The 54,463-nt window shown below is 44.0% G+C and overlaps 1 protein-coding gene across 1 annotated transcript; it reads right to left on the reverse strand.

Moving 5' to 3' along the window:
- Positions 1-17,201: 17,201 nt before the first annotated feature.
- On the reverse strand, positions 17,202-46,933 carry PPP2R1A (protein phosphatase 2 scaffold subunit Aalpha). The gene is made up of 15 exons (XM_032964557.2): positions 46,786-46,933; positions 41,082-41,172; positions 34,504-34,604; positions 32,211-32,443; positions 30,890-31,037; positions 30,088-30,243; positions 28,989-29,103; positions 28,066-28,136; positions 24,236-24,370; positions 22,757-22,930; positions 20,638-20,698; positions 19,963-20,117; positions 18,878-19,020; positions 17,755-17,846; positions 17,202-17,513 (listed from the first exon to the last, which is right to left on the reverse strand). The coding sequence occupies exons 1-15, from the start codon at positions 46,861-46,863 to the stop codon at positions 17,494-17,496; spliced, it is 1,773 nt and encodes a 590-aa protein (XP_032820448.1). The 5' UTR covers positions 46,864-46,933; the 3' UTR covers positions 17,202-17,493.
- Positions 46,934-54,463: the final 7,530 nt, after the last annotated feature.

Genomic DNA, 54,463 nt, shown 5'->3' on the forward strand with positions numbered 1-54,463 from the left:
CCACCACTACCACCCCTACCACCAGCACTACCACCACTACTACCAGCACTACCACAACTACCACCACTACTAGCACTATCACCACTACCACTACTACCACCAGCACTACCACCACTACCCGAACTATCACCACTACCACCACTACCACCACGACCAGCACTACCACCACTACCCACCAGCACTACCACCACTACCAGCACTTCCACCACTACCACCAGCACTACTACCACTACTACCACCAGCACTTCCACCACTTCCACTGCTACCAGCACTACCACCACTACCAGCACTACCACCACTACCACCACTACCAGCACTACCACCACTACCCACCAGCACTACCACCACTACCAGCATTACCACCACTACCAGCACTACCACCTCTACCACCAGCACTACCACCACTACCACTACTACCAGCACTACCATCACTACCACCACTACCACCACTACCACTACTACCACCACTACCACCAGCACTACCACCACTACCACCACTACCACCAGCACTACCACCACTACTACCAGCACGACCACCACTACCACCACTACTAGCACTATCACCACTACCACCACTACCACCACTACCGACCAGCACTACCACCACTACCAGCACTACCAGCACTACCACCACTACCAGCACTACCACCACTACTCACCAGCACGACCACCACTACCACCACTACCAGCATTACCACCACTACCAGCACTACCACCTCTACCACCAGCACTCCACCACTACCACTACTACCAGCACTACCACCACTACCATCACTACCACCACTACCACTACTACCACTACTACCACCACCAGCACTACCACCACTACCAGCACTACCACCTCTGCCACCAGCACTACCACCACTACCACTACTACCAGCACTACCACCACTGCCAGCACTACCACCACTACCACCAGCACCACCACCACTACCACTACTATCAGCACTACCACCACTACCAGCACTACCACCACTACCACCACCACTACCACCTGCTACCAGCACCACCACCCCTACCACCACTACCACCACTACCACCACTACCCACCAGCACTACCACCACTACCAGCACTACCATCACTACCAGCACTACCAGCACTACCAGCTCTACCACCACTACCACCACTACCAGCACCACCACCACTACCAGCACTACCACCACTACCAGCACTACCCACCAGCACTTCCACCACTACCACCACTACCAGCACTACCACCACTACCAGCACTACCACCACTACCCACCAGCACTACCACCACTACCACCACTACCAGCACTACCACCACCACCCACCACCACTACCACCACTACCCACCACCACTACCACCACTACCACCACTACCAGCACTACCACCACCACCCACCACCACTACCACCACTACCAGCACTACCACCACTACCACCACTACCCACTAGCACTACCAGCACTACCACCACTACCACCACTACCAGCACTACCAGCACTACCACCACCACCCACCACCACTACCACCACTACCCTGTAAATCGCTTTCATTGACGTCGTGTCGATATTCGTCGTCGCAACCTTTCGGGAACGCATCCCTCGACGTAAAACGGGGAGGGGGAGCAATGATGTATTTCAATTCCTCAGGGCTGGAATTTAGCCAAACAATAACTGCAGGGCCAATTGGTGACTTGGGCTAAGACTGTCCGCTCACTTCTCGTTGGGGAGCCTGCTCTACGTGTTCAGAGGCGAACCTAGGTTCTAAGCAGTCTCAGCTCAACATTCTGACCTCTGAGCCACGTGATTAATAAGCGTACTTTAAAAAAAAATACTTTTCTTTTTCCCAAAGGCGGGTTGGGTGAAGTGGTTTGTTGATGTTGTTGTGTGTGTGTGTGTTCGTTCCACGCACGTAAGCGCTTGCTCCACACAGGATGTGAACCCCTCTGATAGTTTACCATTTCAAGGCTGCCATGAAAGGCCCTCCTCTGCCTTACGTGACGCTTATCACGTGCTGTTTGCTCGGATAGACTCGGCAGGGACAGGCTTCGGCATCGATAAAATAACAAAGACAGCAAAGAGAGAGAGGGAGAGAGACAGAGAGAGAGACGCAACTCGCAACAAGACGTGCCACTGCGATAACCAATCCAACTTTTTTGCGGGGGCCCCATGAATTATTATTATGATTAACACGCGCAACGCAAGCGCAGGTTGGTACAGACTGCGGGGAGGCGTTGTTTACACACTTATAAGAAGAAGTCAGAACTCGGACTCAAACAAAAATGGGGGGGGGGGGGCCTGCAAATTCAGGCAGATCCCACGCGCGTCGAGCATGGTGGCACGCCACTGCCAGCACAGTTGTCGGCACCAATTTGATTTGTTAAAACGGCCTTAGACCGGCGTAAGTCGGGGTTACGGTGCAATCGGTAGCCTGCGCCCCCCCCTCCGCTCCCCCCCCCCCCCGAATATCCAGGGTAGATGCTGGCTGGGCCTATTAGCGAGGGGTGGGGGGAAGAAAAACATTACTTTTGTGGAGGGCCTCTCCTTTCAATTTGTAAATTCCTAAATTATATTTTTGCGTACGGCAGGCAGCGTGTACGCATAGGTGGAGTTCGACTTCTTATTTGGGGTGGGTGGGGGGGGAAGTTCGCTTTGGCCATCGCATTAGGAATCGCGGGTTCATATAATTAATTTTAAAAAATTAACTACTGAGAATAAATTAATAAAGGTGCCCCGTTTTGGGGGGCATTGCCCCCCTCGCCGTGCCCCACCCCCCCCCCAAAAAACCCCGCCCAATGTATGCGTGTCTCTTGAACTTCTCTCGCACCGTACGTAGCCAACCGTGCTTATCGGAGGTGTCCAGGAGATGAATGCCAAATGTCGAGTTCTGACGGCCACGACGAGATAGCTTCGAGGAGAGAGCTCGTTATGGTGTTTTTTTGTTTGTTTGCTCTTCCTCCTTTGAAGGAGCGGTTACGCTCGCGCGGTTTCCTCTTTGGTCCGTCGTTAGGGTTTGCGCGCCCACGACTGCACGAGAGTCGATTCTGTGGTCCGCGTGAGATCACAGAAGGGTTGTGGACAAGAGAGGGAGACGTAACGAGGTGAGAGAAACGCGCACGCAAGACCTCGTCGCCACGAGATGAGAGAGAGCACGTGTGGGATAGAATTGTAGGTTCATAAAATTTGATAGACCAGAGAGAGAGAGAGACAGAGTTTTAGTGGGATGCAAGGCAGCTGCAAAGAGCACACATTATAAATATTAAATAGCCTAGTCACGGTCATTCCCTTTTTATGTCTATTTGGATGGGAATTCGAGGTGATATTTGGCGCGCCCCTATTTTCTGTTAGAATCCAATGCCTCGGTGATCCACTTTTGGAGCCCCGACACGTTTTCTTAGGTTACTCGTGTCTCGTGCCGCCCACTGCCTGCACCACACTGCCCGTAAGGGTGTAAAGATGCACGACGTTGGATAGACGGCATTTCCCCCACGGTGCTGCAACGCGAGCAATTCCTCCCACACCACCCCCCCCCCCCCCGTAAAAATTCCCATTATAATATCTAGACACATTTCATGGCGGAGAGTCGAGCGCAGGCGCTGACGAGTGTGTCCCTGCGAATTCCCGTCACGCCACACGTGACATCTCGTGTCATCGCGTACGCCTGACCTCAACGTGACATCAAATAAAACAAACACACCACGCGCAAAGCAAAGCGCGCGCCAAGGCTCCAATGGAAAACAAGAAAACTGTCATGGGGGGGGGGGAGTGACAGTGCAAAGATTTGTCCGGGGCCCGGCTAAGGAATTCTCACAAGGGTCCTAACGTGGATGAATTCATCTTGGGCAAAGATCCACCGCCCGCTAATATCTGTGAGCGTGCGTCGGCGTTGGCCGCACGCAGGAACCAGACAGACGACGCCACCCCAAGCCTCCCCCCCCCTCTCTCAAGTCTGAGACGCCCTAAATGGAAAAGCTCGAGCCAAGTCAGCTGCGAGTAGTGCGCAGGTCAACCGGGCCACCAGAGATGCCCTTGCCCGGTGGTAAGTGCTCGTCGCCCCGACTGCCTTGAAATGTCTTTAAATGGCACGGGCGGCACCAGTCGAGGCAACATTTGCGCTGAAATGTTGGCACGAGGCCCCCCCCCCCTCCCTTTGCACCAAACTCAGTTCTATGCCCAACCACAGCCCTATCCCCCACACTAGTTATATCCCTAACCCAGTCTAATCCCGAACCCCCGTCTAATCTCAGTTCATTATCTAACTCCAGTCTAATCCCTAACCCCCGTCGAATTCCTAAACCCAGTCTAATCCCTAACCCCAGTCTAATCTCAGTTCATTCTCTAACTCCAGTCTAATCCCTAACCCCTGTCGAATTGCTAAACCCAGTATAATCCCTAACCCCCGTCCTGTATGTATGTTGAACTTCTTTCGCACCGTACGTAGCCAACCGTGCAAATCGGAGGTGCTGTTCTGAACCCCGGCAGACTACGCTGGAACTGCTGTGGTTGTGAAGCAATGCCCTACGTCGATGAACACGTCACTAAATGCCAATATTGTCGAATTGAACAACAAATAATGATACGATCGGCATCTCAATTTTGTTTTTCTCTCTCTCTCTCTCATAATACCGTATAGTCATTCAAACTCCCCTTGTCATTTATCTTAAAGTTGAATACATAATAGTGGCAATTAAAATCCTTTTGCCAATCCACCACCGGATGAAGCCCCCTCCACTCCCCCCCCCCCCCCCCCCACATTATGTTGGTCAGGAGTAATTGATTCACCATACTTCACCACATTGGTGGTAAGTGCGGGTTTTGTGAAGTGAGGTGACCAGGACTGGTTCAGCTTTGACTCGCTCCTGATGCAGCCTCAGATGGGAACCGAACTCGGGTCGCCGGGTTCACTCTGTTGTGCTTAATTTAGCGGAATCATAATCCATAGCAGGAATAAATGAGGTTACAGTTGCTCTTTCGCTTTATCGTGTGTACCTCCTTGCCAAGCAGTTTAAGCGATTGTCAACGTGTTATTTTGAGTCGGCTGCAACAACATTCTCCAAGCGGACCTGACACACACACACACACATCACTATTACAACAAAATACGAGCCCAGCGTTTAAGGCTTCGATAGAGCGCTTGGGAGTTAAGCCGAAAAGACAAAACACAGCGCCTGCTCTCCGAGTGACCCGCGATGTCGAAACGCGAGGTGCCCCGAGAGAGACCTCTCGCCGTGATTCACGGCGAGAGGTTTTTTGTTTTGTTTCTGTTGCGTGTGCGCCGCATTCTCAACGAGCGCGTCGCGCGATCACGTGGCGACCTCGTTGTGACGACATCGGCGTGGCACATGCGCCGTTGTCGTCAGTTTTTTAAGTTGCATCTGCCCCCCACCCCCCCCATCCCCACCACGTATAGATCGTTTTAGAGCGGTGGTTCTTAACCTGGGGTGAGTTCTCACAACCAACCTTATCGATTTACGCGGTTGGTATTCCTTCTTAATCTGGCGTGCACGCCACCCCCCCCCCCACCCCCACCTGGGGTGCGAGATGCCCTTTCTGGGGGTGCGAGGCACGACCAGATTAAAAAAAAATTAGAAGGCAAATAATTGAACACACAAATTAAGCACGGCCACTTAAGTATCACTACTCCAACTTGATTTGAAGCTTTCGTGACTGCGGGAATTACGCTTTGGTTCTTTCGGTAAAGTCACGTAGAACAGAAAATAAATAACAGAATGCGACCTTTCGATTGCAACACAAGCAACCGTCATCAGGTGTGAATGAATGAGAAAACAAACCTAGTCAACTGTATCACTACTCTGTTTCGTAAAACCCTCTGTATTTATTAACACAAGACGTGTTCTTAACGAGTGGAAACCAAAGGGGGTGCAAGGCTGTAGTAAAAGTCAAGAACCACTGCATGGTTTAGGGCGGCGGTGTCCTTCATCCCGTGGCCTTTAGTGGGGCCACCCCGACACAAAACACAAATGGTGACAACACCCCCCATAATCATTATCACCATCATCATCATCACCATCATCATCACCATCATCATCACCATCATCATCACCATCATCATCACCATCATCATCACCATCATCATCACCATCATCAACATCATCATCATCACCATCATCATCACCATCATCATCACCGTGCTCCTGTCAACCCCAACGATGGTTTCAAAATGTGTGGCGGTCCTCACCACGACTGATGATGTCTTATCGGCCAAAGTGGGTTTGGTCGTTTGAATTATTTAGATTATTTTGCTGCTATCAATTACCACGTGATAAGACACTTGGTTGAGCTATTAATTGTGGCCAGATCGCTTCTGAAAACGAAGCAAACAGCTCAGTGGGCTTTATTTGGTAAAATAATAATATATTTGTAGTGCTTTGCTTACATTTCCTAAACCTTGCACTCCTGTCGTATTTCTTTGTATTGTTTGTTGTTGTAACTTTCTGACCCGCCCCATTACTGGACATCTGTGAAAAAGAGAGCTTTATAGCTCATTGGATTCCTCCAGTATAAATGTAGACTCTTATTCTGAATGTAAGTAGCGCATTGAATAATAAAAAAAAAACTTTTTTTTTTAATCTCAGAGCCGTTGCCGGATCAACAAGAATGTGTCATTCTTGTTTTGAAGCTTTCGTGACTGCAGAAATCCATACTCTTTGGTTCTTTCGGTAAAGTCACGTAGTTAGAAAGACCCAAAAGGGCTTTACATTTTATTTTATTTCCAACTACGTGAATTTACCGAAAGAACCCAAGAGTAAGAATGGGCCATGCTCATTTACAGCCGTGAGCGCGCGAGCGCTTTTCACGGCGTGGTCCGCATCAGCCATCCCCGTGGCGTTAAAACAAAAAAATAGCCCCCAATTCCCTCCGTAACTGATGGCTAAGCCTGCGAGTAACGAACGGCGGCTGTCTTACGGCTCGAGATGTTTATACCCCCCCCTCGCCCGCCCGCCCCCCCCACACACAATTGCCTAAAAAAGTCTCTCCTTACGTCAGCTCGCGCAGAGTTGAGAGTCGTGAATTTTTCGCAAACATTTTCCATTCCGCAAGTAAAAGTAAGCAATGATTCGTTGCGCGCAAGTTGCCGCTGCTGATTGGAATTTGATGATGGGGAGATTGATAACAAAATTAAACATTCGCTAATAGTGGTGTGTGGTGGCCCAAATACATACACGAATTAACAAACATTATGGGAGCGGTGGTGCAGTGGTTAGCGCATTGCGCCGTGTCAGTGGCGAGTGGCATCTGAACCAGTTCTGGGCTCCCCACGCCCGGGACTCACCGGCGTGGGGAAGTATGGTCAAACAACCCTGACGATAACAGCGTGGAGAGAGAGAGGCCTTCGGCCAGAAGTGGATTGACCAAAAGGGCTTTACATCATTATTATTTTATTTATATAATTGAAACATTCAAGTAAATGTGTTAGTCAGTCTTGTGTGCATGTTGGTTCAAGGAAGAGGACACAAGCAATGCCTCGGGGCATGTACTCAGCACAGTTATTTTTGGTTAAATGACAATGCTATTGCACACACGCACACACTTCAAATCGCCGACTGAAGCACTGCGTGTACCCAACGTGTGTGGGGGGAGCGGTGGTGCAGCGGTCAGCGCGCTACGCGAGACGAACCCGGCGACACCAGTTCGATTCCCGCTCACGGCCAACGACAGTGACGATTATCTGAACCGGTCCTGGTCCTCCCGCCCCTACCCCCGAGGTCGACTGAACCTCAAATGACTACCTGGTGGGAGAGACAAAGGCGGCCGGGCGCGGTGCTGTCCACCCCGGCCGCGTGCCGTGCCGGCCTTCATATTGGCGCTACTCGCTCACGGCACTTGCCCCGACAGTCTGTCACAGGCTATACGGGGGATCTTTGTCTTTGTACCCGACATGGAGGTGGTCACGAGTCGCTCGGCACAGGAGGGAAGAGGGTTTGGCTGACGCAATCGCGGCGCGCTGTCGCCTCGCTATCTGCAACGCTTCAAGCTCTCTAATCGCCTTCCTCCGCCCCGCGTTCTCTTAAACCCAATGGACGCGACACCCAGCTGAGCCCAATGCCCTCAAAGGACTCTGTAAAGCGCAGAGATGATCGGGGGTTGTGTGTGCGCGCGTGTGTGCGCGCGTGCGCGCGACTGTCACAGCTTGTGGCGGTGACGCACGCGCACGTAAGCCACGCGAATGACGTGAGAAGATGATGCGCAATGGGTCTCTTGTGATTACACACAGACTGCCGCTTGCGTTTGTAGTAGTAACTTTTTTTAATGAGTGTGCCTGAAACAACACCGCGACACGCGACGCAAAGATAATAATTGCCCGCACCAGCAGCCTGCCCTTGGGTTGTGTGTGGTGGTGGTGGTGGTGTGTTTTGAATGAGAACAAAATCACGTTTTTTTTGTCGAAATTCATAGAGTAAATATATTCATGCCAATTTATTAACTGCCATCTCCGTATATATCTGAACCACTTGCGATGATGTCCTCCAAATCTAATACGCATTGGCAAAATGCCGCAGCGTTACAAATTATTTCTGTCGAGTAAAACCTAGTTTGACAATTTGATACATATTTTTGATTCTTTCGGTAAAGTCACGTAGAAGGGAAACAATAAAATAATAAAAAGTATTAAAAAATTTTTTTTATTGTTATCATTTTATTGTTTTATATTTAAAATATTTTATTGTTTCCCTTCTACGTGACTTTACCAAAAGAACCAATAACATGAATCCCTGCAGTCACGAAAGCTTTTAAATCAAAATTTGTGTACATTTTACTCCTCTTGATTTGATTCGCTCTCATGCCAATTCAGAAGGTTACAACCCTCGGAAAATGTTCACTTTTTACATATTTTACACACACGATATTTGTGCACACATTTGAGCTTTTGTAAATTCTGCCATTATTCATTTCTAGAAATCTGTACAGTCACCATCTATGGCAACCCTGTCACTCGGTATTTTAAATATTCGTGGTGCAAATGAACGTGTGACGAGTGACTGGCAGTGTGGTTGTCTGCTTTATATCGCGTCTCGCATCACATATACAAAATCAATTGCTATTACTCCACGGGAGACGAATTAATTTGTTAACTGGCGATTGGAATCATGCATTCGTAAGTGCCTTGCAAGCAATTGATATCTTTAGGCTGGACCGCCCGATGATGTGACACCAGTTATTGGGGATTTCGTCGAGTTATCAGCAAGCACTCGGACAGAATGGTGGGATAATGGTTAACGCACTGCACTGTGAAATCGGCGATCTGAGTTTGAATGCCGGCAACGGCTAACGTCAGTAGCGAGTGGTATCTGAACTGGTCCTAGGCCTCACGTCCCAATTTTGATTTTTAGCTATCTAGCATTTAAATCACTGCCACTCACCATTGCAAATTCAATTGACATGGCATGCCTGTCTCTATGTATTAAACGTGCATCTCCGTGGGATATGGACTTGGTTATAGACTCTAGTACTGCTACATACACAGTGGAAGCAATGGAAATTTTAATTGGCTAGCTTCTGCGGAGGAATAGCAAAACTACACGCGCCCTCCCGTAGCTAGCACATCTTGTAACATTGGATATTTAGCTCTTGAACATATTTCCACGAGCAAGAATATAACTCGCGAGCTTTGTAACGCTAACAAAATGTAGCCCCAGGCACAATGCCCTTGAAAATCCACCCTTACAAGGAGTGTTCCGCTCTGCATATATTTACACACGGTGCGTACGGGGAGGCATATCGATCCACCAAATGACAATTGATTAATGCACTTCCAATACAGTAAAACCTCGTTATTTCGGTATTTGATCATTCGTAATTAGGGATAATTCGGCACGGCTGCGCTTTCGGCATACACTGTACACGCATGGAATTGTTCGTGCAATTATTTACAATGAATGCAAATTCTATGCTAATTGTATATTTTAGGCAGCGCCAAGTGAGTACGCGCATGGGAATCTGTGTTCGTCCTCGGCGGACGTTAATTTCACAGTGCGGAAGCTGCACAAACCATGGCAGCAGATGCGAATGAGACCTGATGCACAAATGGACAATTAAAAAATCTCCCCCTCGTTCGACTGTGACCATCCAGAACAGGCCCGTAATCCGACGTATAACGACACAGGCCCGTAATCCGACGTATAACGACGCAATGCTCCGATCCACAAAGCACGAAGGAGACGATCACGGCGACGATGATACACTAACTCCGCCGCTCCTGACGCGGTCATCTGTGACTTGGTCACCCGAATGTGAAATTGTGGTCGTTGTTCTGCATCTAAGTCGGCCCCCCAAACGGCAGGAAAGGACGGAAGCCGATGGGTAGCTGCCAGGGTAAAACAATATAAGAGTATCTTTGGTTCTTTCGGTAAAGTCACGTAGTTAGAAATAAAATTAAACAAATCACGACGTTTCGATCGCAACACAAGCGGCCGTCATCAGTGTTAGACCAGGCCTGATGACGACCGCTTGTGTTGCGATCGAAACGTCGTGATTTGTTTTATGTTATTTTATTTCTACCTACGTGACTGTACCGAAATAACCAAAGAGTATGGATTCCTGCAGTCACGAAAGCTTCAAATCAATGTAAGAATATGTTTTACCCGTTCTGGCAATAAAATAAAATTTCTCTCGACGTCGTGAGAATTTTATTTTATTATGTTTGATTTTCATTATTTTATTATTTCCCTTCTACGTGACTTTACCGAAAGAACCAATAATATAACCACGTATACTTGTGGTGAACATGCAAACAAACAAAAACACGCTCTGACAGTATGTGCATTGTCTTTGAAACTGATTGGTCCACACCATAGACAGCTTTCTTTAGAGCCAAGTCTCACTAACAGTGTTAGACCAGAGGACGCCAAAAGGCGAACAGCACAAAGACAATAGCCACTATCAGGGCATTGGGAGCTCGGTGTGAGCAGTTACATCATGGGACCTCCCTTGCCACTATCAAAATATAAGAATAGGTGATATGAAACGTGTATGCAAATGACACGCTGTTGAAAGGTTTCACGGAGGAAGGGAAACTGTTACACAACTGGAAAGAAGGAACGAAAATGCAGTCACGTAAATGAAAGAAAATGAAAGAACTGTCGTTTAGACGGTTAGTAAACAATCAGTGAAATCAACGTTTAAGAGCGTGTTTCAAGAGTTCCAGAGCAGCTGATAGCTGCTGCTTGCTTCCTGCCTGCGACGCTGATGTGCACTGTTGATCCTCCGGCCACTGCGATTGGGAGAGGGGGGGGTAAAACCGCGCTGACGCGGCGGTGGTGGCTGGGAGATGTTAACTACCTCGCCTGGTATACAAGATGGTCGTGGGTTTGATCCCGATCCCGACGCTGACGCCTGTATATTTGGAGTATGCATGTCTCCCTCTCTCCCCGCTGAGCTATGGTAGCTCTCTATCAGAAGACACCTGGCCCACAAATTATAGATGAACAAGGTGGCGTACCATGTGGAAATGTATGGCAGTCAAATACTGTAAACGCGTGATGTTAATTCTAAATGTGGAGGGAAAAACCAAAAGAGGGCCCAGAGAAAAATCCACGCGACCGCAGGGAGAGACACACGGCAAACTCCAAATATCTAACGGGCGTCAGCTTCGGGATCTAATCCACGACCTCCTGTATACCAGGTGCGGACTGATGAAGGTGGGGTTGGGAGTGACGCCCAGCACCGATTCAGACACGGACGATGTGAGCTGCGGCTGGGAATCCAACTCGGATGTTCAAGTGCATAGCGCAATGTGCTAACCGCTGCACCACCACTCCACCCTGTATAACAAATAATAATTTTAAAAAGCAGAGTTTTTTTTTTTACTCAATTGCACTCATGTTTCACGAGCTTAAGGCAATATCTTCACAATGTTTGATACTTGATACGTCATGACAACGAGCATCTCCCCTCCCTCCAGCCAGCCAGACAAATTTGTTTTTAAATTATAAAATACAGGGTGCTTTCAGTTATCTTTTTTAACTCTTATATGGGACTATCGTTTTTAATGGAACAAGAACGGATAATAAAAACACTATAACATGATAACAAATGTAATGTTAATATCTTCAAAAAGTCAAAGAGTCTCCACGTGTTCGCCATCGTTGTCAACGCGTGCCTGGGAATCTCCTCCTAGTGGTCTCCAGAACCCGGAGGCACAAACATTTCTCGTGGTGTTGTTGCAAATTCTCAGAAATGTTAAAACATTTTTTTTGTAGTACCCTGTAATATGAAATATACCACTCGTTGAGCGACTGTCATTTCCCATCCCAACTCCATGACCCCTGTTTGACCTCTCACCCATCCATCGTGACAACCCATCCCCCGAAGACAAAGATGCCCCCCCACCCCCGTATAACCTGAACAGACTGTAGGGGAAAGTGCTGTTAGCGAGTAGCACCTGTGAAGGCCGGCACGGCACGCGAAGGGGGTGGGTGGCCAACACCACGCCCGGCCGCCTTTGTCCTTGATGTTTACGCACCGCACGAGGTACTCATTTGAGGCCGAGTCGACCTAGGGGAGGCCCAAGGACGTATTTAGATCATTCGTCACCGGTGTTTGTCGCGAGTGGGAATCGAATTCGAGTGGCCGGGTGTAGTAGCGCAGCGCGCTAACCGCTGCGCAACAGCTCCCCTATACCCCCACCACCGTCACCCAGCAGCAGATTGACGAAACGGCTGTACACGTACAGCGTGTTGAAGATTACGATGTGTGGTAGAGAAGGAATTGGGCACCACGGTGGCGAGATGTTAACTAGCTCGCCTGGTATGCTGGAGGTCGTAGGTTCGAATCTGATCCTAACGCCTGCTGTATATTTGGAGTTCGCGTGTCAGTCTCTCTCGCTCTCTCTCCCCGTGGTCGCGTGGATCTTTCTCCGGGTCCACCGGGGTTTCCCCCTCCACATTTAGAATCAGCATCACGCGTTCAGGGTATTTAGCTGCGTCAAATGTCCACGAGATGATAAGCCACTTCGTTGAGCTTTCATCTGTTAGCCAGGTCGCTTCTGGAAAAAGAGCTATACAGCTCAGTAAACCTTACTTAGTAAAATGAAAAAGTTAAAGTTAAATATAGCAGCTCATTGTGAAACGAGACTTAGCATGGCTACAGCACACCACTGTGCTTCCCAATTACTGTACATCCAATGTCTCTCGGCGTGCCAGGATGAACTTTCCCTCGAGCAGAATTTAACCCCGCAGGACTAACGCGAAGCTCCACCGTTGTTTGGATTTGTGGGTTTGTGCGACGCGGGTTTATTCTCAAGAAATACATTATTATTTGTTTTGTCACGAGGGCCGTTAATGTGGCATATTTACTGCCGAGCCGTTGTTGGCAGGGGACGATGCATAAGGAGTGGACCGAACTAAAACCCATCCCTGTAAACGGATGGCACCATGACTACAATACAAATTGCGTGAGTGTGGGTGGTAAGAAATTGCCAAAACATTTTCACGAGATTTACATTCAGCCATTCGCAGATGTTCTGCCCGCACGCCGTTTGCGCGACTGCATTTGTTTTTGTTCATGACAAAGAGATTTAAGCATTCAAAAGGAAACCTCTGGCTGTAGAAAAAGGTGTCCTAGAATTGCTCTTGGCCAAAAGCTTAAACATTTGTCAGCTGCAAGACTTGGAAGGGTGGTTAGGGTAACCGAGTATGAACAGCTGCATGAATTGCACAGATTTAGCAAAACATTTATGAACTTGGAAAACTTGAGGTTCCAACTTTAAAAACATTGCCCCCCCCCCCCATCACTGCAGCAAAATGCCAATAAAAAAACCCACCGCATTCAAGACCGAACAAATAAATTTCATCAATCGCCAAGGGCGGGTCACCGTTTTACAAATGCAATCTCTTCAATTGTCCAATGTAGGGGCGGAGCCAGGATTTCAAGCCCGGGTGACATTTAACAAATTTTAATTTCAAGAATGATTAGAGAGTCAGGCTGTTGAACTAGACGCCATCGGTTGGCGACACACTCTGACAATGCAGTTGCACGGAGTCCGCCAGACCGAGTGTCGTACACTTACACGCAGAATGTCACCCCTGTCACCCCCCCTGGCTCCGCCCCTGGTCCAATGTGGTGGTGGTGTGTAAATAAGCAGTCAATCTAACCCGCACACAGCTGCTGCCACAGACAAATCAGTAACAGCGACATGACAGAAAAGTGTGCCGTTTTTTGTTGTTGTTGATGCATGAAGGGCAGAAGAAAAAATGACTTTTTGGCACTGCAGAGCTCATAGCATGTGCGCTTGGCACTCGGTTTAGGCGATATCAGGCGCTGTAATCTTCTTTTGAAACGCGTGATAAAAAAAATAATTATGTTATGCAGTCGTATGACGATGGAGGTGGTGCACACACTGAATATCATCACACTGCACACCATGAATCTGACGAATTGAATTTTGATCGGTGGCCTGAGCCGAGTGACAGATATTCCATCCAGTTGTGTGGTCCCCTCCCCTCTCAAAACACGTATTGACCAGCGCAGCGAAGTATGGTCAAAGGACCTTTATGATCAGAAGTGCGTTTGTAGGGAGAGAGGGAGGGGGGGGGGTGAGATCTTTATCCAGCAGTGGATTCAGAAAATGGGGTGGAAGTAATTTGTTTTTAATTATACATCTCCAGGAGGCACCATGTAATAGCGAAATTGCGATAAGTCGGAACAAGTCCTGAGGTTCCCGCAGCGTGCAAAAGCAACATAACCTCCGTCAATTGCATTTCATCTTTTTCATGGGACCTCCTTTGCCAGTACCAAAATATAATCGTTTTTTTTCCTTTTTGGCGTTTCTGGTGTGGACCAATCAGTTTCAAGGACAATGCATATATTACTCTCTGGTTCTTTCGGTAAAGTCACGTAGATATAAACAAAATAAAATAATAGAGTACGACGTTTCGATTGCAACACAAGCAACTGTCATCAGGTAGAACTAAATTTGAGAGAGACAAAACAGATACGGACACACAAACAGACCAACAAGCAGATAGACACAACATAGACACACAAGAGACCCAATGCCTCTGTGTCGAGGCCTTAAATAGAAATATTTTTTGTTTGTTTGCATTCCGACCACAAGCATTGTGGTTAACGCAGACATGATTCCTCGTGAAAGGTTTCAGTTTGGTGTTTTAACATCTTTACACCCGTTTTGTTGTCAGAAAAAAAAGTTGGAAAAACCTATTATCGTTTCATCTTTTGTTCACACATTGAAAAAGAGAGGTGGTGGTGGCGTGGAGGTTCAAATTGAGGCCACGTGCACAGGTAAAGAGAAGGGTTAAGTGTGGCAGATCGCGGATTCGTCAGTCACACGCCCGCCCGCGCGTGCGGACTCGGCAGGATTTGTCCTGGACCCCCCCCCCCCCCCGAGCGAGTGGCTATGACGCCAGCAATGACGCGCGAGCGAGTGCTCTGCACGTCACGAGGTGCCTGGCGGACCATTAATAACGCATCGCCCGCAGTCGGAGCGCTCGAACAGCAGCCGGTCGAACCTTAAATCACTGCTCTCAAAAGCCACCCCACCCAAACCCCGGCACTCAATCGGGAGCACTTTAACCGACACGCGAACACGTACACATACCTGTTGCCAAACATGTTAACGAAGCAGAGGGTTTTTTTTTCTCCCTCCAGCACATAGCCCGCGTGTGCATTTGTCTGGATATACAAAGCTATTCCATCATGACTAATCCCTTTCACGATTGATTACATTTCCATGAGGCTTCACGACTTCCTTCAACGTGCACCACTACTTATTGTCAGACTAAACAATGTCTTGCATATCATGGTACCTCCCTCCCTTGCCATTATCAAAATATAATAGGTTTCTAATGCAGACATGATTCCTTGCAAAAAGGTTTAAGTTTAGTGTTTTAACATCTTAATACCTGTGTTATTGCCAAAAAGGGTAAAACCTATTATTGTCTTACATAACTAGGCCAATGTCCGCTTGGTTATGCTCTTTCGCGAGAATAATATTATATCTGTACGTTACGTTTCGTACAGTACACGGGAACACTGGGGTACAATTTTCTTTGGCAGAGAAGCTTATTGTTGGCAGCTGGCATCGTCGGGGGGGGGGGGGTTGTGGGGACACGTGAATTGTCACACTGAACCTCGTGAAAGACATTTTGACAACGGAACAAAGGGCAGACACGTGATTGAGTTCACAAGCAGAAGAACCACAAACCCACACCAATGCAGGGAGCATGACGGGACATTTTCAGGGAGAAGCTTTTACACTTTATTACATTGCTCAATAAGACAATACCAGAGAACTCATGTGATACAAGGCTAGGCTCACAAGTTGCTCCATGTGCCAGCAGGCATACATTTCAGCACACACACGTACTGCAATGTCCATGGAAAACCATGTGGTCGAGAGGTTTTATATCAAACAAGCAGTCTTATTATGCAGTGCTTAGCAAAGGAGTTAAAAGGGAACTTTGGCTAAAAAGAAAAGCCATTCTAAATGTTACAGTATCTGCACATCAGACATGGATAATCCAATTAAAAGCAAAGGTGAAGAAAAACAGCAGGGTAAATCACAGTGCGAGCCAAACCAGATGCACATGCTTTGTAAACTGCTGAGGGCTCGTTATGAAAATCAAAAGGGATGTTTTATCCCTTCAAAAACTTGAGAGCTTAAGAACCAGGTCCGCAAAAAGTGTTAAAACCAACAGAGCACGAAAGAGAGACGCATAATATTCACACAATCTTTAACCCTCAGACAGGAAGATTAAAAGCATTTGCTCGAAAATGCAATTTTGTTATGACCTATCAGCAGGTGTTCACACATTCACATCCTGCACTAAAATGGGATTAAAGGATTCAGCGATTTTTTTTAAGGAACTACACTCACCGCAACACAATTTATTAGCCTGTGGAACGATTACACCATACTTAAATAAAACATAAAAAACTATGAACACAAGAAGAAGTCCTTCATAGCAATTATATGCAGTTACGTTTAACAGAGAGAAAAAAAAACATTTTAATTTGGTCAAATGTCAGATAATTTTCCCCTTAACATAACCTGATCATTATTAATAACAGTGAATTTTGCAGATAGGGCATCATTACATTTTGACCATTCATTTGGATGTAAAAAAAAATGTCTAGCCAAGTGGGCGTTTGTTTTGTTGACAGGCAGAAAGTTACTGAACACCAATGAGCAGCATGCTTGAAGCCTAAGAGCGCTAAAAAGCACGTGACGAAAAAGAGTACAAAAAAAATTAAAGAATCAAGTTGTCATGCTTTATTACAGAAATCAGCACGAGCAATTATTTCGAAAACCGAGACAAGCATCTCCACCACAGCATGAGAATTGTCACACGGCCAATTGAAGGTTTTATTATCCAATACTCACTTATTAATCTTTAAGTGTACATTAGTGAATATCGCAAACACAAGATAGATGTTGGGGGGGGGCAGGGTAAGGGTAGGGAAAAAAGGGGGGAGGGGGTGGTGGGTGGTGTATGGAAATTTGGAAATGTACGTCGAGTGTTCTGGGATCTGGGTAATAAATGTGGCCTTCAGGCTCCGAGCGCCAGCACTGAAAAACAAAACAAAAAATATATAAACTTATATTGCATTATTCTTCATGGAATGGCCAGGTAATACATTCTAACAAATATTTAAAAAAAAAACTTGTTATGGTTTACCGTGAAGAAGGAATGATAGTTTTGGCGATTCACTTTTGTGCACAATACAAGAGCTGATGTTTCAATAAAGCCACCATTATTTCTGGCAACGCACGTTATTTTTCTTTCGATAGGAGTGGATGCGTAACATACCAGACAGGGCTTCCTGTGCAAAGTACTTGACATCGATGTCTTGATCGCCTCCCAGTTTCTCCAGCACAGGTTTCACTTCCGACTGCAGGGTGCTGTGGAAAAACACACACACGTGTCGCGTTGCAGACCACCAAAGATTCATACAATTTCGAAAAGTGAAAACCAATTTCTTTAGAACTGCTTTCGATGTTAAGTTTGTTGTCCTTCCACAACACCTCCGATGAGCACGATTGGCTATGCACGGCTGCGAAGGAAATCCAACGTACACAGATACAATATCATCGGGGCAGCATCATAGACACAGCTCAATTGTGCAGGGAACTATAACAAGCTCTAATATCAATTCCTTCATTATACGATGCTGCAAAGAGCACAGTAATTACATAATGGTACATCTAGCAGTCATAAAAGGTGGGCTTTCAAACGTAACATTTTTTAAAATGTAATTGTGTTATCAACTTGTCATGCAGATGTCAAATTGCAGCCTTCGTGCGATCACAAGATAATCTCCCCCCCACCGTTATTTTATCCTGGCTACAATGTTAGGCGTCATGCGGTCACAGAAAGCACCCATGCTGCTGGAACACATGATGGTGCCGAGGAATCAATGTCACCCTGTCACCTTTGTTTCCCACAGACAGCGATACATTTCTGGACCACAACGTCCTTTTAAACCTCAAACTAATGATATCTATCCCACGCCAAGTACAGAGCTGCTGATACCCTTTGCCCAAATGTCGCATAGAGTACACCGAGCAGTTTACAACCTAAGACCATTATACAACTACAACTTAACTCGTACTATAAGCAAGGCAAACACAGCTCTTGACTTTACACAACCTCAATCATCATCAGCCACGATCAATGCGACTGCTTGATGAAATGCCTCTCCCACACGCCATCACCACCTCTCATGGCCCCACACACTGCTTGTAATGAAATGTGACTGTAACAGCCGATTGAACATCAAGGCTTTTCTTTTTGTGCTTTTTGTTTTAAGTTTGTTGTCCTTACCCTGCAAATGCGGTTAGCACGGTTGGCTACGTACTGTGCGAAAGAAGTTCAACATACATCCATACATTTCAGGCATAGCAGAATGGGCGAGCATAAGGCCAGAACGTACTTTGTTTCAAGGATTGGTCCAATCTTTTGCAGTGACTTGGCCACATTGAAGCGCACGTTGGCCACCTGGTCTTGGGCCATGCGCAGCACCGTGGGCAGCATGAGCTTTGCCGTGATGTCTTGGCCGCACACCTCCGCCAGCACCTATTGGGCAGTCAAAAACAACCAGTGAGGTCACGAACAGTCGCGTACCGTTCGCGTGCATTGTATGGGCCCCGCGGTGACGCAAAGTTCACTACCCCGCCTGGTATACAGGAGGTCGTGGGTTCGATCCAGACCCAGACACCTGTATATTTGGGGCTTGCATGTTCTCCCGTGGTCACGTGGATTTTTCTCTGGGTCCTCCGGTTTTTCCCTCCATATTTAGAAACAACGTGCATTTAAGAGTATTTGGCTGCTATAAATGTCCACGTGATAAGCCACTTCATTTTGAGATATCACTTGTGGCCAGGTTGCTTATGGAAAAAAAGAGCTTTATAGCTCAGGGGGCCTTACCTGGTAAAATACAAAATAGTTGAAATTTTAAAGGTCAGATTGGATGGGGAAAAAAATCCAGCCAAGGAGAGGCCACAGTTTGACACTGGCAGGAAGAAAAATATCAAAGCGATGCAAAAACCTTGCACCTGTCTTAACAATTTCATTCTTATAATAGATCGTGGTGGCTTTGGCTTATTTGGGCCAATTTGTATCTGCCATACTATATCAAAGAAATGTCATCAGAAGTCTTAACAATTTCAGTCTTATAATAGACCGTGGTGGCTTTGGCTTATTTGGGCCAATTTGTATCTGCCATACTATATCAAAGAAATGTCATCAGAAGAGGAGAAGTGCCAAATACGACAGACAAGCAGTGTGGCACAACCACATCAAACACACACAAAGGGGTGAGTGCAGGGGTAAGAATGCCGCTCTATGTGGAGGATTTGTGAGTGATGTGTGGAAAGGAAACAAAAAGCAGCCAAGTAAGAAAATTCAATATCACCGTCAAGTAACATTGACCACAACTCTTGATTGGAAGAAGTATTCCATAAAACAGCCACAAAGAAAGTGCTCGGTGTGTGTCGATCCGGGTGTGGGACAACGCACGTTTACACAGAAGAGGGTGGTCATGCGGTGAAGGTAGTTGTGGTCATTGGACATGGCCAAGACTTTGGGGATGATGGTGCTCTGAGCCCACTCCTTGCCAAACTTCTCCACCAGCTTCTTCAGGTTGTTGGTGGCAGCCTCGCGGATCGCATACACTGATTGGAGAAACAAAACCGGTTACACACCTCAAGAATGTGCAACAACAACAAGAAGCAATTCAAATACAGGTCATGAGCATGAACCAGTGGGTGATAACCATTGGGCAGCTAGAGGTTCAACAAAATGGTTGGCCATAGAGGCAACCTAAGCTGCGCAAGTTGGAGGCAAGGCTTGCGAGTTGGAGGGGGCAAATGCTTAGACAAATCCCAATGTAGGAAAGTATTCAATGGGCAGCTTGAGAAATCCGACTCGAACAAAGTCGCCCCAAGAGAGCGGCGAGAATGGCGCAAGAGACAAGGCAAGGCACTTGGAAATTCACGTGGGAAATGTGGAATGTCATCCTGCCCTTAACCACTGACATCAAAACCTCTGAAGCAATCATTACATTAAAATATGTAATACAACTTGGGGGTTTTTTCTCGTGGAGTTTTACAAGCTTATGTTTACAAAAATAATGTCAGTGATGAGGTCAACTGCATTAAGCAGCAGATTTGAGAATAGAGCGTGTAAACATACCGTGATCTACCAGCCACGCCATGCAGAGAGAGTTGAGTTTTTCGTCAAAAAACTCCACGCCCTGTTGTGATATAAACACAAAATAAATGTCTATAATTGTAGGAAAAACAGTTTGTCACATTATTTTGTAGCAGCCCTTTTGATAATTACAGTTACATCCATCACAAGACAAGTGACGACTTACGCAAACCCGGTCCCCTTAGCCGTTTGTGCCAAAAACCATCATTCCAATATTAATCAGAGGGAGGGGGGCAGGCATTTCTTCACAAGATGCTGCTGGGAACCTGGGATAAATGTTAACTAACTTGGTGGCATGAAGAGCAAGCCCCCCTTTCAATAACTATGACAGAGTCACTGAAAAAGGTTAAGAATATATTAAATTAACATTTTCAAATTTGTTCTTAAGCATTTAAGCCACCTATTAACACTAATGAAACTGCTAACCCACACAAACTAAACCATGCAACTACTAACCAACTCATGCACACTTTCAGCAAACCATTCACCAGCTCACCAAGACATTAAATAACTATCCATATCCATCCAACTAACCCAGAAAATTCCTCATCAACCCACCTACCACCCAATAAATCCACCTACATACTTGTTCACAATTGATAGCGTACACGTGGAAAAGAACACCTACTTAGGTTAATTCTCGACTTCCAGGAAAGATCACCTAAAAATAGCTTGCATATCACCAAAAACTCGACAGCTCAATGCTCTAGTCACACGTCAATGTTTGGTGCCCGTGGGTTTACCTGACCGAATAGCAAATTTTTCACTCCCCATAACCTCATTACCACATGCCCTTTACTGTAATACAATGAAAATAGGAATAGGTTATCCACACCACCACACATTGCTTCGTGGGTGTTTTTTGCAGCTGCTAAATGTTAAAATGCCAAATGCCTTCCATCCACCCTCGCAAACTCCTGACCACTTATCTGGTGCACGGGGAATTCTCGGTTTCTCAGAAACAGGTACAAATTACGCAATCGAGGTTACACTCCCAAAGACTGTAATCCGTACTTCATATTTATTACATATCCCAGAGTTCATCGGAATTTTCAGGTAAAGATCAATGTGTATTTATTGGACGCAATTAGTTATCCGTGGGTAACATGAACATAAATGCATGAGCTCTCTTTAATTAGGCTAACACTGCATTCTGAACTTACACCAAAAGCTAACAATGAAATGCTCATCTGTGAATGTGCCATGGAACTTGATACGTATCTTAAGTATATTAAGCCATTAGCATGGTTATGGCCCTATAAAACTATTTACATCGTGATGTCAATCCACTTCTGAGTTAGTAATGAGAGTTGTTTGATCATATTGAACCAAGTTGGTGAGTGTGCGTTGAAGAGGAGAGAGGGTCCAGGACCATTTAAAATATCACTGTCCACCGCATAATTATCTGTGCCCTGGAATACAATTCTGGTTGCCAGGCTCTTAGCTCAGTGTGCTAAACACTGCGACACCACTCCTCCCAACTCCCATTACGCTTAGCAACACAATGAATACTTTTACACAATCCTGGCTTACATGGCAAACTGTAATTCACATCCTGCATTCAAGGGCATCAATTATTATAATTCCTTTTTAGGTTTGGGCCAGTACCATGGCAGCAGCTTGGGGGTTTGCACTTTTATTTATTTATTTATGTCCACCCATGTGAATTAGTGAAAAGCAGGGGAAACACCGCTTGAGCCGCTCAAATTTAGAAAGTGAGTCTAGCGCTCTAAGGAATGCTACAACCTCAATCTCAGCTGCAGCTATAAATAGTAAACATAGACGTAGCTGTGATGACTACTGGGAATCCGTTCCCATCTAGAGAATATACTGCATTTATTAATTTATTACCGATTGTGGACGAAGAGATTAGATGGACCCTCGCTCAGAAAATTAAAAAAAGGAATGGAAAAAAAGCTTCTGATCCACCAGGTGTTACCACCAGTCGGCAGCTCCAAGCATCGTTTTTAATGAGGTAGCCACATCCGGCCTTTGGTCAAGGCAACACGGGCAGGAAGAGCCCCCACACCGTCCACGCCCAAATCAAGCACCATTGTCACCGTCGTCATCCCCCACCCACTTGACGACATGCTCAACTCACCAGCTGCCCAGCAAGCAGTGGCATGTACTCAATGATGGCCAGGCGAACTCTCCACTTGGTGTCCTCGGCCAGTTCAACGATGGCGGGCAGAAGGGACTGGGAGAGCTGACGAATCCCGATCACCTCATTCACGCAGTCCAGGTTGGAGATGATATTCAGCCGTACTTCAGGGCACTGTGGTGGTGACACACATGCGCGTATGCACACGAGCCAATGAACACACATGCCAATGGTAACGCCAACATGTACACGTGGAGTCCTTTAGGCAATCCCACCGCAGGATGAGGGCTTTCCCCAATGCACGTGGGTCGCAGAGGTTATTTGAGCGGTGGTGTAGCGGTTAGCGCGCTGCGCTATGAACCTGGCGACCCGGGTTCAATTCCCGCTCACGGCCAACACTAGTGACGATTATCTGAACCGGTCCTGGGCCTTCCCTAGGTCGACTCGGCCTCAAATGAGTACCTGGTGTGATGTGTAAACATTGCCACTAGGGAGACAAAGGCGGCTGGGCGTGGTGTTGGCCACCCACCCCCACGTGTGCCGTGCCGGCCTTTATAGGTGCTCGCTAACAGCACTTGCCCCTACAGTCTGTTAAGGCTATACGGGGGATCTTTGTCTTTGCTCATACATCACACCATTTTGGTCAGTGCAGGTTGGTGAAAGTGGAAAGCAAAGATATGGGATCATCGAAGCGCAGCTTAACATAATATTTAGCTGTACTTCCCTCTACTGCCCATCGTGTGGTCCACAGTTGATAACAACCTGCTTGTATGATGATCCCCTATCCAACCGCTATCCAGGCTCAACTTGGCTGAGCTTATAAAATCTTGTGAGAGCAGGTGAATTCCGAGCGATCTTGGTTATAAACATAACAGCACCAAGTCACAGTGAAATGTTCTCTTTAAAGAGATTCATAACAAAAAAACCTTGAAAATATGGAAAATTTGTTTTGGCAGGTGATTGGATTTCAGTTGAGCATGAAAAGAGCACGAAGAAAACTATAGCCAAAGGCTTCCTGCAATGCTTTTTTTTTTCAGTTCAGTTTGCTTTGGCAGATAATGGATCAAGGAGTCCTTTCTCAAGTTACTGTATTTTATTAAAGTGTTGGCTCTAAAAATGTATCAAGATTCGTATTGTAATTTTTATGTCATAATAGGCATACAAGCAGCTAGCCTAAATATAACTTACATCATACACATACAAAACAACGTATGGGACCAGTTAAAAAGTAACAAAATTATCTCAAAGGCCAGGAACCTACATGCTCCAACAGCTACTAAAAAAGCCCGTGGTTTGCTCAGTGCTAATATGCCAAATATATCAGCATCAACAGCCAGACTGTGAACAAGGGTTGGTTGCAGATATGCTGTTGAACTTCCTTCGCATCGTACGTAGCCATCGATGCCAGAGGTGCGCAAGAAGTTCGGTTATCAAGAATAACTCGCGGAGCGAGGAAACTACGAGAGGAAACGCCCTCACCTCGTCCTTGAGCTGTGCCAGGAAGAGGGGCAGCAGGTGCTCAATCGTGTTGTCTTTCCCCAGGATGGGGGACAGACCCATGATCACGGATGCCAGCGCCGACTTGACATGCTGGTTCGCATCGGATACGAGTTCCTGCAGAGATGGGGGAAAGCACACGTGAGAACGCGTCACAGTATAGGCAGGTAAAAAAAATATGTCCCCTGTCACCCTCCTTCCCCCAACAAAGGTCATTGACAACAAAGGGTTTCCCAACCATCATCGCAGACTACACCACAAGTTTCAGAGGCTAATTTGTACCTTGCAACAAAAACGTGCCTTTCACCAAATTAGACAGAATACGCCCGATCTATACATTGCTGCACGGTACTACTACGCACTTGCAACTATTGCTCCAGGCCTTGACCAACCAAAGAATAACCAGCCTGTTGAAGGATAGTCAAACAAACCTGCCAACCCACCCCCAGAACATGGAAAGGCCCTCATCCAGCAGTGGAATGACTTGACAAACGGCTGTACGTGTAGCGTGTGTACAAAGGCATAACCCTAACGTCAACATCCGCGGGCGGTTCTGCGAGTGGTCCCGCGATGGGGGTCGTGCGCTACTTTTGCAAACACACGCATTTCTCACTGGCGCCTAACTCGTGCGGGCGGGGGACCAACACACTACGCGCGCGTGGGCGGCCGTTTCCTTGCACACCGTCAACATGCAAGGGGTGACAGCTACAACTTCCTGGATGTTGCGGCCACGTGCAAATCGAAAGGTGGCTTGAAATAGAACATGTTGGGCTTCAAAAGGGTGGATACAAATTGGCTACAGCAACATGCCAAACGTTTTGGTGCCTCCTGTCCACATATTTCACTCGCATGAATTGTTAGAGTCGGCATTAAATGGGCATCTTTGGAATTGGGGCCCCCACAATGAACCAAATTTAAACGGCACGATGATTTTATCGTTTCAATGGAAAACCTTGGATTGCGAGTAACTTGGTCAGTGAGTGTTTTGCAAGACGAGCAAACATTTTAAAGTAAATATTAATTTGAAAAACGAGCGAGGTCTTGCAATACGAGTAGTACGTATAAGCTTTGTCTGCCGAGTGTCACGTGATCACAACTGATAAACGAGTGCTTTGGATTACAAACACGTTTCCAGAACGAATTATGCTCACAATCCAAGGTTTTACTGTATTTGAAATTAAAACATTGCACGCTACTACCATTCCTTTAATGTTAATATTATTTTTTAAGGTAGATGTCATAATACATCATTCAAAACAATTATGCAAGTAAAAAAAAACTAATAAGAATATGAAATTTTACACAAAAAAAACAAGCAAATTAAAGTAAAAAGATGCAACAAGTTAATGTGCAGCTCCCTTGGCAAAGACGAAGTTGCCAGTATAGGTCAAGTTGAAAAAAAATCGGTCACAAATGACATTTTAAATACCACCATCTGTTGCAAAAAGATAGATCCTACAGCACTTTAAACCCATGACATTACATTTGAGAGCTCTGAAGCCTGGGAAAGGACAGGCGTGGGTGTACAAAGAGGTATGCGCTCTGTGAAATATAGTCTTACAGTGAGGTCACCATCAGAAGAATTTAAAATATGTATTCCTCCATGGCCCACATCCCACACACAACCCACGCCATACACTATTGCCTGCAACCAACTATAAAGCTTGCAAGAGAAGAAAAATAAGGCGCGTGACCTATTGGGGAGTTCTATTTAAAAACGCCCGCAGAAAAACCACGTGAATGCTCGTGCCTAACTAACAATGGATGCCACGAAAACTTGCAACAAGCTTAAATAAACTAAAAATGCACGTGTCATTTAAACAAAGCGGGCAAAACAAAACGAATTTACCTCTGTGGTTGAACAGTTTATTCCCTAACCATGCTCAAGGTATGGAATGGAAAGTAAAATTACACCAGTGCATCTATTCAGATTATTTCCAGTTGGTACAGTCTACAAGCAAGGGGAGGTTCTGATAAGAGCGCAGTCACTTTATGCACTATATTATTACTTTCAGCAAAGTTATTGTGCAACTGTCAGCGTTTTGCACACGTACAGGCTTTATTCACAGTGATGTCCCAATATATAAACCTGTGACGCTAAAAGAACGGGAGTATCACAACGACTTAAAACAAATTAGAGCACAAAAAAAAACATTTTGAGGTAATCGATGGGGAAAAAAAAACAATTTGTGGACATGGCGACAAACTATAAATTTTAAGCCGTGAAAGAAATTAGATTCATGTCAAAGCTACATCATCAGCATTAGAGCACTAACAAGGCACTTACACTTACACACCATTCACTTTGCTGATACCTCCCGATTTTATTAATGAGCACAGGAAGTAGGCAAGACTACGCCAATCATATGAAAACCATATGAAAATGGAAAAAAATGTCAATTCTCATTCATTATTCGTCAATAAGGGAATTAGAAAGTGATTAAAATTATGTTGCTAGCTTCTTTTTCAGAAGCGACATGACCACAAACGACAGCTCAACAAAAGTGGCTTATGTGGGATTTACAGCAAAAAATAACCAATGTTTGAAACTAACACTTACACCCTACGCTGAAAGTGGTCGAAGACAAAGGCAGTTAATGTTATACATTGCACAGCACACAACTGAACACAGACCTGGCATTTGCCCACATCCGAGAAATAACAGTGACCCACTCAAGAATCCAGCCGCCTGATGTATTTTACGAGATGGCACCAGATTACACAGGGTCCTGACGCAAGTCGAGTCTCTCAAGATCCCATCGAATGCAGAATCTCAGCAACCACTGACGCATTTGCGACCGCCGCTTTCAAAATGCGCTTTAGATTAAAAATGTAGATACAACTTATAGGCCTTGCCAAAACAACATTTATATAAAAAATGTAAGATGACAAATTGTACTCGAACATGACATTAAATTTACATATATGACTTTCAAACTGCACACCTAAATATGATACAAAAAAACATGTAAAACCACCACCACCACCTATGGAATTAATTATTTTAAAGCATTTTTCTGCAACAGGGCATATTTTGGTAAGCAGAAGGTTGTCCTGGAATGTTACAGCTACAGCCTAGGTGGCCTGTCAGTTATACAATACCAAAGAATACCAGCCAGTGATCAAGCAAAGTGGCTCAAGCTCTCTGGACACTTATCTTAGTGGTCAATGGAAATCTAATCAGATTACAAGCAACCGGGGTAATGGGAAATGTGCACAATCATGACCATCCCTGTATTGAATGTCATTGCTACTGTGGAAGAAGAGTAACATGTAGGCGTGCGTGACGAGTCAAGGTCAGTTCACAAACCTTTGTTTCCTTCCTTTGTTAGACGTTAACAAGTGTTCCAAATACAATGTTTTTTGGTGAGGTGTGCAATACTAATGGAGACCAATGTGACCAGGAGGGTATGAGGTGGGTTGGGGGGGGTAATGGCAATGTCAGGGTATTTACGCAGCACCAATAGTAACCCATGTTCAATATCAGGGTTATAGCAAGGACTACAAGAAGAGTCGCAGTATTTTAGCAAATGCACTAATAGCTTCACTGATAAGCGAGTTTAAATATGGATTTCACTTAATTCAGGGAAAACCATATCATATCTACTCAAAAATGCAAAAAAATATGTAATTTCCTACAAATACAAATAAAGCATTATGCAAACAGCATCAAGGGAGGCCCAAATGTGCGATTATGGAGTTTGACAGTTGTCAGTGGGATGCTTCTGGTGGCATGCTAGTCATCAAAAAATGTTTTCAATTGGACAAACAAAACGTCCACATATTTGAGTGGAGCGACCACGTGAGCATACCTTGACACAAGGCAAGATGTTCGACATGATGACGCTTTCTTGGCAGTCTGATGGCAGGTTTTCGCAAAACTCTGTAACGCAGATTTTTACAGTCCATTAATGCCGTTTCACAGTGTCCTTGGCATTTCACATAGCTTCGAGCACAAAGAAACTAAACCGCAGTCAAAGCCTACCTGCTATAAAGTGTCCATGTTTGAAATGAGAATTAGAATGCCAACCTATTTCACAAATTGCATTTATTTAATTCCATGTGGAATTACATTTTAGGACACAGGAAAATATGAAAACGTTCAAACTGTATTTATGACGACCTTGTGAGCATCGAAAAGAGCAATTGGTTTCATTGAAGATCAGCCACTTACAAGAATGTTATACTTTCAATGGTTAGTGATTTGCACTCAAGTAATACAATCCCTTAATTAAGGTCTTACAAGTAACCCCACTATGGGGAAAAATAAATAAAACTCAGCCTAAAGCTTTGATATAATTTAGTAACATTCTAAATATACCTGATTGTCCAAAATTTTTAAGGTATATAAAATCACAAACTCCACTCTGCTGAAAATCACATTGTTCTAGCGGTGAATAGGCAACCTAAGAGGCATCACATTTTGACTGCAGGTGCGAATGACATACAAAGTGCATTCACCGACACTTTACAAGCTTCACATGCCTGTATCCAACAAAGCAATAGCATGGAAATTTACCCCATGAACATGACTATACTCCTGCGAGTTAAAGCATCACCGGGAAGAAATGAAAACCAATTCTCTGCATAGTGTTGCAATTATATATTTTTTGACGACATGGAAGTCGCATTGACGAATACGATATTAAAGTGCTAAAACCTTTGACAGCACGAGTAGTACACATCGATTCAGAACAGTGCATGCCAACCCCACTGAGAGCGAGGAGTCTCACACCTTTCACTTTATGGGCTGCAGCAGCCCGAACTTCAGCCTCGCAGTCCTTGAGCAAGTTCTGGAAGGCGGGTACTAGGTCCGTCTTTGTAATCTCTGATCCAACAGCTTTCTGAATCTGAACACGGGAGAAGCAGCAAACAAACTTTGTTTAAAACCAGGTGAGAAACCCGTTAAGACAAAGTCGTTATTTTAAGGGAGATACGAGTCGCAAAAGAAATGTAGTGAACATAATCAAACTTTAAAAAACAGGGTGTTATATTAATACGGAAAATAACATGAATGTATATAAAACGTTATTTGATAACAATGGTGTGGTATAACATTTAAAATACAACTTCGAATTTATGTAAACTGCATTTTAAATGGAGCTATGTTTCAAAAGATTTGCACGTGTACTGAAATAGGAATGATTTCAATAGCCCGTTAAAAACTGGTATGATAGTATTATAAAGTAAGTACTAAGGAGCACCGTGGTAAAACAAATAACTAATTTAAAATGTATTTTTTACTCAGGTAAAGACTAAGAACAAATTATCACAGCAGACTATTTTACCATGCTTGTTAGCAGTGTTTTTATAAAGTTGCATCAATCTGTGGTTCGTGGGGTGTTGCATGTCAATTTAACTTACAAGAATAATCCAACCACACTCTGAGTGATAATGATGGATGCATCCAACATCACCGTTCGATTTCATGCAATTCGCACCAGTTTAGTTAGGTCAAACACACAAGTTAGCATATTTTTCAATACCCTGTGAAATTAACTCACCAATGCACAAACGGAATTATCTTTCAGAATTGTTCAATGTGAAATTGTTAAAATTAGGATTTATTTTGAGCAGTGCTCCAGCCACATGTTTACACACAACTGCAACAGCACTAACAATGAATCGAAATTACCGCTTTCATTATCAGGTTTTGCACACATTAAATATGCCTAAAGCTCTAAATCAATATTTTCCTGAAACACAAACGCCCTATTCGCACGGATGGCTATGGACGGTGCAAAAAAAGTTCAACATACACACACACACGACATCGCAGACTGCTAGGGGACTCTGTATATGATAAGAAATCCCGCTCTGCAAGAGGTTGGCACCTCATTGAACTTGTCGGCCACCATGTAGCGCACGCGCCAGGACTTGTCTTCGGCTGCCTGTCGGAGTGTGGGCATCACCATGGCCTCTAGGTCTTCAGCAGGGAGGAGCGAGGCAATATTCACACATGCCTCCACAGCCAGAAGGCGCACAGAGTCCTGCACACCCACGTACGTGCCAATATGAGACAACTCAAAACCCGTAACACGTCTGGACAAGGAATCCAAAATTTAACGTTTAAATCTTTCAGGCTGGATTGTGTGTATTGTATACATGTTAGCGCGAGTTTTCTTCGGGTATTCTGGTTTCGTTCCCACGTAACAAACGTTTATCAAAAAGAGATTGGTCGAACCTTACAATGCAGGAATGTTCCTGAAAAAAAGAGTTCTCATACTCCAAGAGGCTTTCCATAAAAGAAAAAAAATGTTGGTTTGAATTTGTTTCCCTGCCCAACAATTGTTTTTAAAACACCAAATTAAAATCAAATTATAATTATCAGCATATTGGGAACAGTGAGCAGCTTTATGATGAATGCAAGGCACAATTGATCCCTGGCAAGTGCAAAATAATTGGTTGGTCACCTTGAGGCAAAGTGAAACCATTCAAACAGTGATTCAGGTCTTGTCCACCAAAAACCACTGAGGCTAAAATGTGCTGGCTCTTGAGTTAGTCGACTAAAATAAGGCTGTGTTTATTATTGACACAGTACAGTATGTCACGTGACATACAAATGAAGATGGGAGGACTGCTGATCACAATCACCCTTTGTGTATGTGTGTATATAATGACTGTTGTTTGAGAAACCTGTTCATCGGATGCAAGGTTGTTGAACATTGGGATGACGTCGTTCTTAATGTAGTCAATCTCCAAGACTTTGGCAAACTCTCCCAGCTTGGAGGCCGCAGCACGTCGCACCATTGGAGTATCATCCCCACAGAGGTTGCGGAAGTGTCTGCGATGGCAAAGATGAACGGGCACGGTGAGGGGACAAACATTTGGCACATGACAAGCAAAAATAGATATCTGCGAATCTACTCGGTTGCTTCATTTATGAAGCAGGCTGTTTCTGGGCATGCCCAGCAGAAGTGTGACTTCACGGTCTTAAGGATCTTGGTATTGCATAAACTGAAACTGTACTACATTGTATTATTATTCAAGCTATCTTTTAATTCTGACATGAAGCTAGTACAAGATGCGGTGACCAATCTGCATGTTGAGACAAATGGTTATGGGAACAATTACCGCCATAGCTATAAAAAAAATCTAATTCACAGGCATGTTAATCCACTGATGGACAAAGGCCTCTCCGCCACATATCAGTCCTGAGGGCTGTGTGACAAAACATCAGCTTCCTTGCGGATGTGGGACTGGTTCAGATACGACTCTTGGCTGTTGGCCATTACTAGAAATTGGAATCTGGTTTGCTCCGTTTCTCGCAGTGAACAACTCACTGAGCCTCCACTCTACACCTTTTAAAGGAACAGGAAAAGTAAAAAAAACAAATAGAAAATCAATTATCATTTCAATAGAATTCGACTGTATATCCTGGTGCTCTGACATTCGTTCAGAGCTTCCTTAACGAGAATAACGGCTTGTAAATCAGTCATGCAAGTTGAAATCGTCTTAATAAGTATGGGAGTGACACTCGGTTGCCATAATGATGCACTTGAACTTAAGTGCAAAGTCTGTTTTCTCATTAACAGAGCTTGTGTCAGATTGGGACTTAAATCTTAGTTGCCTTTGTACATGCTAAGAGATATGTATTCTTGTACAGCTTCCTTTAGTGTAGTAGTGGGTAACCTAGTGCCCACGAGATGGATACAGTTTGCAACCTTAATTCACGTGAGCCACCGCTCCACGAGGTTTACCAACTCAAAAATGACCCACAAGTAATATTTATTCGTCACTACAAGCATCTTTATCCACACTGCAAGAGGGGAACTTTTTTTCGACCTGGAAACAACTTAATAATTTTAGAGCATCTTGCAGTGGCAAGAGCGTTGCGTGTGCTTATGTGTGGCCCACCAAATGATTTGGGCGTCAGTAAGGGTAATCGCCGCTTTAGCTACAAGCCACAGAATAGGGCTTTCACATAACACGCCCACACGTGCACAAAAGCACTCACTGCCGGAGTTCGGCCTTGACGGCATTGGAGACCCTGGGGTAGGCCACGCTGAAGAGTCCGCACGCAGATGTGCGCGACGTGAACCAGTCGCCACTCGCCAGGCGCTTCACTAGCGGCACGAAGTGAGCCTCCAAGTCTGCGGGCGAGTGCTCGGCGGAGATTGCACGCAGCGATTCCACCGCCTTGTCCCTCACCACCGTCTCCTCCACCGTGGCCAGGCTCTCCAGCGGAGGCTGCTCGCACACACCCACGCGCGTACCCGCTCCATTGGCCTCCCACAGGTGCCGCGAACAACGCTACGGGCCGCATCATCAACCAATTGACCCGGTGCTGGAATTAAGGCCTGAACGCGTCATTGCATATCGCTCACGGTCATGCGATGTAATCTTCCAACTTGAGGAGCGCTTTTACAGGAACCGATTTCGTCCCTTCATCTCTATGGTGGACGTCATTTAGGCACGTTCTCTCGCTAGGCTAGCATGCCATCTTTATTCACATTCATTTTTATGTTTGCCAAAAAAGTTGCGTGAAGAAACTGGCTTTGAAAATGTGCTAATATTAGAAATGTTTTTTTTACATGTCTGGAAAAGAACATCATTAGAATTATATTTTGACACTTCTTCAGGAGTATTTGTATTGGAATGTTCATGTTCACTATCACAAACATGTTGCCTATCCAGGTGGAATCTAATAAAGAACATTTTGGCCAGTGTGTTCACCATTGCAGCTCTCTGATCATTTTAATGCATCCACTGTCGTGTCAGGCAATGGTCAAGGTAACCATGATACACATCTTCCAAGTAAAGAATTGCATGCAAGTGTTACGAATCAAATATTCTATATCCACACTCGTAATAGTTGTAAAAAGAGCTATTCCCTTGCAGGCAATTGATCCTGGTTTTGGATCTCAATAGATTTCATCCAATAGAAAGACCGAATAAACATTTTCACATCCCTTCAATTCAGAAGAACCTATTTCTGGCAAAGGTTAACGCTCACGGGAGTTGGATTCTGGATTTGTTTTTGCTCAGTGCAAAATGTCTCAAAGATTAAAATGGCATCAATCAGGCACAAGCAAAATATGCCATCTTCTCAAAAAATCACTCTTCAATTATTTAGGGCAACTTTCAGGTGAATCAATTTGATTCCAATGACTGTTTAAACATTTTTCTGATATTGAAGCTGCATATCACAAAACATTATCACTGTTATAGGACTTTTCAAACATATTGGCGAGATAAGTAATGCCTGTGACACAATTTGTTTCACTGGGCTTTGAACTCTTCCAATCATCAACTTGGGTTTTATTTTTTTGAAGGCAAATAATCAAATGCAGAAAGACTGACAAACGCATCAGTAACTAAGTTACAAGGTACACTTGGATTAAAAGCAACTGAGCCTTACAGGGAGTTTAAATTGGACTGACAGTGCTAATTAATCCACTGCTTTTTATCTCACACAGCAGATGCCAAACATTCCAATTAGCCAAAGTAGATTGTGAATTGCTTACAGGGTTTTATTGAATACCTTAGGGTAAAAAAAAAAATCAAACGCATGAAATATTAACCCATCAAAATAATGACAAAAATATGTATGGGACTTTCGCTACCAAAAACCCAAATGTCTATCGTCATCTTTGCATAGGACTCATCATTAGTTATTTTTTTGGTAGAATGGCAGCGTAAATCAATGGGAATAATATATACAAATGTATGCATGAGTGAATGTCTCGCTTTATTTCGGTGGACACTACAAACTGTGTGTATTAATACTGCGCCTTACATTCATATGGTGATTGTATTTATAATTACATTACATGAAAGTAAGTTCAAAGAGCTGGCTGGCTCGAGGCTATGACAGCCCATCTGAAAACCTTGGACTCAAATCCTTTAGGGGGACAAGAAAAAAGGAGAGACTGTCGTTCCCATTCTAGAAATCTACATGTTCAGCTAGTTTGATATGGTCAAGAGTTGTACAGATTTCGGCATATGCATTGCACTGCTATGCCCGAACCACTCGATATTGCCAATCTGTCATTACAGATTCACAAAGCAGTTGCAGAATTTTCCACCAGAGACACTGGTTTTCTTTCTGAAGATCCCTACAAAAAACACACAGCTATCTTAAACCCACCTCAGCCACATCACGCTGGGTGAAATCTGCACCGGAATTCATCCATTTACACAAGGCAACGCCATAGTTTCCAAACAGTAAGAAAGGATAATATTGATATGGTACAGGGCAGGCAGAAGAAAATGAGCTCCTAGCACACAGGGATAAGAATGGTACTCACCAGCAGACAATGCACATACTCGGGCCCTCCAACCAGCGTGGTGAAACTGCCCAGTTGCTCAGCCAGAGCCAGCAGCACCTCATCCTCATCATAGATAGTGTCTTCACAAAGACAGCAAACAACAGGGCCAGGACGGCCATCAGCTGCAAATATAATCCACTTCAACACAATAATGATGTTTTGGATGAACGTGCAAATATTCGGGCGTGTGACCTTCCTGCAAAGAAAAGCATCGAATATAAACAAGGGCACAAAATGATCAAAGGCTGCACGCAAAAATCTCCAATTAGAATGAAATGCGAATGAAACCTTGATTCGAGCACAATTCTAACATAGAAATGTAATGCAAGGTTAATCAATATTTTATTCAACACCTTTTATTAAAACATGTGAGCTTCGCAAACAGCATACCCTTTAGATAACTTAACTGAAATTTAAGCAAATACCCCCATCATACGTACATTTTGGAATTTAATTTTAAACAAATGTCACTAAACACAATATACAGATAGTGGCCAAGAATATAGCTGATGGTTGCATCTAATGTTGGAAGCAGACAATGACTCTCCCCAGAAAGAGCTGCCTTAAATCAGGACCCAATGATAACGAGAAGTACTATGCTGCTCAGACCAGTAATTCTGCATATACGTCATTATTTAATGTGCGGGTGTCCCATGGAACACAGCAAAGCAGTCAATGTATTCAGTTTCTCTGTAATTCAAGGATTACAGATAAGCTACATCCAGCACCACAAAATCTTTAACTAGCGAGGAGTAACCTCACACAGTGAAAAAGCACGCGAAACACTTTAATCAGACAAGGCAGCATTTGTTCATAAATGACTGAAATTGGTAGATCTCATAACGTACAATTTAAGAAATCTTAACTTTAATGGCTTGAATATGGAAACTTCTGGATTTATGGAAATCCCTTTGTATGTTTTGATGCATTCATGCATATACATGTACAGCCCTTTGTCAATCGACTGCTGGGTGAGGGCCTCCCTATGCTGCATAGATTGCGGAGATTATTCAACCATACCTCAACCAAGCTCGTCACGAAGAGGAGCATAAGTGGGAGCCGTAAAAATAAAGTACAAAACATTTTTACAAAGTGCCCTCTGCTGCCCACCATATAATCGCACAGATTATAATACCTGTTATGAATGGTGGTTATCCATCCAAGTACTATAAAGGATCAAAAACGGCTTCGCTTCCGAGGTCTAGCAAGATCGAATCTATTCTGGGCGATTTTATTATCGGCGCGTTCATGCAGAACACAAAAAAATAACTCGTTTTTTAGAGAGATCATGTTTGCTTACCATAAATATAGTTGCGCAATTGTAACGATCGTATGCTGGTATGGCGATTACATTTTTTGTATATATATCAAACCCAATTCCTAACAGGGTTGGGGACTTAATGGAATCGAGGCATCATAATGGGTCTGGCAACTCGGAGCTCTGCAGGGCATTCAGGCAAGAAGGGATCATCCATGGGGCCTGGCAGGCCAAGTGGAATCATATGGTCGATACCGATGTAATATATTTCAATGATGATTCTTATACATATTGACCAATATCGGGGCCAATACGAGCGATTAAACCGCCAAGATCCATGAAAGGGCTAAGCAAAGGCTATACAAAGAGCATCTAAGTGTGCGGCCTAATAAATACAGTGAGGGGAAAAAAGTATTTGTCCCCTGCTGATTTTGTACGTTTGCCCACTGACGAAGAAATGATCAGTCTATAATTTTAATGGTAGGTTTATTTGAACAGTGAGAGACAGAATAACAACAAAAATCCAGAAAAACGCATGTCAAAAATGTTATAAATCGATTTGCATTTTAATGAGGGAAATAAGTATTTGACATCCCTCTCACTCAGAAAGATTTCTGGCTCCCAGGTGTCTTTTATACAGGTAACGAGCTGAGATTAGGAGCACACTCTTAAAGGGAGTGCTCCTCATCTCAACTTGTTACCTGTATAAAAGACACCTGTCCACAGAAGCAATCAATCAGATTCCAAACTCTCCACCATGGCCAAGACCAAAGAGCTCTCCAAGGATGTCAGGGACAAGATTGTAGACCTACACAAGGCTGGAATGGGCTACAAGACCATTGTTAAGCAGCTTGGTAAGAAGGTGACAACAGTTGTTGCAATTATTTTCAAATGGAAGAAACACAAAAGAACTGTCAATCTCCCTCGGCCTGGGGCTCCATGCAAGATCTCACCCCGTGGAGTTGCAATGATCATAAGAACGGTGAGGAATCAGCCCAGAACGACACGGGAGGATCTAGTTCATGATCAAGGCAGCTGGGACCATAGTCACCAAGAAAACAATTGGTAACACACTACACCGTGAAGGACTGAAATCTTGCAGTGCCCGCAAGGTCCCCCTGCTCAAGAAAGCACATATACATGCCCATCTGAGTTTGCCAATGAACATCTGAATGGTTCACAGGACAAATGGGTGAAAGTGTTGTGGTCAGATGAGACCAAAATGGAGCTCTTTGGCATCAACTCAACTCGCCGTGTTTGGAGGAGGAGGAATGCTGCCTATGACCCCAAGAACACCATCCCCACCGTCAAACATGGAGGTGGAAACATGTTTTGGGGGTGTTTTTCTGCTAAGGGGACAGGACAACCGCATCAAAGGGACGATGGACGGGGCCATGTACCGTCAAATCTTGGGTGAGAACCTCCTTCCCTCAGCCAGGGCATTGAAAATGGGTCGTGGATGGGTATTCCAGCATGACAATGACCCAAAACGCACGGCCAATGCAACAAAGGAGTGGCTCAAGAAGAAGCACATTAAGGTCCTGGAGTGGCCTAGCCAGTCTCCAGACCTTAATCCCATAGCAAATCTGTGGAGGGAGCTGAAGGTTCGAGTTGCCAAACGTCAGCCTCGAAACTTTAATGACTTGGAGAAGATCTGCAAAGAGTGGGACAAAATCCCTTCTGAGATGTGTGCAAACCTGGTGGCCAACTACAAGAAACGTCTGACCTCTGATTGCTAAAAAAAGGGTTTTGCCACCAAGTACTAAGTCATGTTTTGCAGAGGGGTCAAATACTTATTTCCCTCATTAAAATGCAAATCAATTTATAACATTTTTGACATGCTTTTTTCTGAATTTTTGTTGTTATTCTGTCTCTCACTGTTCAAATAAACCTACCATTAAAATTATAGACTGATCATTTCTTTGTCAGTGGGCAAACGTATAAAATCAGCAGGGGATCAAATACTTTTTCCCCCCACTGTACACAGGGAAATTAATGTACATGAAACCTTGGCCAAAGCCTTGTACTGTATATACACAGGGTAGCTACGTGTCTATGTAGCCTTGACGGCAGCCTTGCATCATATACAAGGGGTATAATCCATGTATATACAGCCTTGGTTATAGCCGAACATATATGTAGCGACTGTGTATGTCAGTGTGGTGCCGGACTTACGAAGCCACGGCGGATAATGTGTTGGCATTAGGTGTAGCCCGCTTACTGGGCGGAGTACCATCCCTAGCGGGGCTTGGGTGAGCGCTGGTTAGCGCGGAGGCACCACATACAGTGTGCGATGCGGGCTCCCGGTGAGGGAGCGAGGGAGCGTCAGCCAGCCAGGGTTACGTAGGGTTAGTGTAGGTTGTGTTATGTTATGTTGAGTTACTTAAGTATATAGTGTTGCTCCCAAGACAACATCTGCGACTCAGTTGGACTCGCTACATATATATACAGGGAAGCTACATGTACATGGCTATACCCATAAATCCTCTGTACATCCTGATCACTCATGTGTGTGGGCAGGATGCTTAGGATATTTATGTAGGCTCTGTGGGCCTTCCTGAACACAACACTGGGAAACCAGGGTGGAATTGGGCCAATTCTGCACACTAGGCATTGGTAATATATTTCAAATTGAGATATTGGCCACCAGGAAAGTCAGAATCGACATTCTGGCTGTCTGGAATAAGGCAAACTTACGTAGGATAATGCTTAGCTACATTAAGTATAGGCTAAGCCTTGCAAAGCTACGTTTGCAAAAGAATGACAAAGGACATATTTTAGAGGGCACATCTTTCATGATAGAATCCCTGTAAGATTCATGGAGATTTCAACGTGGAAAACACCAACAGATGCATCACAATTCTTGCCGCAAAGTAACAGCTCTAAATAGAACGGTATTTTGATTACAGCTATCACACCTGTAACATGAATTAGAGGCAGCAAAAAGGTTTTGCACAAGTGCAAAAGCCAACAGCATTCCTTTGTGCCTATGCAAGTCTACAATATACATATAACAGATGGGAACATACGCAAAAAAACACGCCCAAAACAAACCCTCCACTCCATTCCGCAGGCAAGTCCGATGCCTTATTTCACGGTCAGATGCACTCAATTATGTACTTGCGTCAATCTGTGATGCAAACTGTACAGTTAGAGAGACCACCTGGAGCAACGCACGTCAGAAATGCGGCACGAATGAAATGAGGACACCGGTTCACACAAAGGAAAAATGGGTGCATGCAGAAGGGTGCCTGGACATGTACTTGGATAACTCAGATGGTCACACAAAATGTCGCCATGAGGCAATCCTCAAATTGACACGTTCTTCTTTTGAAAAAAAAAATGAACGGTTAAAAAAAACTTATTGCAACAAGCGGCAACACGTTTCTAAAACGGTTTCATCCAACGGAAAATACTTCAAAAGACGTGAAGATACGCGTACATGCAAACAATCAGAATCTATTCATTTGAGGAATCCGATGATCTATAAAGCTCTTTTTCAAAGATGTCCAGTAGTGGCGGGTCAGAAAGTTACTGAATGAGGGCCCTCCCTATGTCATGTGGGGGTGCAAGGGTTTTTGGACCACTCTTTACCATGCTACTCACTGTGGGTTGGTGAAAGTGAGGAGGGGATAGACATTGGATAACGGTACAACCCATCAATGATTTGTTCGTGCACATTCCTCTACGACACTGGGCGATTTGATCACAGGCTAAAGACACCTTTCAGTGTTAACATTTAATTAACGTATTGGTGTGGCTTATCCCACCTGCAAATAGTTATTTGTAAATGTTAAAATCAGTGTTTACATGTTTAAAGTAACAAAATAAAACTCAAAAAACAAACACGTTGGAAATATTAACTAAATGAAATCCAACCAAAACTTGTTTCAGACCTTGACAAAAACTCACACGGGGGACATTTAAGATATATCTATCGCGTAATCCTAGAACATTAACGTGTGTATTATTTTTTGTTTGCAACTGTAAACACCCATTTGTACTATGCCCGACAGTTAAATAAAACCTAGCAGAGGATAAAATCAACTATAAACAGTAGCCTAACAATATCGCTGTAATGATATTTCATTAGCCAACGGCTGCAGAGTAAAATAAAAGCGTTATTCCCAACGTACCCCTGAGTGGTCAAGGCACTTATGTAGTCATGTTCTATATCTCTACTAATTTTGACAATCTGCACTCCATATTACATTTTCCATGCATGAACTCTGCAATTACTACTGTTTGCCAAGTTGACATCACACAACTGTTCATGCTTGTACAAACATATTTTGTTCAAACATTAAGAGCTTACATTGAATATGTAATGGAGCAGCCAAGGTATTTGGGGTGATGTAACACAAGACTGTTTATATGGCACTCACAGAATTTAGTGCAGTTACAGAGACTGCAGTGCACTCTTAAAATGACTGATGCGACATTCGCAAGCCTGCCCTCTTTCAAACATTCATAACACGAGTGAATAGCAACCTTGGCGCAATACAAGTTGGTTACACAGGGTGTCTAGACAATAAAGCTATCATATTTTAGAGTGGACTTTTGTTCACCATCATATATGGTGAACCGAGGTGTAAACAATGCCAAGCGTTACCCTAGTATCATTTTGTTACTTTTGTTTGCTACTCACAACAAAAAGAAAGAATGGGGTCAAAGGGACAACATCAAAATGGCCCCACACAGTTACAAGAAAGTGCAGGCTTAAATATTACGTTTTAAAAGGAATATATTGCAAGCAATAAACATATTTCATAGTTAGAAGACTGGAATTCACAACATACCCATAGCTGGTAATCAGTTGTCATGCCAAACGAATATTAGTTAAACACATGACTTCAACTGATTTTTTTTTTATATTAAAATTTAAACTCTGGAAGTCTCATGAGGTCTTACAACTCCAACAACAAAAAAGAGACATTTCCAAACAAGAGCATTAAATTGTTTTTAACCTGGTTGCAATTTAATGCTCGAATTAACCACGGATTTTTCGAGAGCAACCCGAAGTATAATATAGCTAATGCATAAGACATGAATTACATGGAAAACTAATGTTCCTTCAATTCATCACATCTGAAACACCTGGTGCACTCCACACGGGAACAGGGCGAGATTCAATCATCCCTCGAGCATTTTTGACTTTTCTGTCAAGGTCACCACTGGCGTCTCGGGCTGTTTCCAGGCACCGTGGCCAAAAAAAACACATGTCCTTTGGCCACATGTTATTACACTGTAACATTACACATAATGCATGGTAATAGCAGCTGTCTACGAATGTGCTCACCGGTCAGGAAGGGGATGAGCTCACTGCGCGTCCTCTCCACTCCAAGAGCAAGGGCGATGGTCGACAGCTTTTTGATGCTGTTAAGACGCAGCTGTAAGGGAAAGACAAGCCTCCCGATTAGGCCCTTTCAGATGTCACCTCCAATTAAGTCAAAGAAAAAAACTACAGATTTTACAAAAGGTAACAAACATTCTGGCCAGACTAATGGCAAGTGTGCACTGGCTTTCAGTCGCAACAAACTGGTTAATGACTCGAGAATGTGGCAACAAAAATATAACTTCGGTCTATAATTGGAGCACATTGACATGTATCAATGACCAAATCACCCAGAATACACCTGATCATCAGATCTTGCAAGCTAAGCAAGTTTGAGCCTAGTGTGCTTGGATATACCACCAGGCATAACAGGTGGAAATGTTTGTGGGACTACACGGTGGACAACAAAGGACAGTACAGGAAAATCCATTGTTGTACAGTACTTCTATGGCCCCCTATCTACGCTCCCTGCCATCATGAACTCACACTGACAAATGTGGTGAGGGATGGTCAAATAACCCCAATGACCTACACTGCGTGTGGAGACCCTCATCAAGCAACAGACTGAAAAATAGCTGTACATGTGGAAGTAGTGTCTGTAGGAATAATGCTTAGCCCGAGTGGACGTCTGCTGTTGAAAAAAACAACACCACACAGGAGGCCATTTGCATTCATTTTCAGAATTTGGAAATAAAATAAATAAAATCTCTTTCAAAGTCAAATCTGCAATAAATATATTAAATGTAATAGATTTGCATTTATTATTAATCCATCTTTGATGTACCGTAACATTCCAATATTTATTTTACAGTTTAAACACGTTTATAACAAGCTGTGAATGTTTGCAATGTCCAACGGTACCCGAGTTATGAGTCGAACATAGGCCCTTCTTGATCCGAGGCACAAGCATAACCATTGCACCACTGCCACCCAGTTTGTTTTGTCTAGAATTTAACGTGGCTGCCAACCCCAGGCTCACTTTCATATAAATACATTGTTGTGTTACCCTGACCAAATTCATTAACATAGTAATGTGCCTATATACAGCATTGACTTTGTCCACATGCTACTCATGTCATATTTGATGCACTTCTGGGCAAATTACCAAACTTCAAGATTTATTTTTTTATCCAATGGATGGTACAAGTTTCCCTCGCTTTATTCGGTAGATGCGTGCTAAAAACAAAAGGGCGCACAAAGCTAAAAATCACACTAACCAAACCCTCCAAGTGAGGGAAATCTGTACTCTGGTACACTGTAAAAACTGTTTCAGTCTCAGGTGAGAGGTTCTGTACCGATTTCTAATTTCAAGGTTACAGGAAAGTAAGCCAGTTCAGTTCACAAACTTGGCCGGTGGACAATTTCTGGGTTCCCAAAACAGCCTCATCATTTCTGACCCGAAAACCACGTGAGTTCAAGTACCAATCCCTTCTGATGGTGGCTCCCAAATGAATGCAATTTCTCTCAAGCCACCGTCAGAACCAGCAGTGATGACTATTGGAGGGAGCCAAGTTCTGAGGATACAGGAGGGAATTTACAGTGCTGAAAAGGGAATCAGGATTTCCAGAATCATTTGCAATCACAGCACAAGTCTGATTTTGACCTTGAGGCGAAATCTTCTAGATCTGACTGTGTAACTCAATGACAGATTTCTTCCATTATCTCACAAGCCTTTTAGCGGTGTTGTTATGCAATTGGCACAATACTTTACAAAGCAATGCCCCCATTAACCGATCTTCCAAAACAGGGCATGCCTATGTAATAAATACTATACAGGGATGCATGTGGCATCCACATCACATTCCTACATCAATGTGCTACACAACAGCGGTCGTTTACCTAAAACACCTTGGCCGTTTTTTACTTTAACTTATAGTGCTCAGAATTATATATGTCATTTAAAAAAAAAGTGTTTATTGACCTAAGCATGGGTTAATAAGACTTGGATAAGAAAAATCTGCTACTACAGTATTTTTACCCTGTATACAGTGGAGAACCCTTATTTACATATTGATGTAACAATCTGGTATTTTAACAATACACATGTATATGCAATATCCTGTGAAAGTACTTGACTGTTGTTTCATCTTAATATACAGTTTGTTTCAGTTCACGTATGCTTTCGTTTTATTGGGTTACTGAAAACCAAAGCAGGGATCGAAACACAAAGGTGGGCATATCAACTGGAACAGTAATTCAAGTTGACATTCATTGGTACAGTATCGCTTTTTAAAAGACTTGTAAAACCAAAATGGCTAAAACGTCTACACCGTTTATTTTTTTTCGTCATAAGCCGAATCTTTATTTAATATGGAGGAATCTGGTGAGCTATGAAGCTCTTTTTCAAAGAGATCCAGTAGGGGCAGGTCAGCAAGTTACATCAATGAAAACATACAATAACGGATACAAGAGTAAGATAGAGAGAAAAGTTCAGCAAGTCAGGAGTAAATATAAAGCATGTTAGTACAAAATTGCACTCGTATATGAATTGCTGCAAATTAATCAAGAATGCACGCTTGGGCAAGGCAGCAATGCAACAACCGAAGACCACAACTCGATTACATTGCACTTTATAATTGAACTATAAATACATGAGTAAGGTTCATAGTTTTAAATGACACTTGCAAATGTGGATGAATCTGGAACACATGCTCTGTTTAACGGTATTTTCTAAGGAAGATTTACTCGGCTAAGGGAGGATACAAAGTTATTCCAAAACGTTGGTGCTGCAACGACAAAATGTCACCTATTCCAATTCTTGTCCTAGAGATCTTAGGTTTTTTGGGTTTGACAATAGTGTGAATGATTTAGCCAAGTATCAGGCAGATTTGCCAATAAGGATTTTAAAGAAGGCTGTCTCTGGTGTAGGCCAATCAGTTTCAAAGACAATGCATATATTATCAAAGCATGTTTGTTTGCATGTTAACCACAAGTATGTGGTTAATGCGAACTTGGTTCCTTGCAAAAAGGTTTTGTTTTGTGTTTGAACATCTTAAATGTTTTATTGCCAGAAAGGGTTAAACCTATTCTTATTTATCATACTTTGATAATGGCAAAAAAGACCCTACAATATATGCGTTCAATTTTTTTGTAAATTTACCAATGGCAGTGGTTTAGTGACAAGCACTGTGAACCCAGTGACCTAAGCCCGATTCCCAGCCATGGCTAACAAGTGAGGAATGACATTTCAACCAGTATGGACAACTACACTGACCTCCACAGTGAAGTTATGATCAATCATGGTAACAGATGGCATACGGTATACAGTATTGACAAAGGATGCAGAACTGCACATGAAACAAATTAAGGACACTGTAAATGAGGCAAGTATTGTCATTCAGCCATCATCTATTTGAAACCCCAGTGATTTACGTCATTTTTGTTACAAATGCATTTGGGAGAATATGAGAACATTAAAAAAACTTTTCAATTTGTACAATTGGAATAATGTCTCAACCATTCACAATGATGGTGCAACTGAATTGTAGGTAACCCCTGATTTGCAATAGTTGAAAGTAATGTCGTCATCATCATCCACTTTTATCCACTGCAGGATGCGGGCCTTTCTATATCACGATCCTCACATCTTGTGATGCCAGAATCCATCTCACTCCTGGACATGAACTTATCTCCACCTGCGCAGTCATCATCCTCTTTGGCACGTTTTCTCCTTTGGCTAATGATATTATAACATCTTGTCGATCGTCCATTTGCATAAGTTACCAAATCCATGTATGTGTTCTGCTTCAGGTCTGTGTAAATCTAAGCACACATTTCTCCACCCTTGTTTGTGCATTTTCCAGATTTTTCTAATTTTCAATGTCAGTGGTAATATTTCAGGCACTGTGTCATAGAAGGTAATGTGCACCAATTGAAACCTTTCCTCTTCACGCAACTTCGCTGTTGCTCTTCACAATCAAATTCAGATTTCAAAACTTGTTTCCTCTTCGTATAATAATTTTGAAAATCTACTGGTAATAATACAAAAGTAGGCTTCATATATATTGAGCAAATCACGATATGTACAAGTTTGCTATACAAACTAAAATAATTGTTGGCAGGAGACAACTTAACACCAAAAACTATGCAATATCTTCCCATTATTGAAAACATCACTATAAAATGAAATAAAGCCAACAATAGCAAGAGTGCTTTCTAACAACTGAATTTGAGGATTATGAAAAACGCACTAATGTGCAAAGCTGCAAAGATGCATTTATGCATATTACCGTAATCCTTGAGTAGGCCCTTTGGCCAGAAGTGGTGAGCACACAAGTGCAAGGAAGTGTGCATCTTTGCCTTACCTTGATAATAAATTGTTTTTTCTTTTGATGCTTTTGTTATTTAGTTATGAAAGCAACAATTTTTAAACTGCGTACATTAATTAGCAAACATTACACATCCTTATTTCTCGAAAGGTGCTGTTATCTTTATACAATGGCAAAATATAAATAAGCACTCCAATTATGTGCAATTGTATTGATGTTGTCGTGTGGTATGCGACTGTGTTTGCTGCCTTGCCCAAGATTGCATTTGGTGTTGAAAAATCGGCGATAATTGATGTTCTTATGCATTTTGTACTTGTATATTTTATTTACATTCATTTATATTCAGTGACTTAGCTTTCAATACTGTGCACTCCTATCTGTTGCATTGTTGTTGTAACTTGTGAAAGAGCTTCATGGCTCATCGGATTCTTCCAGTCGAAAATAAAAATTCCGATTCTGATATCTGTCCATCCAGGTATAAGTGGCATAATTCTTCTACTTATAATTGTAAACTCAGTAATAAACATTAATGTAAACGAGTTGTTGATTCTACTTCTAGGTTATTGGTATATGCCGTGATATAGACGTCTTTATTTTCTCACACTGAATTAATAACGAATATATGCTTCGGAAAAATAAGTTAACATTCATTCCACTGCTACAGTAAATGTTAACCCGGGTTACCGGTTTCCAGCTACTTAAGATTCTCAATCGCATTTTTGGACAAACGTGAAGATTACAAGTTAGCCAACCCCACCTTTATAGTACAATACGTACTGTAATTATAAACGCGGTGCTCGAGACATCCTTCATTTCTGGAAAGCGTTTAGGACGCAATTAATCTAATACATTTTCTGCAAACTGTTTGCTGCAATTGATACATTCGTGACGAATTATTACGATTCAGGAGACATTCTTCCCAAATGCTGCAGCACCTAAACCCCAGTGATAGACAATGCGGAGCGGCACCCACTCTCCATCGGCATAGCAATATCAAAGTCACACACACTCACTCACTCTGATATTAACCCACGCTGTACAAGGTACTCCTCCTAAACCATCGCATGCATATTAAGACGCGATCGTTCAGGGGATAGCTCCCGAATCAATCGACACAACCAGCGCCGCTCCCAAATAGCCATCGAAGGACGCCTCCGCAAGGCCCTCCGAGCCAACTCCCCCCCCCCCAGCCCCCCGCGCTCTCCTAGAATTCCGGCGCATTCCTGCGACGCCGACGCCGGCAACAATGAACCAGGCGACTTCGGAGGCTTCGCCGCCAATTTTACAGGCCTACGCGGCGGGCGGGCGGAGGGAACCCCTCCCCCCGCCGCGTAGGCTTAAGGAAAGCGCCTCGGCTCTTCGTTCGCGACTATCGTTTGCCGCGAGACGACGTTTCGTACTTGCACGTCCTCATTTCGCAACTCGTCGATGAGCACCGCGATGGGGTAGAGGGAATCGTCGCTGTCCGAGGCCGCCATCTTTTTCGCTCGTTCACTCGTCACGCACAGGACGGAGGTGGGAGGAGGGGTGGGGGGGTGACGAATACGGGGCGGGGGGGGGGCGCCCCGCGGGGTTTCTTAAGCCGGGGCGGCAGGGGCCGGGCGTGACGTAACCCCGGCACGCACGCGATTGGGATGGGGGGGGAGTGCGCAACGGTTGTAGCGTTTCTTATGTGGCCCGACGCTGGGCCCTCTGGACCCACTGGGTGTCAGAACAAAGGGTTTTTTTAAATCTCTTAGGCATTAATTTTTCAGCATTTGGGAAAACTACATAGCTGTCAAACCACACGGTTTACTCCGTATTCTTGTACAGAGGAAATTGAGTTTTCAGGTCCATACGGCGTACAGCCGTTTCAATACGGGGGGGAGGGGGGGGGCAGTGTGTTTTGTCTATTTGTGATTCTCACTTGTGATGGCACTTTGTAGGATGAACGTTGAGATTTATAAGGGGCACGGGGTGACCAATTAGCTCTGAATTGGTCTGTAATAAGGTAGTCACTCATAAGGGGTTGACAGGTATGAAACTATAAACTATTTAAAAATATATAAACAATATTCTTGGTTCTTTCGGTGAAGTCACGTAGAAGGGAAACAATAAAATAATAAAAATATAAAACAATACAATTCTCACGACGTTTCGACCGCAATACAAGCAATCATCATCAGGTGTGAAAACCACATTTTCTTGTTGTGGTTTTCATACCTGATGATGATTGCTTGTGTTGCCTGTGTTGCGGTCGAAACGTCGTGAGAATTTAATTGTTTTATATTTGTATTATTTTATTGTTTCCCTTCTACGTGACTTCACCGAAAGAGCCAAGAATATGAATCCCTGCAGTCACGAAAGCTTTAAATCAAAATATAAACGATGTTTTATTTTACCCAGGTAAAGTCCACTGAACTATATATATTTAAAAAAATCAGAATCGACCTGGTTATCACAAATAGAAGTGGCTTATCACGTGGAAATGCATAGCAGTCAAAGTACTCTAAAACGCACGTTGATTCTAAATGTGGAGGGAAAAACCAGAGGACCCGGAGAGGGGGGGGGGAAGAGATAACATGCACACTCCAAATATACAGGTGTCAGGGTCGGGATTGAATCAACAATCTCCTGTATACCTGGCGAGGTATTTAACATCTCTCGACCGTGACAACAGCGCCCATGTTATACGTAGGCTGCAGTAAGGTTCACAGTGAGGCAGCGATGTCGCGATGTAGCTTTACCAAATTAGGTCATTTGCTAGGAATTTTAAATGTGACAAATGTAGACCCTGTGACGCAGGCACACATGGCCTACTGCTTGTTAAAATAACGTCACGGGGTCTTCAACGCCAACTGTGAATCGCAGAGTGCGTATATATTTTTTTATGAATACGACTGCGGTATTAACCGAAGGGGGGCAGGGGCAGCCGGTGGGGTTTGAACCCCGAACCTCGGCAGCAAGTGGCAGACGTGCCACCACTCGGCCATGTCCCATTTCCAAATGCCCTTCGTGAAGACGAACAGAAGAAGTCTCCACTGAGCTGCTCAAACTTGATGCATCGCACCGATAAGTGGTGGCGATTTGATTCAATGGGAGTGAATATTACGTTTAATTTAATGGTGCTCTTGAACACGGAAACGAAATGACACAAAAAGAACCTAGACCCCTGGCCACCCTTGAAATTTGGTGCAAGAGAAACAATATTGACCACAATGTACCCTGCGTTCTTAAGTGGGTTGTGACTTTGAACGCCCATTGCACTTCAGCCTGCAATTTTCCACTGTCTCCTTGCCTTGATTGAGCGATGAGTATACACCATCAATGTCTGCCTGCTTATTTTTTCGATCTCGTCTGTAGTTCTTGCCTTTGCACTGTATTTGAACACTTTTCCTTCTTGAGTACCACAAATTTGCAGTCTCTCTAGAACTGTAATTTATATCCGTTGTTTCTTCCATGCTGTGTTGTTCGACTCTTTTTGTCCATTCCTGCGCCATGTCGGCCCATGTGTTAGCATGGAACGAGCATAGTGTTTGCGTTACATTTACACGAAAACATTTTTTTTATTCTTGGGCAAGTGATTTGATGCATGTGTATGTATTTATGTATGTTGAACTTCTTTCGCACCGTACGTAGCCAACCGTGCTAATCGGACAACTGAGTACAAAAAGCAGTTCTAAAGAATTGAGTTTTCAATCTAGATTTAAAACTGCGTAGTTCCAGTGGCTTCCTGACATCGGAAGGAAGGGCCTTCCAGACGGCCGCAGAAGCGCATCTGTACGCGCGCAATGCAGTGAATGGCTTTGTTCGATGGCTGGGCAAAAGCCGCCGCTGCAAAGATGACCAGAATTCGCGTGATTGTTTGTGCTCCTTGACGAGATCAGCAAGATTTTGATTTAAAGCTTTCGTGACTGCAGGGATTCATATTCTTGGTTCTTTCGGTAAAGTCACAGAGATCAGCAAAGTTTTGGGACATTCAGGTCATCGATGTATTGTCCTGGCCCTACATGCCAGCCGCCTTCCCTCCCATCCATTATGTTAGCCCTCATATTTTACAAGGCACGATCGATTGATTGGGCTTTTGAAAGTGGCTGTACACTCCTGTTTGGGGAGGCACCAAACAAACTTCATTTCACCTTTGCGGGTGATTAATCGTTAAAAGTTAAATGTGCAGGAGCACTGCCATTGCTCGGCACAGTGATTCACACCTCCCACCTCCCTGAGGTTTTGATTGTCACAATTCGATTTTTAAAAAATGTTTTTTGTTCATTTTTTTGTCCTTATGGTGAATGGAACAGTGGAGCGTCAAAACTAAAGTAAGGTGTTTAAGTTCACGAACGAATTGAAGATATATATTGGGGGGACACAACTATATAAAAAAAAATATCTATACAGTACCTCATATTCTATCTATGTGGCTTTACCGAAAGACCCATAAAATATATACCTCATTCTTTTGGTCTTTCGGTAAAGTCAAGTACATAGTAAGTTCAAAGAAAATGACAAAAATCTATGACGTTTCGATCGCAACACAAGCGGTCGAAACGTCGTAGTTTTTTGTTTATTTATTTGAACCTATCTACGGGACTTTACCGAAAGACCCAACGAATATGAATTCCTGCAGTCACGAAAGCTTTACGTCAAGATTTATCTATACCTCGTGCAGGTATTGAAGGTGCCCTAATGATAAAATATAATGGTGGACAAGAGCAGGTTGGAGTACTTTTGGAATTTGTAAATTAATCACTACAATCTAACTAAATTTGTGCCCGAAAAATAAAGTACGTGATCATTATACGTTACATGCTATGGCATCGGGGTCAGAGACATTGACACAATGGAACAAAAGGTGCAAAGTGTGCGAACCTGGCATGGAGAGGCGCATGCTTGGAAATAACACTGACAATAACATATTGAGACAACATGCACAAAATTTGAAAAAGAGGGGCTTGTAAGGGCGTGTCGTGAGAAGGAATGATGGCCGGTGGTTGAGACTAAAAGCATTGGCAGCCAAGGGAAGGAACTTGCCTGCGAGAACATCAGCTGTCAAAATGGTGTTTTGAAATCAGTTTCTGTGTACTGTGTGCGAGTTGGATCATTGCATTGCAAATCCATGCTTGCAGAGGCCCGCATCCAGCAGTGGAATGATCTCGGCTGATGACGGTAAATATAGTGTATATATAGTGGCTGCGGTGTTTACATCAACCAATCACGATATAACTTATATGAAGTTAAAATCATTGAATTTCAAAGCCTCGAATTTACTTGCACGGGTCCTTGACAGTCCACGAATAATAAAACGGCTCACAACTCACTGCCGCAACTTCTCATGCCGTGGCCGATGCTCGCATGCCACAACATCCGTGACCACAAATGACTTGTCATGTAGTTAAGTGAACGCATCCCCCTTGTTTGCCGGTACATTTCGTCGCACACAATTAAACGAATTTCCATTCAGTGGCTTTACACAATGTCATCTTTTAACAACGAGGCGGGGTAAGAATTGTTCTCCCCCCTCTTGCGCTTTGGGGCCGTCCATAAATGACGTCACGCACCTGGGGGGGGGGGGTCAGACATTTGTGGCGATGTGTGACGAGGGGGGGTTAGAGAAATGTGACGTCACATCAAAATGCGCAACTTTAAATAAATATAGACAACACGTTCTACTTATATTCTTGGTTCTTTCGGTAAAGTCACGTAGAAGGGAAACAATAAAATAATAAAAATCTAAAACAATAAAATTCTCACGACGTTTCGACTGCAACACAGGAAATCAAAATGGAAATATGGTTTTTGGGGGGGGGGCAGAGCTTTGTGACGTCATATTTGAGGGGGGGGGTCTGACTTTTTGTGACGCCGTGTGACGAGGCGGGGGGGGGGGGTCAAAAATCGCGTGACGTCATTTATGGACGGCCCCTTTGCGACTCGGGTCTCCCCAACAAAAACTACGCCCGCACCAAGCCTGACCGTGAGTTGTTGTTACCCGCGGTTACATGCAATGTGCTGTTGTGGGATAAAACATGAAAGGGACTTCTTGACTTAAAGCTTTCGTGACCTGCAGGAATTCATATTCTTTGGGTCTGCCTCAGCAGCTTTCCCCCTATTTTTTTTTACTCCTGATGACGATCGCTTGTGGTGTTGTGATCGAAACGTCGTAGTCTTTTTTGTTTTTTTTTATTTTCTTTGAACCTATCTACGTGAGTTTACCGAAAGACCCAAAGAATATGAAAGGGATTTGTTTGCTTGCCACACACAATACTTCTGGTGCCCGCACGCTGTAAATTAAAAAAAAGAATGCGCACTGAGTTTATAGCACTGACTAGTACAATATACACCGAACTTTTACGAGGTGGCTTAATGGTGAAAATGTTACTGCCTTGTGCTTGAAAGGTTTTTTTTTTGCCTACTGCCCGTGGTGAAGAAATGCTACACGTTGGCAAAGGCAGTGAAGGGGAAAGGTGAGATGTCTTAGAAACTGTCATTGATGACCATTCCTCAGCAGCTAACCCGCTACAAGGGGGAGAGCTCTGGCATAGCGGTTGGCATGCTACTATTAAGCGTGTCGATTTGACATAAATTTCAACTGGCCCTGAGTTCACCCCCCCCCCCCCCCACAACCCACTTCACCAACTCACTGACCAGCAGATTGAAGTATGGTCAAACAACACCCATGACTGAACTTCCTTTGCACCGTACGTAGCCAACCGTGCTAATCGGAGGAGCGGACTGCCACAGGGTGGGAATTTCATCCAGCAGTGGGTTGACAGGAAGCTGTAAATTATTATTATTATTATTATCATAGACTTTGCCATGCATATCCACACATTCTCACAGATTTATGCATTTGCCATCTGAAAAATAGACATTCATTTACAGCAATAGGCAGACTTCCCAGAAAGTTATTTGGGGCCCTGGACCAGTGCACTACCTTAGAATATATCCGAAGCCGTTGGGGTCATCCATCCACCCACCCACACTTACCCTTCTGAACTCCGTGACCTCAGTTGCAGCTGCCTACCCTGGCTGCTGAGTAATTGTAGCCCTGGAAAGCTGACTATGCAATGGATCCTAGTACATATTCTTTGGGTCTTTCAGGAAAATCACGTAGATAGGTTCAAAGAAAATAACAAAAAACTACGACGTTTCAATCACAACACATGCGGTCATCATCAGGTAAATGGGGTTAGCCTCTCAAGGCAAACTGTTTATAAAGGTTTAAAATGGGTGTAGCCCAAGTGTCAGCAGCATGGGCAGTGTAGCTAATGTTAATGTAAGGGAAGTTGCTGCTAGAGGTGATGGTAGTAGTGGGTAGTGATGGTGCTGGTGGTGGGCTTCCACCAATTAAAGGGCTGCCAGGTCTAAAATGGAAACATTACAGCCAGTTATGACTTAAACTGGTTGATAGCGTCCTTCCAATGATTGCTAAGTTTGTACCCATCTTCTCGGTTTGAAATTGTGTCTATGTCTTATGTTCACGAACACGGTCCGAGACATGTCGCTTAGTTTCCCCAATGTAACTACTGCCGCAGACACAACTTAGTTTGTAGATGCCGGGATATTGCATGTCAAAGATCACATCCTTCAAATATGGGATCAGATCTCGAATTTTCTGTACTGTGTTAAATCGAACCTGGATCTTGTGTTTGCTCATGATTTTGGAAATATTTTTGGTGACCCCCTTCTATGTATAGCAAGGTGATGGTTTTGATTGGTCCTCAGATGATTCTTTCCCAACGGTTGGGGTGATAGCTTTACAGATTGTGTGTCGTCTTGAGAGCTTGGTGTACGTGTTGCAGTTCACTGGCTCGGTGATGATGGTTGGAAATACATCGAGCTCTATAGTGTAGAGTTTTGATGAGGGAATTCTTCTGGGATGGATGGTGGTGGGAATCAGGTTTTAGGTAGGCATCCATATGGGTTGCTTTCCTGTAGACGGAGTGGCCCATTGAGCCATCTGGCCTCTTTTCGATTAAAACATCCAAGAATGGTAGCTTGCCATCCTTTTCCACCTCCATGGTGAATTTGATGGCTGGGTGTATGGAATTGATTTGGTTGAGGAATTGGTTCAGAGCTTGTCGGCCATGTGGCCAGATGACGAACGTGTCATCTATGTACCTTTACCACAAGGACGGACGTAGAGTGGATGCCTGGATGGCGTCTGTCTGAAAATTTTCCATGAAAACATTGGCTACCACCGGAGATCAGGGAGAACCCATTGGGGTACCTTCAACCTGTTTGTAGAATGTTCCATTCCAGGTGAAGTGTTGGTGAGGCAGTGTCTCACCAGGGCCGGTACATCAGCATTCAGTCCTCCTTGTTGGACCAAATCTTCAATGATTGCTATGGTGTCAGGCACATTAACTTTGGTAAACAAAAAAACTACATCGAAACTAACGAGCAAATCACCTGGAGATAATGAGATGTCCTTAATAAACGATACCAAGTGAGCTGAGGTAAGTACACGTGAGGCGGTCTTACTAGTGAATGGTTGTAAGGTCTCAAACAGAAATCGTGCCAGTTTGTAGGTGGGTGAGTCAATGGTGAGTGCTAGACTAGCCCTGAAGCTGTGCTCTTGCAAGGCCCTATGAGTACATTAGCCTTGGCCAGTGGCTGAGCTATTGCGTGTACTGAATGTTGAACTTCTTTGGCATCGTACGTAGCCAACCGTGCTAATCTGAAGTGTGGTGCGAGTGCAGTTGGTGCTATTGCACTGGTGGCCACGGGTAAGGAGGGGGCCCAGGCACTAGGCAAGGGCTTGGAGTGGGAAATTGGTCAGAAAACCCCATTTTTCATTATTTGCACCAGGGCCCTTGCCAACCGATGCTACGCTAACCTTGGCCAACACAGACCTCCCGACACAATGCTTAATCTGGGTCTGATTATAATCGAATGGAGAAGAAGCCGATAGCAGCAATGGTACTTTAAAGTTGAACGTGAGGTTAGCTTTTGTTGCCATGAATTTACTGGTTTGTTTTGTTTTCCTCTCAACATAAATCAGCAATTCAAAAGCAGTGAAATCTGTAGGTGGCTTTCACGGGTGAATAAGCGTCTCAGAAAACCTCTGGGAACCGGTCATTGAAGCCTTCACATTTTCAT

Source organism: Petromyzon marinus, chromosome 32, assembly GCF_048934315.1.
Source record: "Petromyzon marinus isolate PM22_M1 ecotype Great Lakes invasive population chromosome 32, UKy_Petmar_22M1.pri1.0, whole genome shotgun sequence".
Classification (NCBI taxonomy): domain Eukaryota; kingdom Metazoa; phylum Chordata; class Hyperoartia; order Petromyzontiformes; family Petromyzontidae; genus Petromyzon; species Petromyzon marinus.

Bases quoted from the DNA above. Each gene is read 5' to 3' on its own strand.
- PPP2R1A (XM_032964557.2), bottom strand. From the start codon at position 46,863: ATGGCGGCCTCGGACAGCGACGATTCCCTCTACCCCATCGCGGTGCTC. The intron at 31,038-32,210 runs GTGAGTGCTTTT...TTGCCATCGCAG, and splicing joins GTCAAGGCCGAACTCCGGCA to ACACTTCCGCAACCTCTGTG. The intron at 20,699-22,756 runs GTGAGTTGAGCA...ATATCACAACAG, and splicing joins CACTGCTTGCTGGGCAGCTG to GGCGTGGAGTTTTTTGACGA.